The sequence below is a fragment of the Miscanthus floridulus genome, chromosome 15 (genome assembly GCF_019320115.1).
Source record: "Miscanthus floridulus cultivar M001 chromosome 15, ASM1932011v1, whole genome shotgun sequence".
Lineage (NCBI taxonomy): Eukaryota > Viridiplantae > Streptophyta > Magnoliopsida > Poales > Poaceae > Miscanthus > Miscanthus floridulus.
In genome coordinates, this window is record NC_089594.1 from 35,863,284 (window position 1) to 35,921,034 (window position 57,751).

Below are 57,751 nucleotides of genomic sequence, written 5' to 3' on the forward strand. Positions count from 1 at the left end.
GCTCCCCATGAGGATGATTCTCTTCTTTTCACTGGGATAAGTGAAGGTGCAGCCATGCTTAATCTACATTAAGGTTGCTGTCAGCAAAAGTTTACCCTCTGGACTGGTCAAGCAGTCAAACCTGCGACCCACAAAGTAAAATTGTATCTGACCATTCTTTTTGGAGTCAATGAATAAAACTATCCTACTCTTCCAAAAGCATGAAGTTTCCCATTTTTATTTGCAGTTAGGAGGGTGCTCTGAATGTGCAAGGAGTTTGTCAAACTACTGTGACACATTGAACACTCTTACTGCATATTACAATCAACATGTCACCGAGTGGAATATAATGTTGAATTATTCATGTTGAGTCTTGCCTCTAGGTATTTCAAGGACTTCATGTTATAAATTCTTTAAGCACCCATATATCTCTAAGTGAGGTTATTTTTCAAGTACTTATTAAATTTGCCTTGAAGTTTTTAAATCAAAATTTCTTAGGAAACTGTCAAATGTTTGTTGTGGAGGGGAAAGCAATATTAGCATCAAAGATAAAACCAGGTGTTAACAGAATGGTCTATCAGGTACGTCCGTTTGTAGCTACTGAATAGTTACATTCTTCCTTAATTTTCTCTATAAGCCGTAAGGCCTTGTCTCATGTGTAAGCTTGGTTTTGAGTCCAACGCTACTAACAAAAAAAATTTGATTTCAATTGGAATCTCATGCTAAAGTTTTTATGAGGTTTTATGCAGTCTCTTGTGAATCTGGATTATGTGACAAAGTCACCGAACAGTCCCTGTTTGAAAGCATTCTTGGCTTGGATTCTTAAAGCAATGGCTTTATTAGGTAATCTTGAAGACGTTTTCCCTGCAACAAGCCTGTGAAAAGATAATGGTATTCAAGCTACATATATAAGAATACACTAGCATCCGTTGCTATGGCAGTGTTTGTAATATCATGTGGCCTATTTTATAGCAGCTTTGGAGTATGAGTCTAAATGAGGTAGAATGAAATTTATTCATTACAGTAGAATTCAATGATATTGTAGTCTTATTATAGGCACATATTCTCTCTTTTTTATATATATTTTTGAAAAGTGTGATTTGATACATAGTAAAATGTGTTTGATTTGATTTAAAATTACATGTGATGTGTTACCGTGTAAAACCAAATAGGCGTGAGTGCCAAAGGTGCACATGTTCTATTTAAAGCTCAAAGGAATGAAAAGAAAAACAAAAATTGTTTGTTTGCGTGTGTGTCAATAAATCACTTATTTTTAAATCACTATTAAGTAGAAAATTATTTTGTCAACTAAAGTATTTAATTATACTTTTTCTAATGGATATTAGGTGATTAACATAATTGTCAAAGTCGAGAACCTTTTCTGTTGGTAGCAGCAAGGTTTAACATTTCAATATCATGAGCGTCTAAAAAACGATGATATAATTTATGAAAAGAATGATACATATATGTCATGTACTGCCTCGTTGAACTGCTATACAATGTTGCCTAACACAAACAGTGACAATATGTCATTAAAATAAATGTTTATAAATCAAAACTTTAAATATCCTATATTATATGAATTTTTCTAAAAAATAAAATCAATCATGAAATAATTCAGTGTTTAAAGGTGTGGAACGATTAAGCACCAAAAAAAGGGAAATCACTGGTAAGAGGTAGGAGTCACAGTCAGAGAAGCCTTACCTATTACAACCATGATCACGTGTGTGTGGCACGTGCCTGTCCACTGGTCTCTATACAACTAAAACATTTATAACTATTCCGTCCACAGTTGCGACACCAAAACCGCTTCATGCGATTAGATCAAGAAGACAACGCGCACTCGCTTCATGCGATCAGCTCAATTCCCATAACAGCTGCAGCAAATGAGAAAGACAAAAATCAATTCCCGCTCGCTTTCCGCGTGATAGCAGCCTCCGGCTCTCCCGTCATCCATCCAGCAAAATGGAAAGAAAATCAATCACCAATTCTTCAATCACCGCGTGTGTTCCTTCCCCGCATACGACACACGCAGACACACAGTCAACTTCTCGGCCGAAACCATTGCTAGAGCCCATGTCCCTGCCGTCCTTCCCCGCGGCTAGACAAGCACATGGCGCTCAGATCCAGTCGGTCACTCAGCGGCGGTGCTCTCCAATCCAAGGCGAAGGTGATGCACGGTGGACGGGGAGCGCGACCAGCAGCCGGGTGTGCGTGCCAGGACAGCGGGCGGTGCGGCCAACGGCCATATACGCACACAAAGCGGACGCAAGGTGAGCGTTTGTTTCCTGTCCCTCTTCTCCTGTGGTTGTTGTTTGCTTTTGCTAAAATTTGAAGTCATGTACTACTGGGTTGATGATTCTCGAACTATGATCTACTAATCTCTATCTCTACAACTAAAACATTGATAACTATTCTATCCACGGTTGTAACATAAAAACCGCTCAATACAATCAGATTAGGAAGATAACGCGCACTCGCTCCCGTAACAGCCGCAACAAATTCCCGCTCGCTTTCCCCGCGATAGCAGCCTCCGGCTCTCCCGTCATCCATCCAGCAAAATGGAAAGAAAATCAATCACTGTCAATCACCGTGTGCGTTCCTTCCCCGCATACGACACACGCAGACACGCAGTCAACTTCTCGGCCGAAACCATTGCTAGAGCCCTTGTCCCTGCCGTCCTTCCCCGCGGCTAGACAAGCACACAGCGCTCAGATCCAGTCGGTCACTCGGCGGCGGCGCTCTCCAATCCAAGGCGAAGGTGACGCGTGGTGGACGGGGAGCGCAACCAGCGGCCGGGTGTGCGTGCCAGGACAGCGGACGGTGCGGCCAATGGCCATATAGGCACACAAAGCGGACGCAAGGTGAGCGTTTGTTTCCTGTCTCTCTTCTCCTGTGGTTGCTGTTTGCTTTTGCTAAAATCTGAAGTCATGTACTACTGGGTTGATGATTCTCGAACTATGATCTGCTAATTGATAAAATATTTTTGAAGTGGATGCATAGGATAGGTAGAACATCTATGTTTTTATATTCTTCTTGCTTCTGTAAATAGATACACAAAAGAAGTGTACATATACAAGACATCGATCTCCTAATCCTGTGTACAATTGCAGTTTAATAAATTATAAATTTTGATCAGACTTATTCACCTCGTAATCCCAAGTACAATTGCAGTTTAATAAAATTAATTTTGATCGGACTTATTCCACTTTTTGTATAATAACAATAGATGAGAAGAGATTTATACCGATCGTGTTAAATGTTTTTTATTTGTTTTTTCAAGTGCTTCATGAGGAGAGTTCCAAGTGTTCTTCGTACTAAGGAGAAGCAACTTTTCATTAGTGGCTATAAATGGGTTGTAGCTTAATCAATGGTCATCCAAGTTTTATGTCGTAACAAGTGTTCTTCGTACTCCCTCCGGTTTGCAAATGTTTGACGTTTGAGAATCAAATGTTTGAAGTTTGAAAATCAGGTTCATAGAACCATCCAAATTCACTACTACTCATGTTATCTAGGTGAGGCAACATTTATTTCTGATTTCCATTTTCAGGCAATTTTCACCTTAATCTACCATTTGAAATCACTTCTGCATTTGATGCATTCAGGTGGAGTCGTCCATGGACACGAACCAGTGGCGCAGCCGGAGCCAGAGCCAGAGCCGCGTGGGATCAGCGGCGGAGGACCTGACTGTAAGATGCCAATATCTGTACCCAGCTTTTTTTTAAACAAATATCTGTGTTCAACAAATTATGTTTTCAGGCATGAACTGACTGTACTATAATGGAGAAGGTCCGACACCCTAATGTCATTCAGTTCGCCGGAGCTGTCACTCAGAACATACTGTAATCTTCTGACCAAAAGTAATATAGCACCATGTCTTTTTCCAATGGAAAACAAAGTTACCGTAATCTTCTGACCAAAAGTAATTTTGAGTGTGCCACTGTTATTTACATGTGTATGAAAATTATCCTACGATGGGTTGACTTCCTTATTTTTCTAAGGAACTCAGAAAGACTTATCAGTCAGTATCCAGATATGGCTTTGATATTGCCAGGTACTTCTAGGTTCTGGTCCCGACAAGAGCTAAAGAAACCAAATATACATCATATATGAAGTATTTATATATGATGAGAAACGGTCGTATATAGTATGTTTATGGCTGTGTATTTTTTATTGTCTCATATATTGTATTAGTTTGAATGTGAATCTGAAAAGATTGCAGTTCACAAAGGTGATATCTCCAATGCAATCTAAACAACTTAGGTGATATCTTCTACTATGCTACTACTGTGCTTTCATAGCAGCATGATTTTTTCTCTTTTGGTCAGAATAACCTTAATGCACTCGTGAGAAAAAGTGTGACCGATTTCCATTGCTGTTGCCATTCTACTGCCTTTCCTTATTTCCTTATCAGTTATCACCTCCTAATGCTTCTGCCATCTTTGTTTCCCAGGCGAAGTCCATCTGTGCATCACCTTAGGATTCTGGAAGATACTCAAGGAGATGGTGAAATATTCCTCTTTGTAGTTATAGAGGGGTACTTGTTTATTAACATTATTTTTCTCAGAATTCTAATCTCTTTTCACTATTGCAGCCACGGTCAGGATCTTGTCTTATCTCTACTCCTAAAAAGCCTGACAATCGTCAAAACTAGCTCCCTTCACTGCTCGCTTTGCCTCCCCCGCATTTGCAAATATTGTTCCTGACGTGTATGGTTCACTGCCTTCATTCATGTACAAGAGTTTATTGCCCTGTTCGCTTGGCTGATAAGCCATGGCTGAAAGTATTGTTGACTGATTTGTTGTGAGAGAAAAATACTATTTGTTGGCTGAAAAAATACTATTCGAGTTGCATGAGGGATTTAGGTTCAAGTTCTATGGATTTCCCTTATTCAGTCTAGCCATTTAGAATTTTAGATGCATCTTTCATAAATTTGAGTGCAATGTACACAATCAAATGTTTATTCTTTCAACTATGATTAATGTTCCGTGACCGTATCACAAATTTAATTATGGCTTAAATGTGACATCTCTTATCATTTATATATTAATTTAACCCTTGAAATTCTTTATTTTGTAGAAAATAGCAATTTTATATTTGAACTAAGAGGCATGTTATTTAAAAGTTTCCTTACGGTGTAGGAGGGTGAGACAATCTACGCAAGAGGAATGGAGTTTTCATTGAATTTTGTATTGTTCATGGATCTACTCCATTGCAGAAACATGTGATCAGATCTTTACTACTCTCTTTGTTTTAACTTGTAAGTCGTTTTGACTTTTCTAAATGCATAGCTTTTGTTATTATGTTATCTATCTTTGCAGCACACGAACAATCTTTCATGTTCTCCCGCTGCAACATATGATCTCAGCGTGGGGAAAAAACTTGAGTTATATATTCTAATTGTTCATCCTTTATAAAGTTATGGATATCACGATTAAAGTATCTTTTTAACTGTACAAACCACGTAAACTTGAATCATGATGTCATTTTTTTCTCATTGCAACACACGGGCACTTTACCTATCATCAAAATATATGTGGTTTGACTCTTGGAGAACTGACGGCGTGCAGATATTGGCGTCGCGGGTGGGACAGCGGCGGCATGGATAAGGCGATCTCCGTGAGCATAGCTAAGATTAGGTGGTTGTTCCCGTTGCAAGGCATGGGTACGATCCTAGTTGTTAAAAAAAATCACTAACAAAACAGCCGCCAGTATTTAATCTGGAGCAGAATCTACGGACTAGACGCGGTTTAGTTGGTGCTGGACGAATTGATGAAACTTATCATCTTTTTTAGGACAACCATGGCAATAAATCGTCACATGCGAATGCATGCAGTACTTGCATTGCATCGCCGCATCAAAAAGTTCTCAATCAATTCCACCGCACAATTCTCTTTGATCAATCCATCTAATTTTCGGTTAAATTTTTTGAAATCTAATTAATCCCCTCAAGAAACCAACTTAAAATTTACACAGAAATCATCTCTCTTTCTCTATGTCACGCCGCGCAGCCACCGATGCAAGCACGGCACGGATCATCAATTGGTGTTGAACGCGGAGCAGACGTCCCTGACCTCGCCGGCGTCGTCGCCGGTGATGGCGCCGATGGTGCCCATCTTGACCATGGCGGCGGCGAAGTCCCGCTCGAAGCTGCGCGTCGACGAGCGCGCGGGTGGCGTTGCTGTTGGCGAGCGCGGCGTCGGAGGCGATGACTGCGAAGCCGGAGCGGATGTTCCGGAGGATGGAGTCGTCGAAGTCGGTCCCGCTGCCGCGGTCCAGCGGCAGCCGCGTATTGAAGTCGCCCGGCGGGCATCGGGCCTTGAGCTCCGCCAGGAACGGCGCCGGGATCGACGGGTCCGCGCCCCGACCGCCGCCCGGCAGCGGGTAGCTGTACAGCCGGTCCTTCACGAAGAAGCACGCCGTCGTGCCCACCGTGTGCGCCGCTGCGGCCGGTCTCGTTCGTTTGCCCCAGTAAGTGTCAGTGATGATAGGCGGCGTCCATGTCCATGCACGTGAAGGTGAAGGTACCTACCTGTGAGGAGGACGAGGTCGCGGTCGTCGAGGCCGCTAGCGGCGAACCGTGAGCGGAGCACGCTGATGGAGTCGCCGGCGTCGGGAAGAACGTCGGCGTCGCGGAGGTTGGAGGTTAGCCCGTCGCGCCGCCCCGTGGGCACGTCGAAAGACGGGCCGCCCGTCTGATTGGCATGGGATGCATTCCAATTTCTAGCGCGTCAGCTGCTACGACGTGCATGACTACTTAGGTAGTATAGTAATATCCGGTTGCATGTTACCATGGCGACGGCGTCGCGCGCGGCGAGCGCGAGGATGTCGGCGCAGGAGACGACGCCGGGGCACTGGTCCTCGAGCTGCGCCTTGGCGGCGTCCACCACGTCCTGGCCGCGCAGGCCCTGGTTCTTGGCGTTGTCCACCTCGGCGTCGTTGCTCGCGCTCCTGATCAGCACCGACGCGTCGCACCCCTGCATATATTGCCGAACGCCGGACGCCGGCCGCCGACGAACACGCAGACACACACACGTACGTAAAAGCTAGCAGAAGAAGTAATCGGCCGGACTTGCATTGCTGGACACGAGCACGCATACACACGTCGTATGGTACCTTGACGAAGCAGTCGTGGAACTGGAGGCGGAGCAGCGCGGGGAGGATGGTGGGGTCGTTGGCGGCGGCGTCCTGGACGGCGGCGGTGACCGTGTCCTCGGCGTCCGGGCAGGAGTCGGAGTAGAAGCCCACCTGGAGCTGGGCACTTCCAACTCCGACTCCAACAAGCAACAGCAAGAACGCCACCGCCGCGCCGGCTCGGGACACCATGCCGCCGCGGCTTCTGGCCATTGATAGCTCCAAGAAGATGAGCTAGCTAGGAAAGGAAACCAATGGCAACCTGCTGCCCGAGGCCGGATCGAGTCTAATGCTTGACTCGGTGAATGGACGGCATGGCTAGCTGTGGAACTTGTCTTGAGGAATGTCTTTATACACCACAGTCCACAGTGGACGACGGAACACGGACACTCACATGGAACAAGTGTGCATATATAGCTTATAGAGAAAAAGATGTTTTGTGGGTCTCACTCTCATGTCCATGTGTGGCTTCCATGGATTGCTGGACTCACGTAGTACCAAACAAGCAGTCTCGAGAAAAGGCAATCTTCTTAAATAAAGGTACTAAACTGCCATTAAAACAAGTTGATGGGGGCGTGGTTAGACTGATGATCTGGATGATAAGCTCACATGTCGACACAAGAGGAATTTGATGGGAGCTATTACCTAAACCTGTTGGTAAGCCATTGATGTGCAGGCATGATATGGCTGGCCATGGCCATGATTGTTGCTTGCACCTCCTTTTGTACGTACCATCTGTCTGGTGATTGGGACGGACTTGGCAGCTGGCCATTTTCAACTTGAGATCGTATACACAGTACAAATTTCAAAACAAATTGGGAATATGTACAAACATATGGTTTGAGTCCACTGACTTGTGCTTGCTGCCTTTGTGCAAATAAAGGTACCACGGATGCTGTAGGTTCTTTGAAACAGTACAAATTGTTTTGAAATAAAGGTACCACGGATGCTCCCTCTTCGAAAGGTGCTCGCCGCCAGCGGGTTTACCACCACGATGCTGTAGGTTTTTGGGAGGAGTAAAACCCACGGGCCCGGCTGGTCTGGGACAGCGTGTACCGTCGGTTTCTCCAGCCGTTTTTACTCCCGTGACTGCGTGCAGAAACACCGCCACCGTCGGCAGTGCAAGTGCAACTTTGTCCCGGCCTGCAACCTGCATTCATCCGCCGGAGATCTCAATGTGCAAATGGTAGCAAGACACCAAGAGGAGCAGTCTCAGCCTGATGTAAGCTTCTGCCCCATTAGCTCATGGGTAGTAGGGACCTGTCTGTTTTAGTTATCTTTTCTGGAACTTTTTGAAACAAGACACTGCCATTTTTCCTCAGAAAGCTGACGGTTTCGCCATTCTTTCCTTAAAAATAGTAGCTGGTTTCCTTGTGTTCTTATAAAAAAATAGACAGTTTCACCCATGTTAGTTACGGTTCATACTTTGACCGCATTTGTTGGTAACTTGTGTGACAAAGGGTTGGTAACCTCTCTTGAGTCTCTTCCCTGAACCCATGCATCCAACCATACACAACGGACACTTTATTATGTACTTTTCTCTTCCTTTTCGCTTCATTCAAGTTTGTTAACCATGACGTCTCTCCTCCTCTTTCTTTGTTCTGTTTTTGCTATCGCAAAATATCTCCAAATTCCAGCAATTTCACTATCAAATCTCTTTTTTCTTTTCTTTTGCACGGCCTGAAACAACCACCATAGTCGTACATTTAAACTCACACAGTCGCTAGCTTTTTCTCGCATGTATAATAATCAGCCAATAGGATCTCCCCTCTCACATGTTACCTTCTCAACCCAATTATGCTTGATTGCTCATGGCTATGACAGTTTTTTATATATATTCTGACCCATGTCAGAATATATTCTGAACCATGTAGGATCTACCAAGTACATAACCTCTCAAAGGGTTTCGGTTCTTGAACTCTACAAAGTGGCTTACTCCAAGCGAGGTGTGAGAATCAGGATCATAATTGAACCTAGAGTGGACCACTTCAAAATTTTAGTGACTGAAATCCTCACTTTTGACAGTTTGTGGTGCTAGATAAGGATCTAGAAAATACTCTCTCCGTTCCAAATTATAGATCGTTTTGGCTTTTTTCGATACATAGCTTTTGCTATATATCTAGACACAACCTATACTTAGGTGCATAGAACTATAGATCGTTTTGGTCCAATGTAGGGGGGGGGGGGGGGGGGGGGGGCTTTACCAAAAGTTCGCATTTGAATCCTAGTATTCTTAAGGCAAAGCCTAGGGCCATCCACCCCCACCCCCCCCCCCCCCCCCACCCCACACACACACACACCACCACACACACACACCCCATGGTTGAGTTTTTCCCGGATTTATTTTAAGATTTAACTACGTGCTATTTTTTTAATGCTAGGCATCGACGCGTTGTGTCCATCAACAGCAAAGCACCTGTAATGACTTCATCAGTCTCAAAATTTGTCGGTCCATCTGCGTCCATATTGGGTTTCGCATAAAAGCAATATAAGACCTAAGCCTCCCAAACAGCTTCATCACCGGGCAAGAATCTGAGCTGCAAGTGTCTAAAATTGGGCATCTAGGAACGCTTACAGTGTTAGGCAAAGTTGCACGCCCATAATCTGTTTCTAGAGGACACATCCCCAAATGCTCGGAGAAAGTATTGTTGTTCTACGTACCACTGCTCTAAATAATCAGACCAGTGTCTTTCTTCCCTTCCTCCTAATAATTTCCTAAACATCCCTCCTGAGCGCCAGGCGATGTGTCCGTGTATGTACTATTCTTTGATTCATGAACAGAGAAGCTTGGACCGTGTGTGAGTAATTTCGAGTAGCAAGCAGTACGTACCATACAGATTTCAGTGACACCCTCTTTCAAACAGCCCTTTTTGTAATTTATTTATAAGGAAAATCTTTACCTATCGATGAGTCTCACTGTGACCTCCTGCCAGACCTTTCAAAGTTCACTTTTTTTTCCTGCTATATTGTATCTGATGGTAGTTTTCATGTCAAATCCAAAATGAATAAATTGGACTACAAAGCAAAGAGGAAAATCAGGGTATAAAACAAATGTCTTTCTCCAGGTAAGGACTTTTTTGCACTGTAACAACCTGCCCTGGTTGGGACAGAGACAAGCCAGGTCTTCTGGAGAAATGAGTCAAACTTGACTGATGCGTGCAAACAAAAAAGTGTATACATTGTGTATAGAAGATAGAACCCTGATTAGTCAAGGAAAAAAAGGGATAGAAACCTGGTGCATGGTTCACTTGGATGATTCTTGAGAAACAACAGACTCAATATGGACAGTTGATTCTTTGGGATGGAAATAACTACTGGATTGATATGCATGCCAAATGTTGCGTTGGGCACACATTTAAGCATGAGGTCGAATGCCTTGTTAAGATCCATGATGGCACACTGTGGTGAGGGCAACTCCTAGGTGACAACTGTGGTCAGTTGGCATAAATACACTAAAATAAATACATATCACTTACATAAGAAAGATCACATTGATAAGATCTGGGGCTATTGCAGATGCCAAACTAACCCAGAATAATAAATCAAACATCTGTATCACTGCCATTCTTGAACTAATATTGGATCACCACAAGTTGTGTCTTCGTTGCACTCCTTTTGTGCTTCTGAAATAGTAAGTTGCATCATTTGTTGCATTTCAATCGATTCATGGAGTACCACATCATTGGAGACAAATGTCCAAACCGTTCCACCTACCTCTATCCACAGCCAGGAACCTTGCTGCCACACCTGTATCTCATCACACTTCTTACTTTTGCAAGCTCGTACCAAGCTCCTGCGGCAGCAAATGCATTGGACATAACCAGATAATTTACTGCCTCACTTGGTTCCAGGTATAAAAGTCTATCAGTAGCCCACATAAGCAAGTTATGTTCAGGCACAAGATGGTCTCACAAGTCACAAACATTCTGTTAATTCAGTATGCTACTTCTATTATTATCCTTACTCTACATACTACTAATTTTGTAATTTTAGATATCAAGTCCTCTGAATCCATTCACGCGGTATTTTCTCGCTAATTGCCTACTTGCCTTCAGCAAGAACACCAGAAAGAAGGAAACTGAATTCAGATTAGCTAGATCAAGGCAGGGGTAGAACGGCTAGGGAAGTGAGGCACCACGAGGGGGGGCCCTGTTCCTCTCCCCTTCTTGTTCTTCTCTACAGCCTTCTCACCCTTATTCTCACTGGCCTCCCGGGATGCTTCTTCTGCCGCGTCCTTCTTTTTCTTCGCATCTCCAGCTTCTTGCTGCTTAGATGACTCTGGCGCCTTCCTCGCCATAAAACCAAAGCAATCCAAGCCCAGGACCATCTTGATACTTGGATTTCGATTATGGATCCCTCCTTTCACTTCTTGAGTGCACTTGTTTTTTTTTTCTGTTTTGTATCTCCTAGTTGTGGTTGTTCTTGAGCTGTGGTGAACTTTTGTCAGTGCTGGGTTGCTGGCTACGAATTGTTTATATATATGGGGAAGGGGCAGAGTCCTTGTCATGCAAGCTTTGTGGAAATTTTGAGGATAAGTGCAACACATTGACAAATGATGCTAACAACAAAGACTAGCTGTAGTGTAGTGGCCTAGTGGGAGTTGTTACCTTGGTGGGCAAGGATCTTCAAGAATTCACCTCTTTGGATTTTTTTCGCATAAGAATGTTTTTCATTTTATTTTGTATGAATCCATTGAAATGAGACCTATCCTATACTATTATTGGGCCATATTTATATAGCAGGGATTTTATTACAAGTACATCAGACTTGTTGAAATTTATACTAATAAATAGACTTTTTTTTCAAAGGTATCTGAAACATTACCAGAGCAATACCCTCTTCTAAACAGCCCTTTATAATTTAAAAGGCAAATCTTTAACCTACGGTTGAGTCTCATGACCCTCCTGCCCGACCTTTCAAAAGTCACTTTTTTTCCTATTCTTGTATCCCATGGTAGTTTTAATGTCAAATCCAAAACAAATAAATTGGACTACAGAGCCAAAGAGGAAAACTGTAGTATAAAACAAATGTGTCTTTCTCCAGGTAAGGACTTTTTTGCGCTGTAACAACCTGCCCTAGTTGGGACAGAGACGAGACCAGCCAGCAGCCAGGTCTTCTGGAGAAATGAGTCAAACTTGCATGATGCGTGCCAGGAAAAAGGTGTATATGTAGTGTACAGAAGATAGAACCCTGATTTGTCAAGGAAAAAAAGGGATAGAAACCTGGCGCATGGTTCACTTGGATGATTCTTGAGAAACAACACTCAACATGGACAGTTGGTTCTTTGAGATGGAAAGAACTACTGGACTGATGCATGCCAAATGTTGCATCGGGCACACATTTCAGCATGAGGTCGAATGCCTTATTAAGATCCATGATGGCACATTGTGGTGAGGGCAACTCCTAGGCTTTCAACTTTTTTTTTAATGACAGTGTATCAACCAAGTTCATTTACTGACATTGTTTCCATCTGGATGTAGCTCATAGATCAAATTTTGGTTTGATTGTTGGTAATGTTCAAGTTTTCATGTAGAGATAGAGTTCCATAATTGAGGGTGAAGTACCTTTCAGGGTCCTTTGTTCTGTAAGTTCATTGGGTCAGTCTTGACTCTTGACCAGCACAGCAACACCCCCATCCCTGAATTTAAAGTTCAGCAGCACTAAGGACTTTTATCAGCAAAGGAAATCATACACAACTGGCAGTGATGGTTCATGGGTATCTTAAGAACTTACATTATGAACACACTCAACTACAGAACCCATTGCGTTAATGTGGCATGTCCACTCAACACTGCAGTTAACTCTAACATCAGTCATCTCTGTGAGTACCTACCTGAAGCACAGAAGACAACACTGAATACTGGAATCTAGAAAGGTACGAACTAAGGAAAGAAACATTTACTTCGTGCAGGGACAAGAAATAGACCTGCTGCACTAACTTGTTAATCCTTTGGATTCACAAGTTCAGTGCAAAATGATCAAATTGAATGCAATCCTAAAGGGTGTTGGTTTTGGTAAACAAGATGGGACCTGGACCCTCTTCCAAGTCAACACCAGTATCCTTAATACATGACAGGTGCAAAACTTAACTAGTATCATATATAATCTGCTAACTCAAATTGAGATCATGTGGCACAGTTACTCATGCAACAACAGCAGGACTGCAAATTTTTAACCAACTACTCAGGATCAAAGAACTGCGGTATTAAAAACTATTATCCAAAAATGTAACTGGCCCTTATGTAAGAAGCTTGTTCAGGAAAAATAACAATATGCGGTACAAACATTATCATCAACTTCCAGAGAAGCAGCAAACATTACTACACTAGGGGCCAAATGGGAATCACAAACAGGATGTATAGTGGCAAAACATTTGAGCAAGAATTAGCTAATCTTAAACAAGAAAATATGAATAAAATGGATATCCAAGAGAAATATCAGGCTAGATATCTATTTATCTAAAACAGCACTAAACTACCTGGCATAAACATCTTACCAACTTATGAACTCGAAATAGATTGTACAGCAATATAAACATGTAAAATCGAACACAATCAACAAATATTAAATTAACTGCACTATGGCAAAAAGAAAATGAAATATATATATGCAAGGAGCCACTGCTGTTTTCAAGGAAAATGAAGTAGTTTGTATATCATTTCCCAAGAAAGTGCAGTAAATATCACATATTTGGTAAATTATTAATAAGTTTACAGAATTTGAAATCATTAAGACTCATAACTTCATATTGTAGAACATGTAAAATATTGATTTGCACCATCGTAAAAATAATCATTCTATACTGTTCATTCTAATACTAAACAAATATAACACAGAATAAAACATAATGCTATTTTCTGCTTTCCTAAGGTTACATAGATCCTATCTTTATGCAACCAAATCAAGTCAGTTTTGGCAATTTAGTTAGTGTGATGATCAGTTGGCAAAAATACACTAAAATTAATACATACCACTTACATGAGAAAGATCACATTGATAAGCTCTGGGACTATTGCAGATGCCAAACTAACCCAGAATAATATATCAAACATCTGTATCACTGCCATTCTCGAACTAAAATTGGATCATCACAAGTTGTGTCTTCGTTCCACTCTTTTCGTGCTTCTGAAATAGTAAGCTGCATCATTTGTTGCATTTCAGTCGACTGATGGAGCACCACATCGTTGGAGACAAATGTCCGAACCGTTCCACCTATCTCTATCCAGCTACAGCCAGGAACCTTGCTGCCACACCTGTGTCTCATCACACTTCTTACTTTTGCAAGCTCGTTCCAAGCTCCTGCAGCAGCAAATGCATTGGACATAAGCAGATAATTTACTGCCTCAGTTGGTTCCAAGCATAAAAGCCTATCTGCAGCCCACTTTGCCAACTCAATTTTGCCCCGCATCTTACAAGCACCAAGGAAAGCTCCAACAATATCAGCCTTGCTCTCGCAAGAAAGCTTGACAACAATGTTGTAAGCATCTTCAATCCTGCCAGCTCTCCCTAAGAGATCAACCAGGCAAGCAAGATGCTGTGGATTTGGATCGATTCTGTAGCCCCTCGTCATCATAAGGAAATAGTGTAAGCCTTCTTCAATAAGACCAGCATGGCTACAGGCAGAAAGAACTCCGAGGAAGGCAACGCCATCAGGCAGTATGCCTTGTTGGATCATTCTCTCAAACACATGAACTGCATCCTTCGATAGTCCAAGGTACGCGTAAGCCAAAACCATAGAGGACCATGAAACTACATCTGGGTCGCAGATCATAGCAAACGTTTGTGTCGCCTCTCGAACAAAACCGGTCTTGCCATACGCCGTGATAACAGCATTGGCCACCTGCAGAAACCCGTGAAACCCCCTCTTTACGGCATGAGCATGAACCTGAGTAGCCTCGTTTGCTGCCGCCATGCTGGCGCAGGAACTTAGCACGCTGGCAAGCGTGAGCTCATCGGGGGAGCAGCTCCCGTCTCTGAGCATCCGCCGGAAGAGGTCAACAGCGTCCTTGCCTCCACAAACCCGACCGTAGCAGACAACCATCGCGTTCCAGGAGACGACGTTCCTGGCCGCCATAGCGTCGAACACCCAGCGCGCCTCGTCGACCCGGCCGCCGCACATGGCGTACATGTCGAGCAGCGCGGTGGTGACCACCACGTCGGCGAGGAGACCCAGCCTGAGCACGAGTCCGTGCGCCAGGGCTCCCATCGCGAGCAGCATCCCGGCGTCTTCGACGGCATCGGCGGCGGGGTGGCGGTGACGGTGACGGCGACGGCGCGGCGGCGGACGGAGCAGGGCGCTGAAGGTGAACCCATCGGGGGCGAGCGCCCCGGAGCGGCGCAAGGCGGCGAAGAGCGCCCAGGCCTGGCGCGCGAGGCCGTGGGAGGCGTAGCAGGAGACCATGGCGTTGCAGAGGACCAGGTCCCTGCGCGGCGCTTCATCGAACACGCGGCGCGCGTGCGCGACCAGGCCCGACCGCGCGTGCGCCACGGCGAGCGCGGTCGCCGCGCGTGTCTCCTAGGCGCGCCCGGACTTGAGGGCCAGCGGGTGGAGCGTCCGCGCTGCGCAGGCGCGCGGGTGGCGGCTGGCGCCGCCGGAGACGGAGATGGAGCTGGCGCGGACTAGCAGGGCAACGAGATCGCGCCGCATCTCACCGGGCGGCGGGCGGTGGCCTCATCGGTCATCGCTGCTGATGCGGGCCATGCACAGCGAACGAAAGGAGGGCCCGGACGAGCAGCAGGCAGACTGCAACCTGCACTCTGCAGGACATGAACACGGAGCCGCCCGAGCTGGCAAGCGAGGCCAGCAACGGCGCGCTTCACTTTGTCACACCTAAAGCCCCTTTACACAGATAATCCAAAACAGCTTCACCGGTGAAGTCAAAGCTGGTGAAACCAGAAAAATTGGGTTTTTTTTTTACTTCTAGTTCATTTTAACCCTGACTTACAAAACGGCTTCACGCTACAGTGCCTCGATTTACGCAAAATAGATAAAGCCGAAGCCGGCATAAGCCGTGCTAAAAAAAGCCCTAAATTTAGTTGAATTTGATCAAGCTACCTATTGTTTGGTTGTCACCACCGACTCTAATAAGATTATTTTTGCTTTTTTTTTCCATCAGCTCATTCCTCACGTGTCAGTTATTACAAAAAAAAATATGGCAAAATGCTCCTAGGCTAGCTAAGGTGTGACGACCAATTTGATGAACTAACCTTTAGTTAAATTTGGCAAGAAATTATGACAAACGCTGGCATTCTTAGTATACCAACCTAGCCATAAGATGTGCAATTTCGTTTAGTTCGACTCTCTACTGTGACGCTTCCACTGCGTTCTCTCTTGTTCAATCTGTTTTGCTGCGGCTAGGTCTACAACATCCCCTTGTTAGCAGCAGTTGTTGCCCGCTACCCAACAAGTCTATCATTTTCCACCAAACAATGTAATCGCGCCAGTTCAATAATTTTCATTCTCCATAAATCTACTCGACAAGAGAGTCGGATCCTTCTATCTCACCCGACTATTGCAATTGGTGCTTCATAACATGTGTGACCATTATAAATAACTTTGAGTCGATTCTTTCCCTCTCAGGTATAAGTTGTCTTGCTCTAGTGGTACAGGTTAACTCGTGAAAATCCAATTAGAATGTTGGTTCCATTTCGAAAAGTTACATGAGGTGGCCTTACCTGAGTCCATGTAAACTACCGAGAATGGGTGTGGTTTCATACTTTCATTTAACCACTAGAAAATGGTCTATGTGGACCATGAGGAATCGAGTTTTGAGTTGTAGGCGGCGCGAGTCTCGTAGAGAGAATGAATGAAACTGCATCCAGAAGTTGGTGGCATAAAAAAAATGTGAGAGTTGGAGTTACTCAACTCGCTCATTTGTTACTGTACAATGTTAAACCTACAAATATACTGTTTGAGTGCAAATTTACACGTGGTCGTTGGTTCGATCCCCACGGTCGGCGTTTTTTTTTTTTTTGCATATAGTTTTTTAAAAGAAACATCTGTCATGTCATTTCTCTGAGTGCGTAAATTGTAGTCAAAGCTTGTCCAGATATACAAATACCTATTTTATTTTATAAAAGAAAATAGTTTGGACGATATGTGTTTTAGATCCTAATAAAAAATCAAAATACAAAAACTAAAATGGTCCTTGTACCTATAGGACCTAAACTAAAAATAGTTTGCGTTTTCGTTTATATCAAAAACTTCGCAAGAAAAACCTCAGAAAGAAAGTTTAAATCAAACAAATTTGAAATACGAAAGCAACGAGAATTCCTGGCCTAATCTAAAGAAAAATGTTTATGCTTTTGTTTAAAAGTCGGGATCAGATGGTAAAGTCATTGGGGTGCCCCTGCTGTCGTAACAGGCTTAGTTGGGGCGGGCGCCCCTCGCATAGCAATTGCGAGCTTGTACCACTCCTCGTCTCCCTTTAACTGCCTGAAGGATCATCATGGTTTTGAGCAGCAGCACCCCCGAGCGCTTTAACGCAGCCGCTTGTGTGCTCCCCGCTGTGCTCCGCCGATGTGGGACTAAAATGCTCCACTCGCACTGTGCTATGCTACTGGCAGTGGCAGCCGAGCAGCCTGCTGCGAGTCGGACGGAGCTCGCCACTGGGCCATGGACTGGCCAGGCCTATTTAAATATAAATGGGCCGAGAATTCTACACATCACATTCGGGCCCGCTCGACTCGGCCTGCTCATCAGTTCGTAGTACGCTGTGCCGCTTGGCGCTTCCTTTTGGTTCAAACATGACCGAATTAAGAATCCCATCCCAGTCGAGTAAATTGCTGCATTCCCCTATCAAGAAAAAATGATGCATTCCCCAGTTTAATTTTTAATATAAATTACAAAAAAGATTAGAGGAAACACGAGAGCCAATGCATTTTGATCCTTTCTTCCGTTGAGTAGGCTATTCCTTTTATCAGAATAAGAAAAGCTTGCAACAACTAGCTTCAAATCCAAGGCATAGCAGGATCAAGAAAAAAGATTACACATTTTGCTCTTGAAATACAGTATACTATTTTTCCTTTCTACTAACATAGCCAATGTTACCCCGTCCCATGAACATCTAATATCGCGAAAATGAAGCATGCTAAATCCGAATTTCTTCACTACGATCTCTCTTCCTCTGCCTAATCGGCAACAAGTTATTCATCCTCTAACTTAGTTTGATAGGCTAGTGATAGGATTAGAACCTGTGGGGGTATGATCCCCGGTACCCACAGAACAAGACATGGGCCGCACCATCAAAGGTGGCCCAGCCTACAAGACTGTGCCTGGGTCACGCCATTAGTGGAGGCCCAGCTCACAGGACCGTGATGTGCAAGGCACGATACCAGTTAGCGTGCCTCTCAAGACTGCATTAGGATCTGTGGCGATCTAGGAGACCTGCACGGATACACTAGATCTCGAGATATTTGTAAATTCCTATCTTGTAAAACCGATTAGGATAGAAACTACCGATCTGTAACCCTACCCCCGAGCTATGTAAGGCGGGTAGGGACCCCCTCGTTTTCATCGAATCATAAGCAATACAATCCACAAAGACACAGGACGTAGGGTATTACGTCAAGTCGATGGCCCGAACCTGTCTAATCGCTGTCTCTCACGTTCTGTGTCACCATCCGGCTCCCTCACGCGCACCTCCACCGATTCATCTACTACCGTGGGCATACCCCTTGGTAGACTGTCGGACGTATTTCTTCGACAGTGGCACACTAGGTAGGGGGTGTGCGTGCTGAATTCATGGCAAACCAGATGGTCATTTTCTAAGCTCCATGGCCTTTCCCGAGCTAGGCCAGATCTTCACGGTCGGATCCATGACCTGGATCATCGGCCCCGATGGCAACAAGGAGATTGTGGAGGCGGTGCAGGATCACCCTGCACCGATCGCGCCAACACCTGCAACGACATCTCTAATCCCAACACCCCACCGCTGGGTTAGGAGATCCATCAGCAACGATGATCTGATCGCATCTATCGATCGGGTCATGGGCCGCTTAATGAAATGTCAGCTCCTCGTGGATTCGGTCTTAGATCAATCCAGAGCGAGCGACGAATTTCCCGCATTCCAAGATCACCAAGCCATTGCAACTGAGCAACCTGCTCGGTCACACCGTTTAAGGCGGCTAGATTCCGATCTGGTGATCACGACTACTCCAGAAGGGCGCACGGTGCGGCGCCGACCACTTCCTGCTACTAGCCTACGTTTGGCCGACTACGAGGCCCCGATGGAGGTTCCACCGAAGCCCTATCCTTTTGGGCTGGAGGGTGCGGGATCTACGTACCAGAACGCCATCCACCACCTCTTTGTCGATCACGTCGAGCGCGACCACGTCACCGACCTCTACATGATCAACCCGAATGACTCCGGTCAGCCCACACCTGTGGTCAACATGGTGGCTCTCCGCCAGCTTTCGGATGATCCCTCTCTCCCAACCGAATCTCTTCATAACGTTCTGGATGAGGGTCCCGATGACTATTCCGAGGGCTCGACCCAGACTGAGCTGAGCTGTCCTGCTTTCCCTCTGGGGTTCGGGGGTGTGATTTTCCACGTCAGCCACGATAGCGTCTCCAAGGACACCGAAACCGCTGAAGAGCGCGTGGCTCGTCTAGCGTGGAACGCCGATCGCCAACGTCGCCGAGATGCAGAAGCAGCCCAAGAGGCCATGAGGATGGTCACAGTCTGCCCCGCCATCAACGTAATCTAGAGGAGGTCGAGAAGGCCATGAGCGTGGGCAACCAGCCAGTTTACCAAACTCCAAGAGCTAATCTGGCCATCGCGTTCAACGAGCTTGACAAACTTCCTCACAATCCAGAGGTCGAGAAGGTTTGAGCGCATATCATAGCGGTGTAGGTCCAAGTCAACAAGTTCTAAAATGATGCCTTGTCTTATTCCATCGCATCAGCTCGAAGCCACCGCTCTCATCGGGACAGAGGAGGCCAGCACCATGGCGCCGAGGGCCCCTGACTTCAGGCTGGGGGTCCCTACCTCTATAGAGGATCCAGAGGCAACCATGAGGCTCATTCACTCCACGACGGCCGTCCACTGCGCCCCCAGGGAGGTCGGGGCGGCAATTGCAACCAGGAGGTCAATCAACCCCCCTCTCGCGACCTTCGTGACCACATCAATGCTGGCACAGATGTCCGCGGTCGCATCAAGAATAGTAGGGCCACACTATCATGTAGAGATGGAGCATCACCAGCAATTTGATGCCGAACATGAGGGATTTACTGCCCGTCAAGCTCCGCTTCCCGCCAGCACATCAGGACTTCGCCCCTTCACAGAAAGGCTCCAAGTTGTTCGGTGGCCTGTGGGCTTCAAGGTCCTTGGTGTTAATGCCTATGATGGAAAGGCCAACCCCGCTCAGTGGCTAACTCTATACGAGATCGCAGTGAGAGCTATAGGCGGAGATGAGGACATCATGGCTAACTATCTGCCTATCATGCTTACTAAGTATGCGAATAACTGGCTCCTTAGCCTATGGGAGAACTCCATTCGATCTTGGGATGACCTCAAGAAAGCCTTCACCGACAACTATATGGCTACGTGCGAACAGCCCGGCACCAAGTTCGACCTAGAGAAGCTTCATCAGTATCCCAAGGAATCCCTGCGTGACTTCATCAGGCGCTTCTCGGAGACAAGAAACTCTGTTCCTAACATCTCCGATGCCAAGGCCATCGCTGCCTTTACCAAAGGGCCCCGGCACGAGCAACTTTGTGGCAAGCTGTACCGCAAGAGGCCTACAACCATCGATGAACTGATACAAATGGAAAATGGATATGCTGACGTCAAGGAAGCTGAACGGGCTGCCCGCTCTGCTCACCATCAACGCCACGACGATGACCATTGTGACGACAGGCACTATGACGACCGCGATCGTCACCGTGACGACCAAGACCGCCGCGATGACCGTGACCGCCGTCACGATGACCGCGAGTCCCGGCATGACGACCGCCTAGATAGCTCAAGAGGTAGACAAGGCCGCCATCGCTGGCCTAGTAACTCCATCAACACCATCAACTCCCGTGCTAAGCGCATCTATGATGCTGATTTTGGCAAGTTGCTAGATGGCCCATGCCCTATCCACAAGGATGGCAAACACACCATGTAGGAATGCAGAGGCCTGAAGACAGCGCTCGGTGGCGAATCATCAAAAAGGCCACAGCGCGACAACGATGAGACCGAAGACGGTCAAGGTGGAGAACGAGGCAAGAATAAGGGTCCAACCTATCAGGACCCCACCAAGACCGTCGCCACCATCTTTGGTGGGAGAGCTATCCCTGAAGACAAGCGCGAGCAGAAGCTTGTAGCCCGACGTGTCATGTCGGTTGCTACATATGATGGCCCCATCACCGATACCAAGTACCTCGACTGGTCGGAGCACCCGATCATGTTCACCAGGGCCGACCAGTGGTCGGACATCCCATATCTAGGGCATTTCCTGCTCGTCTTGGACCCTATTATCAAGGACGTGCACTTTCAGAAGATCCTCATCGATGGAGGGAGCGCCCTCAACATCCTATTTGCTGGATCCCTAGAGGAGCTAGGGATCAAGAAAGAAGACCTTACCCCCATGGACTCTCTGTTCTGGGGGATCATTCCCAGTAAAGCATCCCTGCCTCTGGGACAGATTACACTGTCAGTACAATTCGGCACCGCTAAGCACTTCCACGTCGACTACATTAACTTCCTGGTTGCCGATTTCAACACGGCATACCACGCCATCTTGGCTGACCAGCCCTTGCCAAGTTTATGGCCATACCGCACTACACGTATTTGGTGCTGAAGATGCCGACCGAGCAGGGGGTCCTCTCCCTGCGCTCCAACCTCGACGTCGCCTACTCCTGTGAGAAGGAAAGCTTCATGCTCGCCGAGGCTACTGACATCTCCATCCGCATGCAGGATTTTCTTGCGTCTTCGCGACAGATTTCCCCACAGGACCTGGAGATCTCAAACATGGAAGCCACCCGGGTGAAAGGTCCTTGTGTGGTTTTGGTAATTGAGTGACAACCCTAGGTGGACTAATTGTGTTTATGTGAGATACACGGGTGATTAGTCCACAAGTACATGTGTGTGAGCAACATATGCCGTGAAGGTGAAAATGGTTTGGAGATGTTGCAAAGCTCACACATGTGATGATGAAGGAGCTTATTGCACATGAGACATAACATTGAGTCATGTGATCAAGGTGGAGAAGATCAAGACAAGACTTGGCTTGATGGACCGGTTGCAAGCGTGAAGGGCAAGTCGGAGGCTTTGGAGCGATGGACCGCGTGGCGGTGAAGCTTGAGCAAGACTTGGCGCCGATGGACGAAGGCAACGGTGAAAAGCAAGTGAAGTCAAAATTGATGAACCAATATGATCATGTGATTATATGAAGTGGATCATATCATTGTTGATCATGTTGGTGCATGTGTTGCATCGACATTGGAGGAGATGGAATGGAATGCGCAAGGCAAAGGTATAACCTAGGGCATTTCATTTCACCAGTCATAGGTGTGTAGAGAAGTTGATGACCGGGTTTAGGATAGATGGCCATACTATCAAGAGGGGCAAACTTGTTTGCATATCGGTCATCTAGTGCCACTTGAGTGATCTAACTTTGCATCATCGCTAGGATCGAGTGGCGTGGCAAGTTGAGTGACTAATCCTTTGGAAAATGTTTGTGAAAATCTAACACACATACACATGGTGGTGCACACTTGGTGGTGTTGGCACATTTGCAAAGGAGAAGTTAGAGTTGTTGTGAATCAACTTAGAGAAGAGAAAAAGGTTTTTCGATGTACTCCAAACTATAGGATGGTCCTTGGATTGGAATACTGCTTTGATCCATTGTGATTTGGATCAAGTATGCATATGGGATGTGTATCCCTTTGAGTAAGCTTTCCAAAATGTCCAAGATCATCAAAATCAGAGTTCGGAGCTAAGAGTTATAGCCGTTTTAGCGCTGAAAGGTCTATGACCGGACGTTGGCGCGAAAAACGACCGGACGCTCAGGGTCTGCGTCCGGTCAGCACCTGCGAGTCCGGTCACAGCGTTCGGTCAGTGTTTTTAGCATGTCCAGAAGCGACCGAACGCTGGGAGAGTCTGGTCAGTGATGACCGGACACGTCCGGTCGCTGAAAAACATCGCTAGAACCTCTCTGTAAATGACCAGACACTGGGAGAGGAGCGTCCGGTCATTATGACCTGCGCATTCGGTCAGTGCGCGTTTTGCCCAGTGAAGGGGTAATGGTTATTTTAGCCCTTGGGGCTATAAAAGGAGTGTGTGGCCGGCTTTGGGCTGGTTGCTGAGCACCCTCACGCCTATGTGGCTTGTGTAGGAGTGCTTGGATGCCCTCTAACTCACTTGTGCTTGCAAGAGTGTGAATCGATTGCGAGTTATTGTGATTCTAGTGCGTTGCATTGTGAGACTGCATCGAGTGGTACTAGGTGATCGAGTTGCAAGCCAGTGGTGCTTGTTACTCTTGGAGGTTGCTACCTCCTAGACGGCTTGGTGGTGGTCTCCGTCGAAGCCCGCAAGAAACTTGTGCGGTGCTCCGGAGAAGAGCATTGTGAGGGGCATTGTGCTCGCCCCGTGGGAGCCACGAAGAGCAACTCTAGTTGAGCGTATCATTGAGCTACCCTCACTTTTAGGGTAGGTTCTTGTGGTGCCCGACATGCGTGCTTAGCGGGTGATGCCAATTAGCCGCCGAACCACCAAGTGAGCGGTCGACACAACGGGGACGTAGCGTGTTGGCAAGCACGTGAACCTTGGGAAAAAATCACCGTGTCAACCTTGTTCTTCCCGTTGTTTTGCAATCCCCTTACACAAGCTTGTGATTACTTTTATATACATTGTGCTTGTGTAGTTGCTCTTGTAATTATTTAGCTTGTGTAGCTCACTAGTTACCTTCTTGCTTGTGTAGCATAGAAGTAGCTCCCATACATGGCTAATTTGGTTTGTGTAACCTTGTTAGTCACTTTGCTTAGTTTGTGTAGCTAAGTATTTGCGCTCTCTAATTTGGCATTGGTTGCCTTGGTATTGAGCATTGCTAGTGAGCTTAGTTGGCTTTGTGCTTTTGCTTACTAGCATGTGTAGGAGCTCCCTCATTGCTTGAAATACTAGTGGCATAGGTTTGTGTGACCTTGCTCCTAGAATTGGTTAGGTGAGCTCTAGTTAGCCCGGCACCTTTGTTGCTTAATTAGGATCTTTGCAAGGTGCTAGAGAACATAGATAGAGGGGTGTAGTCTTGGCTAGACCGATAGTTTTAATTCTGCACTTATTTCGGTTAGCCAACGCGATTAAATTTTAGAAATGACTATTCACCCCCCTCTAGTCGTCATCTCGACCCTACACCGGGCCTCAACCAAGTCCAAGGAGGTGAAGGAAGTGGTCCTCGTCCCCGGCGACCAATCCAAGACTGCTCGGATCGGGGCCGACCTCGACCCCTAATAGGAAGACGCACTCGTCAGCTTCCTACGGGAGCATGTTGACAAGTTCGCATGAAAACCGGTGGACATGCCTAACGTGCCTCAGGAGGTGATCGAACACTCCTTAAATGTCTCAGCGACCGCCAAGCCGATCAAGCAGAAGCTTCGATGATTTGCGTGGGACAAAAAGGAAGCCATTAGGGTAGAAATAACCCAGCTATTAGCTGCCGGTTTTATCAAAGAGGTGTATCATCCGGAGTGGTTAGCCAATCTAGTTCTTGTAAGAAAAAAGAATAAAGAATGGAGAATGTGCGTGAATTACACCGATCTCAACAAACACTACCCTAGAGACCCCTTCAGGTTACCTCATATTGATGAGGTCATTGACTCTATAGCTGGTTGCGAGCTCCTGTGCTTTTTAGACTGCTACTCTGGTTATCACCAGATCGCGCTAAAGGAAGAAGACCAGATCAAGACGTCATTCATTATGCCCTTAGGCGCCTACTGTTACACGACCATGTCCTTTGGGCTCAAGAACGTAGGTGCGACTTATCAAAGAGCCATCCAGCACTGCCTCAAGGACCAGATCGGGAAGAACATCGATGCCTACATCGATGATGTGGTGGTAAAGACTAAGACTGCCGACACTCTCATCGCCGACCTCACTGAAGTTTTCAAAGCCCTGAAAGTGTACCTATGTAAGCTGAACCCCACCAAGTGCATTTTTGGTGTTTCGTCTGGTATCCTGCTAGGCAACATCGTCAGTCGCCATGACATCGAAGCCAACCCAGAGAAGATAGCATCAGTGACCAACATGAAGCCTCCGACCTATGTCAAGGATGTCTAGAAGCTAACGGGGTGCATGGCGACCTTAAGTCGTTTCATATCTCCTCTAGGCAAAAAGGGACTCCCCTTCTTTAAGCTACTTAAGTCTCAAGAGAAATTTGTCTGGTCGGAGGACACTGACAAGGCATTCACCGAGCTCAAGCGATTTCTCACCACACCTCCGATCATGACCGCCCCCCAAAAGGACAAAACTCTGCTAATCTACATCGCAGCAACCAACCGGATAGTCAGCACCACCATCGTTGTTGAACGAGAAGAGGCCGGACATGCATACAAAGTCCAGCGCCCAGTCTACTTCATCAGCAAGGTCTTAAACAAGTCCAAGACTCACTATCCCTAGGTCCAGAAGTTGCTATATGCCATCATAATCACGTCCTGGAAGCTTTGTCACTACTTTGACGCCTACCACATAGCGGTAGTCACTGAGCACCCACTCAGCGATATCCTTTGAAACAAGGAAGCTAGTGGCTGCATCATTAAATGGGCAGTTGAGCTTGGCACCTATACCATTGACTTTGAGCCTCACCACACGATCAAGTCACAAGCGCTCGTCGACTTCATTGCCGAGTGGACGGATATGCAGACCCCCATCTCGATCGACCACCCTAAGCATTGGACAATGTACTTCGATGGGTCTCTCAACCTCGACGGGGCTAGGGCAGGCGTGTTTTTCATCTTGTCGTCAGGGGATAAGCTTCGATACGTTCTCCGTTTACACTTCTGAGCTTCCAACAATACCACCGAATATGAGGTGGCACTTCATGGTCTTCATATAGCTATTGAGCTCGGCGTTAAGTGCCTCCAGGTATACGGCGACTACGCCCTTGTTATCAATCAGCCCAACAAGGATTGGAATTGCTCCAACGAGAAGATGGACGCTTACTGCGCCGCGATAAGAAAGTTAGAAGACAAGTTCTACGGTCTCGAGTACCACCATGTGGTCTGGGCTGACAATCAAGCAGCCGATGAGCTGTCAAAGTTAGGGTCGACCCGGGCCAAAGTTCCCGCCAGAGTGTTCATCCAGGACCTTGTGACGCCATCCATCAAGCAGGGGCAAGCATGCATTGAAGAAAAGCCACCAGCTGAGTCGTTAGTCGTAGTGGTCCCTAGCCCGAGCAGTGACTGAAGGGAACCTTTCATCAAATACCTCACCACCGCAGATGTCCCAGCCGACCACACAGAGAGAGAATGCCTCACTCATCGCAGCAAGCATTATGTCCTAATTGAAGGGAAGTTATATCACAAGAATGCCAAGGGTGAGCTACTTTAGAAGTGCGTCTTTGTGGAGGAGGGCAAAAAGATACTCAAGGAGATCCACGGCGACACTTGCAGCAATCACGCAGCCTCTAGAACACTAGTTGGTAAAGCCTTTCGAGCTAGTTTTTATTGGCCTTCTGTAGTCGTCGACGCTGAGGCCATCATTCGCCGGTGCGAGAATTGTTAGTTTTTTGCTAAGCAAACCCACGTCCTGGCCTAGGCCTTGCAAGCGATTCCTGCATCTTGGCCCTTCGCATGCTAGGGACTCGACATGATTGGACCCTTCAAGCCCATGCCGGGAGGCTTTCGCTGGGTCTATGTCTGCATTGACAAATTATCCAAGTGGATCAAATATAAACCCTTGGTCCAAGCTATAGTGAAGAAGGCGGTCGAGCTGCTTGACAACATTATTCATCGGTTCGGCCTTCCGAACAGCATCATCACTGACCTAGGGTCCATGTTCACTGGCGCTGATTTCTGGGACTTCTACGATAAAAGATGCATCTCAGTTAAGTACGTCTCAGTCACGCACCCTAGGGCTAATGGCCAAGTTGAACACGCCAATGGCATGATTCTCGATGCACTGAAGAAAAGGCTCTACATGAACGAGCAGAAGCACCCCAGCAAGTGGCTCTAGGAATTGCCAGTTGTGGTCTGGGGGCTAAGGACCTAGCCCTGTTGCAACAATGGCGTCTCCACGTACTTCATGGTGTTTGGCTCCGAGGCTGTTTTGACAGCCAATGTCGCTTTTCGAGCTCCCAGGGTGGAGAACTACAACGAAGAAATCTCTGACCAAGCTTGGCTCGTTGAGTTGGACTATCTAGAAGAGGAGCGCTTAGTTTTGTGCATCCGAACAGCGAAATACCTTGATAGTGTGTGAAGATATTACAACCGCAACGTCAATGATCAGTTCTTCATGGTTGGAGATTTAGTGCTCCGCAAGAAGTAGAAGACTGACGAGATACACAAGCTATCTTCACCCTGGGAAGGACCCTTTATCGTCAAAGGCGGTCACCCGACCAGGTTCCTACAGGCTATGCGACATGGATGAAAGAGATGTCCCAAATTCTTGGCACATAGATCTCCTTAGGCGTTTCTACCCTTGAAGGGTCTCTTTTCAAAGATATGTACCGTTCGTATTCGTGTATTCAATAAAATTTTTGCTCTAATGTCTTTCCATATTGTTATCTCTGTGCTTTTTTCTAAGCAATCATGTTCATGCGTATGACATCTCAAAGACGACACGCCAACCACGCCAAAAGCAAATGCCTGAGCAAACACGTTGACGCTTGGATGCCTCTAGAAATGACCATGTCTCCGACTTCTCCCTGCAAGCGCATGAGCATCCACCCTCTACATAATGGGTGGTCGACAGCGGTTCCTTAGCAACATCTTGTTATTCCCACACGCACACGGCCCCTGTGCCCTACGTTTTGGTTAACAGGCTAGCTAGGGCTGGGGACTCAGCTATACAATATTGCTCGGATGGTTTATATTAAATATAAACACAAATATATCATAAATTGTCAAATACTATCACACAACGTTTCTACATAAGTTTCATCTTAGCTATGGGGCACTACTCCCCCTTCATCGAATAGCTCAACATCTTTGGCTAGCCTCTTTGCCGGCTCGTCCGCATCGTCTTCTAGCTTGGCGATCTTCTCTGTGTCCGTGCCCTGCGCATACCCGGATGCCACCTGTCGGAGGTCCACTAATGGGTAGTGCGATCGTAGCTGCGAGAGTGTGTGGACCATAGCCCCGTGGGCGGCGCTGTGTGCAAACTCCTTGAAGTCCGCCCATGCCGTTCGGCAACTATCCACGACTGATCGTTATGGCCCGTCTCCGAGCACCCGTGCTCCCTCGGGTGGCTCAAGACTGACGTAGTCCAACATAGGCTGGATACCTGTGGTCATCGCCTCTAGCTTTTCATTGTAGGTCTTCACTTGTTCCACAAGTACCTAGAACTATGCCTGGGTTTGGCGTCGCTATTCTACAAACAAGATAGACGTATGACAAGCATGCACTCAGTGCCGCACTAGTCAAAATAGCATGAAGGGCACTAACGTCGAAGATCTTCAGTGTTTTTTTTGACCTTCTCCTCCGCTTTCTCCTTCGCCTCCTGCATCTAGCCAAATGCCTCTTGGGAAAGTCCGAGCTCCATCTCCAGTGCTGTGTATAACAGTTAGATGTCTTACAATGCTGAATATAACTAAAAGCAAAATTACGAGACCTACCTTTCTGTCGATCAGTGCTATGGCTGAGCTGCTCTGCCATCGATTGGCTCTCCATCTCCATTTGCCGATGCTCTGACTCCAACGCTAGAACCCTCACCTCTAGGTCTTCCCTGCGGTGGCGCTCTTGGAGCAGGCGCTCCTAGAGGTCTTTCACCGTCGCTTGTAGGCTTTTGTTCTCCTCCAACACTGGAGACATCGCCTCCAGCTGCCGCCGATGTAGCTCTGACACCTTCATCACATTCTATAGCGAGCAAATAGATTAACAGACTGCACTATTTAAAATACAGAGAAGATCTCTTCAGGGTTACCTCAATATGGCCTATCATCGATGTCATATCGACCCTCAGTTTCTTCGTCTCCGCGGTCGCCTCCACCTCCTCCAGCATCTCAAATTCTTCTCCACGCTAAATGACCATGCGGAGGAGTTTTGACGGCGGGGTGGGCTCTCGCACTATTTCTTCAATTTCCATGGTGGACATCTACTCGCACTGCCGTGATTCCTTTTGGATGCCATCTCGTAGATTCACCGCTAAGATGGGGTTGCGCATTTGCGGTTGCTCTAATGGCGGAGCAGTTGCTGGGCGGAGCGGTGAAGGCGCATAGAAGAAGATGAAGTGGCGGAGAGAAAGTGGGGAATATGCGCCGGGGTTGCGGCACTATTTATAATGGTTCGACCCCTGACCTTCTGCCCTCTAGGGTTTTTGGGAAAACGCACCCACTGCGCCGCATTCCCCTCCGATGTCTTCGCACTTGCCGTGCTGCATTCCCCTCCGATGCCTCCGCACCCCGTTGGGCCACTGAGTGGGACTGGTGGGCTGCTGCGTCACACCATGTCAAATATAGGCTGCTTTTCAATACTAAGTGTGCTACGGCATGATATTTCCTTTTTTCTGACCCTGCTACAAGATATCTTCAAAATCTTCCAGCATGCTCGGGGACTACATGTGTACACGTCATCTTGCGATGACTTTATTTATTTCTACACTGGTTTCCAGCGACATTAGGGACTGGGCCAGCACCTGAAGACTACTACTTTGGACCCTGGCACCACGTGACTACTTCACCTATTGCCAGGCTCGGGGACTAAGTGGGCACACTTCACCTCATGGTGAATGTGCTTATTTTTCGACTTAACCTTTTACAAAGTGCCTAAGTTCCTCCGCGCTGACTAAGTCAAGGACGCTAGGCGTCTAACTTCGATGCCCAGAACCTAAGTGGGCACACTTCATCCAAGATGGAGACTTCAAATTTTTTTATCATGAGCCCCTTACATCCTTCTGGCAAACCTCAGCTTTGAGTAAGTCTGGGCTTCCTCATAGTTGAACTGCTTGAACGCCGTTCCCACTGCTCAGACAACAGCTCAGATGATAGTTCAACTGCTCAGACGCATGTTCAACTGCTTGGATACTCGCTTCAATAGCTCAGCTCCCAGTTAAACTGGTCGGACACCTATTCTTGATGATTAGCAGCAAGTGGACAGCTCAGACAAGCTCAAGACGGCGTGGTTCAGTGGATACAAGGCGCTCGGGGATTAGCTGTGGGGGTATGACCCCTGGTACCCACAGGACAAGACATGATCCGCACCATCAAAGGTGGCCCAGCCCACAAGACTATGCCTGGGTCACGCCATTAGTGGAGGCCCAGCTCACAGGACCGTGCTGTGCAAGGCATAATACCGGTTAGCGTGCCTCACAAGACTACATGAGGATCTCCGATGATCTAGGAGACCTGCTCAGATACAATAGATCTCGAGATATCTGTAACTTCCTATCTTGTAAAACCGATCAGGATAGAAATAACCGATCAGGATAGAAACAACCGATCTGCAACCCTACCCCTCGAGCTATATAAGGTGGGTAGGGACCCCCTCGTTTTCATCGAATCATAAGCAATACAATCCACAAAGACACATGACGTAGGGTATTGTCGATACGGGACCCATGGGGTTTCCCACGGAGAAGAGAGAAGAAGACCTAGTCCAACTAGGATTCCCTACATGTAATCCTACTAGAACTAGTTACACATAATCCTACTAGGATCTCTACTTTGTAACCGACTAGGACTCCCGCCTCTCCTAGACTATATAAAGGAGGGCAGGGGTCCCTAGATCGGCAGCGACAGACATAACCAACATACCTCACAACACAACAAATAACGCAGGGCGCAATATACTATCCACACCAGACTGGACGTAGGTCGTCGTGACTTTCCGGCGTGCCGAACCAGTATAAATCGTTGTCTCCCTGCGTTTACCATCGAGTTCCTGCAAACGTCGATACCCCTCCGAACAAATCACCGTCCCGGGTACTCCCGTGGTGGGTTGTCGGTGGTAAAACATCGACAGCTGGGTCCCTAGATCGGCAGCGATAGACATAACCAACATACCTCACAACACAACAAATAGCACAGGGCACAATATACTATCCACACCAGACTGGACGTAGGACGTCGTGACTTTCCGGCGTGCCGAACCAGTATAAATCGTTGTCTCCCTACGTTTACCATCGAGTTCCTGCAAACGCCGATACCCCTCCGAACAAATCACCGTCCCGGGTACTCCCGTGGCGGGTTGCCGGTGGTAAAACATCGACAGCTGGCGCGCCAGGTAGGGGTTCTCGGCGCTTTGCGTTCAAGAGCTCGGTGGACCTTAAGATCAAGACATGCCGCGACTTTCGTCGGCTCCCGTCGACAACTCGCCGCAGCTCTAGTCGATCTTGTCAACAACTCGCCGTGTTCACACTCATCATCACCATCGTTCGAAGAAGAAAGTCGACCGGTCCTACTCCGATCAACACCAGATGCAGGGTTCTCGGCCTCAACGACCACAGATAGATGTGGCACCCGCACGGGAACCTGTCAAGGAACGCAAGCACTGTAAGGCTACGAACAGCAAGCTTGCAACACGCAGAAACAAGGATTTCCTGCAAAAGTCAACCAAGTCACCGTACAAACCAAAAGGGATTAGCAAGCGTCAATTATGGAAATAGTTTTTGAGCCGCACTCGGATACGACCACCAAGAGTCCAAGACCGAATACAATTGCGTATACGTATACGTTTCAAATTGCTTTGAAGCCACGAGCAAGAGAAGGAAGGAAGCATGCAAGCAAGAAAGCACCACACGGCAAGCAAGTATTCTACCAAAGGAATTACATCACACGTCACCATCCATACGACATGCACATATACAGCTCATCTTCACGTGGATTCAAGTCCAACCCAGAAACAAGTCCTACTCCTACTCGAACAAGCAACAGAAGTTCGTACAAGTCCAGAGCCAATTCTATCCAAGACAAGTACCGAATCAGTGTAGAATAGAGGAATATCATGTTACGACGTCGTACCAAAAGAACTCGACTACATCAAGCGCAGAAGTAGTCCAAGCCTGAAGCGAGCGATCCGTCCGATGACTCTGATCCAGAAACAAATTGTACTGCTACAACTTCGTATACGAATACATCACGGACATGCAAGAAGCTAACAAAGGAAGCAAGCAAGCAAAGCCAAAGGTGTTTGTGCATTGATTTATACATACGACATGCTCATACGAGAGAAGGTCAAGAAATACAAGCTACACGGTCAATAAAGAGAAGACCACCTACAGCAAGCCAACAAGTCACGAGCAAGCAACCAAATTCTGGGAACCCGGCAACACGTTCCGAGTTGTTTCGAGTACTCGACATGATAGTCACTCGTCTGGTTAAACTCATCAGCAAACAACTCAGACGAGCTGTCCGACGACTTCATCATGCTGTTCGACTACATCAAGCAAGTTGTCGACCCATGAGGGTAGCTAAAAGCTAACACCCGAAACAAAAAGCAAAATGGCTGAAAACATGCCTGAGCATCCCGGCCGAGAGCAAAATAGCTGAAAAGACGCTTGAGCCCGCCGATGAGGGTAGCTAAAAGCTAACACCCGAAACAAAAAGCAAAATGGCTGAAAACATGCCTGAGCATCCCGGCCGAGAGCAAAATAGCTGAAAAGACACTTGAGCCCGCCGATGAGGGTAGCTAAAAGCTAACACCCGAAACAAAAAGCAAAATGGCTGAAAACATGCCTGAGCATCCCGGCCGAGAGCAAAATAGCTGAAAAGACGCTTGAGCCCACCGATGAGGGTAGCTAAAAGCTAACACCCGAAACAAAAAGCAAAATGGCTGAAAACATGCCTGAGCATCCCGGCCGAGAGCAAAATAGCTGAAAAGACGCTTAAGCCCGCCGATGAGGGTAGCTAAAAGCTAACACCTAAAACTAGTCGACCGAAATTAAGCTTAAAAAGACCCTCCAGCTCTTCGTTCCGAAAAGCAAGAGGCTCGGGGGCTACATCCAGATAGGAATACTTTTTCCTTAGAAAAGCACAAGCGCCACTCAAGAAAGCACTCGGATGTCGAAGTTTGTCAAGGCAACATTCTATGCCGAGTCGTTTTACATAGCGCAGGTGAAAGGTTGTCAACACAAAGATCTACATCTAACAAGTCATAGCGCGGACAAAGCACTCGACGGATCACAAAAGAGGAAGAAAAGAAAAGTACTCGGAGAAGGCTCGGGGGCTGCGGGATACATAACCCCAAAAAAATTTTTGAAGACAAGAATCTGGACCCTCCAACTTTTGCAAGCAAAAGCAAGAGGCTCGAGCAGCAAGCCGTCCGAGACCAATGATAGCAACCTGTCCGTTCGAATGTCCGACTACTTCAAACACACGAGACGTCCAACCGTGCATCAAGACAGATAACAAGCAAGCCAAGACTGACTACTCGGCCGAGGAGTCCGAGTACTCGGATACGATTTAAGCAAGAAGAACATGCGATCTACATAACAACTCGGATACGGAAGCCAAGCCAAAAAGAGGAAGGCACACAAGAAAACCCAAAGCTACAGGCTAGACAAAAGTACACCGAGTCTGCGCGAACGCAAAAAGTTAAGATGAACTCGGATACGAAGACCTCAGCATGAACGGTACAAAATCAAGATCAACTCAGATACGAAGGACTGACCATGAAGCAAGACGAATGACCAAAGAAGCAGGCAAGGCCAAGGCGTTTGTGCACTATTTATGTATGTGCACGCACGTACATATCAAGGCTCGTACATGATACGTACATTCCTGTCGACAAGCTGTTCTAGCTGGCCAACAAGCAAGCCATCCGACTAGAAGCAAGCAGGCCACTACGACAGCCCGGTAATAGCACAACACTCTCCGAGTACTCCACGACGACGACGGATTCCGGCTACCACTACAACAACCCACCGGCTCCGCCGCGATGCTCAATGACTACCTCGACTACTACTCAAGACCAACAAACTAGTCGGTGATGAATTCCCGATGCTCGACGTGTCTACAACCAACTGCTCGGACGTGGTATCCAACTACTCGTCCGAAATACCCAGCAACTCGGCTGCGGCGATCAACAACGCGGCCACGAACCAAGGGAGCTACATCTATACCATGAGATCGGGAAAAACACGCTCTTGAGAGCTATTTTACTCAGACAAGTCCAGAAACAACCTGGTTTGATCAAAAAAGAACCCTGACAAGGTGCGGCAAGAACCAAGACAAGCTCAGAAAGAACCCAAATTAATAAAAAAAGAACCCCGACAAGGTGCGGCAAGAACCAAGACAAGATCAGAAAGAACCCGGATTGATCAAAAAAGAACCCCGACAAGGTGCGGCAAGGACCAAGACAAGATCAAAAAGAACCCGGATTGAAGAAAAACATCACAGATAAGTTGGGAACAGAAATCAAGACAAAAAAAACTTAGATTGATAAGAAAACAACCCGGATGAGATACATACAAGATCAGAAAGAACCTGGACGAAGTGCAAACAACCTGGAAGAGGTACATCAAGAACCAGAGAAGTCTAGAAACGGCCCGGATGAATAAAAAACAACCCGGATGAGGTACATACAAGATCAAAAAGAACCTGGACGAAGTGCAAACAACCTGGAAGAGGTACATCAAGAACAAGAGAAGTCTAGAAATGACCCGGATGAATAAAAAACAACCCGAATGAGGTACATACAAGTTCAGAAAGAACCTGGACGAAGTGCAAACAACCTGGAAGAGGTACATCAAGAACCAGAGAAGTCTAGAAATGACCTGGATGAATAAAAACAACTCGGAAGAGCATCACGGATTAGTCAAACACTAAGCTCGGGGGCTCGGCATTCGCTTCAACTACGCTCGGGGGCTCGAATTCAAGGATGAAAGACCAAGAATACAAGTACTCAAGACTACAACAAAGACAACACATCAAGACCCTTCATCCGATTTCTATTCTAAAGAAAAGTACTCGGAGAAGGCTCGAGGGCTGCGGGATACATAACCCCAAAAATTTTTTTGAAGACAAGAATCTGGACCCTCCAACTTTTGCAAGCAAAAGCAAGAGGCTCGGGGGCTACACTTAGTGAGTGCAATTTTTACGAAAAATTGCACCCACCGAAAAAGAACTCGGAGCAACCAAGAAGACTAAAGGGACCCTCTGGCTTCTTGTCCCAACAAGCAAGAGGCTCGGGGGCTATACTCACTGAGTGCACTTTTATCCAAAAGTGCACATCAGCCGAAGAAAAGACAAAAAAGACCATCTCAAGGTTTCACTTCAAGAAGAACCTCGAACGGATTTACAATAACTCAACGAAGACCAAGAAGAACAAGAAGGCTTCCGAAGCTCATCCATGAGATGCTCGGGGGCTTGTCGATACGGGACCCATGGGGTTTCCCACGGAGAAGAGAGAAGAAGACCTAGTCCAACTAGGATTCCCTACATGTAATCCTACTAGAACTAGTTACACATAATCCTACTAGGATCTCTACTTTGTAACCGACTAGGACTCCCGCCTCTCCTAGACTATATAAAGGAGGGCAGGGGTCCCTAGATCAGCAGCGACAGACATAACCAACATACCTCACAACACAACAAATAGCGCAGGGCGCAATATACTATCCACACCAGACTGGACGTAGGACGTCGTGACTTTCCGGCGTGCCGAACCAGTATAAATCGTTGTCTCCATGCGTTTACCATCGAGTTCCTGCAAACACCGATACCCCTTCGAACAAATCACCGTCCCGGGTACTCCCGTGGCGGGTTGCCGGTGGTAAAACATCGACAGGTATTACGTCAAGTCGACGGCCCAAACATGTCTAATCGCTGTCTCTCGCGTTCTGTGTCACCATCCGGCTCCCTCACGCGCACCTCCACCGATTCATCTACTATCATGGGCATACCCCTCGGTAGACTGCCGGACATATTTCGTCGACAGAACCTAGGTTGCACAACTCTTTTATGGTAGAGATAGCAACATACCTATAGCAAAATCTAGGTTGTGTATCTAGATAGATTATTTATTGCACATGTTTTGACTAGATAGAAATTAGATGTCATAGTTTTAGAAATGGTTTTTAAGTTGTCTAATTCAACCCCGCTCTTAGACGTCATCGTCCCTTCATGGGTGTAGATCCATAGAATTCATGGAATTGTTGTACGGTGGATCTGCGTGGAGCTTGAAGTGTTTGGATTAAAAGGAGCTATAAATTGGTACCCATAGAAGCTTGAAAAGGAGCTAGAGGTAGAAGATAATAAGAGAAGCCCCTCCTAACTTAATCTTCTAGATCCGACACTGCATAAGATCATCGTATATTACATGCTCACATTATTTTTACATTAAGAGAGACATCATAGGTTACAAGCTCATAGCAAAATACAAAGTGCAACAAAGGTCCAAAGCCCAATCACAAACACAAACAGAAAGTTCCACACGCCCTACAAGCCAGTGCACATGTGGCTCATAAGAGACAAGTAAAAGTTTGAGACTCAATTATTCTCAACTCATTCTCTTCATAGATCTTCATCATCACTAAAACCGCTATAGAGGCACTAACGCTATCCTATTTAGCGGCGCTTACTATAGCAGCCTTAGCTGCGATAGCGGGGAAATATGCAAATTCTTATCGATACGCTGTTGAAAACGCTATAGCGATGCATACTGTTGACACCGTTTTTTGCACGTGTCAAAATGATCAGAGTGGGCTAATCGGCAGGAGGAAAGTTACTGTATACGCTGACAGCCGATGAAAATCAGCTTATAAAGATGGTTGCCGATGAATGGTGGTGATCGATGGAAAGGTTGATTTAGACTCGGGCGTTGCCGATAAGGTTGGAGATGTTATTGTCGATGCCGATGAAGGAAGGCTTGAAAGCTACTGCCGATGAAACAGGAAGTATGCCGATGGAAAGGAGGTCGGTAAGAATTCCATCGTAATTGAGGCGGACAGGAAAATAGATAGGAGTTGATTTCCTTTTCTATATTTGTTAGAGTATGATTCATGTAAGAGTCATGTGTTTCCTTAGATATGGACTTGGTGTCCTAGTCGTATTTGGTTATGTCTCTTTAGATCAGGGTATAAATATAGATTGAGGGGCAATGTAATATATATCAATCAATATCAAAACCAATTTTTACTCCTATTTGCATCTACTTACTTTTCGGCGACTTCGTCAATTTGCATGTTTTTTTTTCTTTTTACGAGTTCTCATTGATTCGGCGAGTTGCATCGCTTCAGCGCGACCTTCGGCGATTCTCGAGTTCCGCGTGAGTACCTCTTGGCCGTGACTTCCGGGCGTATCGCTGTCGTCAGGACCAAAGTGCTCGTATCTTCATCCTTGTCGATTAACAGGTCAAATCGACTGGCACGCTTTGGATATAGATTCAGGTATTAGCCCTTTGTGTTTGCAGATCCATTTTTGCATCAACACATCTTTTGGCACGCTCGGTGGGACAAATCAATCCGATCAATATGTTCAATCCCGAGATCAATTCAGGGAACATTATCGCGGTATCAGAAGAAGATCTTAAGGAAGAGCAGAGGCAGGCCATGGAAAAGGCTATAGAAGAATACAGGCAGCTTTGTCTGAGATCGTTTAGCCTGAACAAGAGTGGACAAGTCATCCAGAAGCAAGATTTGCCGTCGCCTCGGCAGGTTACCTTTGACTCCAATCCTGGTAAACTTCAAGAGATGGTTAATTCTGTAGTAAATCATGCTTTGATTAATCATTCCAATGTGCTGTCCAATTCTGTTCATAATGCTGTGGTTCGAACTCTCAAAGAAAGACAAGCGTCACCGCATTACGTTGGGCCTGCCTATCACCAACCAGAGCCGGCATCTGTCAATACTCCATCGGCTCCCTCGGCCGTTGTGGGTACAGAAGTTACTTCTCCTCCAGTATCGGCAGGCTTACCTAATATTCAATCTACACCGATACGATCAGATCCGGTACTACCAGGAGGACGAGTTCAGCTTAACACAGATCTATCGGCATCAGCTATGTCAGGCCCTGTGTCTTAGAATAGCCAGATTCCTGCTAATTGGTGGGGATATGGTATGCCTCCGGAGTCATCTGCTTTCAATCCTGGGTTACCTCAAGTGTTTGATGCAGTAGGAAAAGCTCATATACCATCGGCTATTTCGTCGATGGCTCAAGTGCCTCAATATGCCACAGCAACTACTGTGCAACCAACTCCAGGAGGTTTCTAGATGCCTTTGGTTCAAACACCCAATTCAAGTCCATCGGCAAGCTTACTGCCGATGCAGCAGAAAGCCCCTGCTATGAGTCAAACTGGGGTTCAGTTCATGCCTCAAGCTGGTTATAATTATCCAACAATGTCAGCAAATTACCAGCCATCGGTAAGTTTTGTACCGATGAGTTCTAATAATGGTTGGTCAGGACAATTACCTGTTCAACATACAGTTCAGCAAAATCAGCAGGTTGCAGGGATTCAACAAGGTCATATGCAAGCTGGTTTCCAGAATCAAGCATCGGCAGCTCAGCCGATGAATCCTTTCCAGCAGGTTAATGGACCACAAGTAACGGCAAATATGCCGATTGCTGGAGATCGTGGGCCACAAAGATATGTGGAGGGATATCAGCAGGTACCTCCTGTAGAAATTCAGCCAGTTCATCAGCAGGAGGCTGATGCTTTTTGGGCCGATAAGATAGCAGAAATTATGAAGGATCAGTTTGGGATAAAGCCCAAGGTCAATACTTATTCTTATCGGACTCCATACCCTCCTGCATATGATTTAATTCCTCTCCCAAATTGGTACAAGGTACCAGATTTCACTAAATTCTCTGGGCAAGATGATACATCAACAATGGAACACGTCAATCGCTTCATTATTCAATGTGGAGAGGCAGCTAGCAGAGATGAATTAAGAGTTCGATTATTTTCATCATCTTTGTCTGGATCAGCATTTACATGGTTCATTTCATTACCACCAAATTCTATTATTACTTGGGCTGATCTAGAAAAACAATTTCATAAGTATTTCTTTGCTGGAATCCATGAAAAGAAGCTTACCGATTTAGTAAAATTGAGACAGCGTAATGATGAATCGGTAGAAAGCTTTGTGCAAAGGCTACGAGATGTAAAAAATAAGTGCTACAGCCTGGTGCTGGATGATCGGCAGCTTGCCGATCTGGCTTTCCAAGGGTTATTACCACATCTTAAAGACAGATATGCTTCTCAGGAGTTTGAAAGCCTCAGTCATCTTGTGCAAAGGATCTCTGATCAAGATACTAGGGTTTTTGAACCTAAAAAGAATTGGAGTAAAAAAGTATCATTTGTTGAAAAAGTAGGAGATTCTGATTCTGATGAAGAACCAGTTATCGGCTTAGCTGAGTGGGTTAAGAATAAAAAGCCGATATCTTGTCCCTTTGGTCAGAAAGAGCCAGAAAAGTTTACCTTTGATATCACCAAGGCCGACAAGATATTTGATCTTCTGCTTCAAGAGGGCCAAATTAAGCTGTCACCTAATCATGTGATCCCATCGGCAGAAGAGTTGAAGAAGATCTTGTACTGCAAATGGCACAATGCAACTTCACACAGTACAAATGAGTGCAAGGTGTTCAGGCAACAGTTACAATCGGCTATTGAATCTGGGAGAATTAAGTTTGGTACTTCCAAGGCCCAGAAGCCGATGAAAATTGATCAACACCCTTTTCCAGCAAATATGTTGGAGGCCAAAGGGAAGACCAAGGTATTGATGTCAGAGGCTGCTGAGAAAAACACATCAGTAGATCCCCAACATCGGATAACTACCGATGATGCAAAAAGTAAGGGTTTGCTGGGAGAAAGCAGTAGTTCCAAAAACCCTCCTCGACCTGGCATTGTGATTACCCATCGAAGGCAGCAGGAGGGTTGGCGTCAGCATAAGGACCGATATCGACAACAGCAAGAAGAGAGACGTCGGGAAGAATGGTATCGGCATAAAGATCATTGGAGGTGCCCGTTTTTCATCCATTGCTGGGAAGAAGGTATTAAATTGCCAACTGTTGAAAATTGCCCTGAGTGCAATGGTTATTATGGGGTCAATCGGTCAGAAAGGAGGTTTCAACCTGGCAATCAGGGTTTATTTATCAATGAGCCGATCAGAGGCAGAGCATCAGTGCATGATCGGCTGGGGGGCAGACTTAGTGTACATGAGAGGCTTGGTAAACGCACTGGATATTTTCCAAGGAATCAAGAGGAGCTTAAGGAGATGGCAAACGCAAGAGTTCCCGATGAAGAAATATTCTACAGGGACCCTAATATATGCCGTGTAGAATCAACTAGGACCTGTTATCAGCCGGTTTAGAAAACCAAGTTTCCTCGATGGTGCCCGGAGGGTCTGACAAAGACATAGAAAAGGAGGATGCAACGTGAGCATCAGGAGGATTTATACCGAGAGGAAAATTCCTCCAATGAGAGGTCTGGTCATCAGCAGTGGCAGGTAAAACACAAAAATAAGGGTCCATCGGTAGATGTTAATATGGTATTCATGTTGCCGATGGAGTTTTTGGCACTATCTGATAATGAGGAAGAAGTTGTTCTCTCTGATCAAGTAGCTCAGTTGACACTAGATCCAATGATGGCTGTTTTTGAGAAACCTACCGATGACGAGAGACAGCATCTTAAGGCTTTGTTTGTGAAAGGTAGAGTTGATGGGCAACCTGTATCTAAGATACTTATCGACGGAGGGGCTGCGATTAATATTATGCCTTATGTGATGTATCGGAAACTTGGTAAGGGAGATCAAGACTTGACCAAAACCGATATGATGCTGAAGGATTTTGAAGGCAATGTGTCACCGGCTAAAGGGGCAGTATGCGTTGAATTGACCATCGGCAACAAAACCTTGCCGACGACGTTCTTTGTTATTAATGGCAAGGGTGCATATAATCTGCTTCTAGGGAGGGATTGGATTCATGCTAATTGTTGTGTTCCTTCTACAATGCATCAATGCCTCGTACAGTGGATTGGGGATAAGATTGAGTTTGTCCCTGATGATTCTTCTTATATCATCGCATCGGCAGAATCAGATACTTATGAGCGAACTAAATGCATATCAGGATAAGTTTGGGAAAAAGAGTTCCTTGGAGTTGCTGATTATGAAATTCCACCGATCCAAGCAGTCGGTTCTGAAGAAGAGTTTTAATGGATAGGTTTGTCGATGATGGAAAATTAGGTCAAGGGTTCACATTGGCAGATGATTTAGTAGAAGTAGATATTGGTGATGGCGATAGGACAAGACCTACTTTTATTAGTGCTAAGTTAGATTCCAAGTATAAGCAGCAAATGACTGATTTGTTAAAAGAGTATAAAGATTGTTTTGCTTGGGATTATACTGAGATGCCTGGATTAGACCGATCGATAGTTGAACATCGGTTACCTATCAAATCTGGATTTCGGCCACATCAGCAGCCAGCGCGCCGATGCAACCCTAATATACTTCCTGACATTAAGGCCGAAATAACTAAATTAATTGAGGCAAAGTTTATTCGGCAGTGTCGATATGCAGAATGGATCTCTAATGTGGTTCCTGTTTATAAGAAAAATGGAAAACTTCGTGTTTGTATTGATTTCAGGAATCTCAACAAAGCCACACCGATGGATGGCTATCCAATGCCGATTGCTGATTTGTTGATTGATGCTGCAGCCAGACATCAAATTATCAGCTTCATGGATGGTAATGCAGGTTACAATCAAATATTCATGGCTGAAGAAGATATTCCCAAGACTGCTTTCAGATGTCCAGGTCATGTAGGGTTGTTTGAGTGGATAGTCATGACGTTTGGTTTGAAAAATGCCGGCGCTACTTATCAAAGAGCTATGAACTTTATTTTTCATGAATACATCGGCACATTAGTGGAGATCTACATTGATGATGTAGTGATTAAGTCTGGAAATATCACGAAACATCTAGCCGATCTACGAAAGATACTGGAGTGCACAAGGAAGCATGGATTGAAGATGAATCCTAATAAATGTGCATTTGGTGTATCGGCAGGTCAATTCTTGGGTTTTATGGTGCATCAGCGGGGCATCGAAATCAGTAGGAAGTCTATTGATGCAATTAACAAGGTGGTTGCTCCTGCCAATAAAACTGAATTGCAATCTTTGATCGGTAAGATTAATTTCATTAGAAGATTCATATTTAATCTATCGGGTAAGATCAAGGCTTTCAGTCCATTACTTAAATTGAAAGCCGATCAGGAATTTGTATGGGGAGCTGAGCAGCAGTTAGCCCTAGATGAAATTAAGAAATATTTAACAAATCCTCCAGTGCTAGTTCCACCTCAACACGGGAAACCTTTCAAGTTGTATTTGTCAACTGATAATACCGTTATCGGTTCAGTTCTTATTCAAGAATTTGAAGGAAAAGAACGTGTTATTTATTATTTGAGCAGAAGATTAGTGGATGCTGAGACAAGGTATTCGGCCATCGAAAAATTATGTCTGTGTTTATACTTTTCTTGTGTCAAATTAAGACATTATTTGTTATCTGCCGAATGTATGGTCATATGCAAAGACGACGTAGTCAAGTATATGCTGTTGATGCCGATATTAAGTGGTAGAATCGGCAAGTGGATTTTAGCATTATCAGAATTTGAACTACGTTACGAATCGACTAAGGCAGTTAAGGGGCAGGTTATGGCTGATTTTGTCACTCAGCATTGTAATACAGTGGACTCTCTGGAGGTTGCTCCTTGGACACTTTTCTTCGATGGGTCCACATGTGGTGAAGGAGCAGGTATCGGCATTGTGTTGATTTCACCTCAAGGAAGGAAGTATGAGTTTTCATTGCCGATTGTTGCTACATCGACAAACAATCAGGCTGAATACCAAGCCTTGATAAAAGGGTTAGAATTGCTGAAGGAGATACGTGCCGATGCTGTTGAAATCTTTGGTGATTCTATGCTAGTTATAAATCAATTGGCTGGGATTTATGAATGCCGAAGTGAAGTTTTAATTTCGTATTATGAAAGATGTTTGCAATTGTTGAAAGGGTTTAGAGATTTTTGTCTTGAACATATTTCTCGACTGCATAATGAAGAGGCTAATCGACTAGCTCAGCATGCTTCAGGGTATCAGCCTATTCAGGAAGTGCTAACATCGGCAGTCGATACCGATGACTGGAGAAAGGAGATTGTCGATTATTTAAAGGATCCATATAAAAAGGTTGAAAGACGTATAAGGTTCCAAGCTACCAAGTATGTGCTCCTCGATGATGAATTATATTATCGAACTATAGATGGAGTTTTACTCAGATGTGTTAGCAGTGATGAATCGAAAAGCTTGATGGGTGAAATTCATGAAAGAGTGTGTGGAGCGCATCAATCGGCTTTCAAGATGAAGTGGATGATCAGAAGGAATGGATACTATTGGCCGACTATTCTTGAAGATTGTTTTAAATATTTTAAAGGATGTCAGGGGTGTCAAAAGTTTGGTAATATTCAAAGAGCGCCTGCATCGGCTATGAACCCTATAATTAAACCTTGGCCGTTCCGGGGATGGGCTATCGATCTCATCGGTCAGATTTATCCGCCATCGAGCAAAGGACATAAATTTATTCTGGTTGCTACCGATTATTTCACAAAATGGGTTGAGGCAATTCCTTTAAAAAAAGTGACATCGGCTAATATGATCGATTTTGTGAAAGAGCATATTGTTTACCGATTTGGTATTCCTCAAACTATCACTACCGATCAGGGTACTATGTTTACATCGGGAGAATTTGATGAGTTTGCTGTAGGTATGGGAATTAAAGTTTTAAATTCTTCTCCATATTATGCTCAAGCTAATGGTCAGGCTGAGGCTTCTAACAAAGGGATCATCAAACTCATTAAGCGCAAAATTAAAGAAAATCCTAAGAGGTGGCATATAGTATTAAATGAAGCCTTGTGGTCATATCGGATGTCATGTCATGGTGCAACCAAAGTAACGCCTTATCAGTTAGTATATGGACACGACGCAGTATTGCCTTGGGAAATTAAAACTGGCTCTAGGCGAATACGTTCTCAAAATCAGCTGACAGCCGATGATTATGATACTCTTATGAAGGATGAGTTGGAAGATGTGGCGGGTCATCGGTTAAGGGCTTTAGTTAGCATCGAAGAAAATAAGAAAAGAGTAGCCAGATGGTATGACAAGAAGGTGAAGGTAAAGGAGTTTGCCGATGGAGATCTGGTCTGGAAATTGATTTTACCGATTGGGACTAAAAGTTCAAAGTTTGGAAAGTGATCTCCTAATTGGGAAGGTCCATATCGGATAAATCAGTATGTTCCTGGTAACGCATATATTCTAGAAACCCTCGAAGGGGTTATGTTTCCCAGAGCATTAAATGGAAAATATTTAAAGAAATATTACCCTAGTATCTGGATGGATGCATAAAAGTATAAGTGCCGATAACAGTCCTATCGGCTAAAATTATACAAGGGTGTCAATGTCTCATAAAGTGCCGATGCAATAGACAAGATTTACAAGCTTAACAAGGATTGGATAGCCAATATCGCACGCAGGCGAATCTGGTCGGCTTCCTTCATTTCTTTGATGTCTTCATCGGCAGCACCCTCCACAGGCTTGAGTTTTTTCTTCATGGCCAAGGCTTTGCGAGCCTGGATGTCTCTTTCTTGCTGAAGGGCCTTGATGGCATCGGGTAGCTGGCTGGCTTCTTGTTGGGCATGAGTTAAGGCTGCCTCGACTTCTTTCAATTCAGCCAATAGAGCCGTCCTCTTTGTCGATAAATCTAAGATTTTCTGCTTAAGTTCAGCGCCTGAAGTCTACAAGTTGCCGATGCCCTTGTGCTTCTCATCGGCAATCTGTTTCAGTTGTAGCATCTCTTCTTTGAGTTGAGCTGAGCTGCTCTATCGGCAATGCGTTGAGCAGCCCGTTGATATTGCAGTTGGCGGCTTTCTAAATGGGCTGCTGGGAAGAGTGCTTCTTCAACATCGGCAGGGATCTGGCCATGGATTGTTTTGAAAATTGCCTTTGCGGGGTCCGAGTCATCTACCAGTTGGGCGGTATCCTGCTGTAACAAGTCCAGGAGAGCTTCCAACTTGGACTTAATTTCTGTCGATATTGTTCCCAGTGCAAGGGAAGAACTTGTTTCCTCTCCATCATCGTCAGAAACGTCAATGGCAAAGGAAAATAGGCTGTTTGGGGAGTCTTGTTCCTGAGAAAAAAGAAAAAGAGGTCAGTTAAGGATAAGTATGAATATTATAAATCGACTAGGTCAATCGGCTTACCTGTTTCAAGGCAATTTCCTGTACTTGGCTGGAGGAAGCAGCCTGGAGTACGCCGTGTGGAGGATCGGCTAAGCTTGCCGATGGGATATCCTCTGTGGCCTCATCGGTGGTTGGCCCTTGGGGTATGATGACCGATGGTATGTCCTGTATAGCAAGATTAACTGCTTGCTCAGTTGCATTGACTGATTCTGGCCGGCTTGCAGACGTTAGGGCAGATGTGGGGATCGGCATGGACTTCTGTCATTTTGGCTGTGCCTCGGCATCTGTTAAGGCTTTGCGCTTTGCTTGGGCCTCAGCAACGGTTGGCTGGGGGGCATTGGCACTTGTTGGTTGTGGAGCTTGAACATCTGGTACGCTTGCCGATGTACCCATTTGTTGCTGCAAAACAAGTGGTAAGGTATGATATTTAACAGATAAAATATAAAATCAAAGGAATACCTCTGAAGGTTTGTCAGAGGTAGTGTTGCTTGATGTCGGAGGAATTGCCGATGACGATCCAGCAGCGGCTCTTACACCCTGATGATTAATGTTAATACAGTTTGTGATCGGCATGAGTAGAAATAAACAGGGTTGTTACCTTGAATGCCTTGATCAGGGTTGTAGCAGCAGCCAATGGAGTGGCCCTAGCTGTAGCCAATTTGGACTTAGAGGTGATGGTCTTGGCACGGGTCTTCTGGTGAGTCAAAGCAGCTAAGGTGGGGGCGTTGTAGCCGATCGGTGATATCGGGGAAACAGGCCGAAGATCGAAGGGTTTCCCACTTTTGCTCATAGATGGTGCTGGGTTGTTAACCTGTCACGAGAAAGTTAGTTACCGATATATGAAAGGAAAAGCAGAAGGGAGTAAAAAGAAACTTACTGCGTCATCGGGAATGGCGTATTCAGGGTCGATCATGTGCCGATATGTGTGAGCAGATGTTGCAAATAGTTGTTCCCTCCACTCTCGCCACCATTGCTTATATGATTCGGTGATGAAAGATGCTGGCGTCCAGATGGATATATCGACATCTGTAGTATCGGCATCGGGGGAGAGTCGCACTACCCTGCTCTAATCTGTTCCGCAGGTGATTGTTTCTCTGGGTTTGATCACATCGGCAAAACAAAGTTTGATTGGCAGTTGCCCAAAAGCCAATTGACGGGATACTGCCGATGGATTGTAAAATTCATACGTGATATTGGTGTTTTTCCCGCTACCGAATGTATTTACTGGGATTGCCCTGGGAGTAATGATGGCCATCATGAGTTCATTATCTTGATTCAGAGTGTCATCGGCAAAGTTGAAAATAAGGGGGAATCTGTTTTCTTCATCAATATAAGGTACCCAGGCCCTATGATAACGAGAAAGACCATTGTAGAAGCTTTGGAAGAATCTGCCGATCTGGTCTTCATTGGCCTCTGTTCTAGGGAGGACAATTATGGCTTCACCAAAATTGAGGGGTGAGCGTGTTGCCGATTCCTCATCCCCAAGCACGTGGTCTTCAGCAATTTCTCGTGGGAATTGTTGGGCAAAGAAGTCCCATTGCAAACGTTTGTGCATATGGGTATTCAGCCACATGTTGATAAACCACCATGGGCCTCCTAAGTTGCCGATGGGTTCGCCAAGCAAAAGTTTCTGAGACACTTGATGAAGAAGATGATAAGTGGAGCTCAGAAGGTATTGGCCAAGAGGGAACCTTACACCATTGGCCAAGAGTTCAGCCGTGGGGAAGAAGGCGTTGGTTGGTCCTACTGATCGACCACAGAAGATAAATTTTTCTAACCACATATTCAAGAATGTGGCATGTTCCCTCTGGTTAACTGTCTCGGTCCTCTGGCATTCTTGAATATATCCCGTCCAACCGTCGATGTTGCGGGTATTCACCCTATATTCAGATTTTCTGCCATAGATGGAGCCTTCATCGGCAGTTGAAATGTCCAAGCCAGTGAGCATGTAGACATCGGCAAGTGTGGGAGTAGCTGGGCCATGTCCAAACATAAAAGTGTTTGTTGTGTCTGACCAGAAGTAAGCAGCTGCAATCATCATTGACTCATTCTTTTGCATATCGGCAATGGATAGCCTAATGCATTGGTCTAACTTCCGTTCTACCCAGTGTACTTGCATCGACCTGTTGACCCTCAAGTACCAATCTTTCCACCCTTTGGTGGTTTTGGGCCAAGATCGGAATGTATCTTTCCATAAATTCAGAGAGAAATTTTGGGCTCTAAAAGGGATTCTGTTAACCTCTGCATTAATCAGATCAGTTGGATCTAGGTTGCCCATTGGTCCTAGGCATTGGAAATGCGGCTGATCGGTTGGAATGACTAATTTGTTGCGAAGTTCCTAAGTTTAGAGGATCCGAAGAACAAAGAAAAAGAGAAAAAAATTACCAACTGTATGAACTCGCAAAGACCAGAAGAATCGAGGTAAAAAGTAACGGAAGTGGAACGAACCGTAGGGACGTCGAAGTTGATTGTCATTATCTTGAGGTAGATGGGGGCACGAGCTGGAGACTCGAGGTTGACGCTGGAGAAAAGTTCTTGTTGGTTGAGGTCGCGCAGTTGTTCGTCGGAGTCGCCGCCGGAAAGAGAGAATGCCAAAGATTGGAGTCTGAGGGTAGAAAACAAGGGTTCCGGAGAAATCTATTTATAAGCCGCTTGGAGTAGGGGTATTCTGGACTTATCTCTATGCCGCGCGCATGTAGGTCGAGGTGGTTCAGATGGATATGGTAACTGTTCGCACGATAATCAAGGGATTATACAGATGATTTGATGGCAAGTAATCATGACTTGGAAGAGATCTCGGTACAGGATATTTTAATTCTGAAAATGGCGGCATTATTATGTTAGGATCTTGCCGATGGATTATTGTTTCGGTATCTTAACCATAATCAGGGCAAGAGTGGTTGGAAATTGTGCGATATTTACTGAGGTGCGTGAATCAGGACTAGATTTGATTAGATTTGATAACAGATCAAGTTTTGGCTTGGAGGATGAGTTACGGTAATTGGGCGAAGGCAAACGTTATCTGGAGTAAATTTCGGAGCATTAATGGTTTTATACTCTGAAATTGGGGGGCATGTGTTGACACCGTTTTTTGCACGTATCAAAATGATTAGAATGAGCTAATCGGCAGGAGGAAAGTTACTGTATACGCTGACAGCCGATGAAAATCAGCTTGTAAAGATGGTTGCCGATGAATGGTGGTGATCGATGGAAAGGTTGATTTAGACTCGGGCGTTGCCGATAAGGTTGGAGATGTTATTGTCGATGCCGATGAAGGAAGGCTTGAAAGCTACTGCCGATGAAACAGGAAGTATGCCGATGGAAAGGAGGTCAGTAAGAATTCCATCATAATTGAGGCGGACAGGGAAATAGATAGGAGTTGATTTCCTTTTCTATATTTGTTAGAGTATGATTCATGTAAGAGTCACGTGTTTCCTTAGATATGGACTTGGTGTCCTAGTCGTATTTGGTTATGTCTCTTTAGATCAGGGTATAAATATAGATTGAGGGGCAATGTAATAGATATCAATCAATATCAAAACCAATTTTTACTCCTATTTGCATCTACTTACTTTTCGGCGACTTCGTCAATTTGCATGTTTTTTTTTCTTTTTACGAGTTCTCATTGATTCGGCGAGTTGCATCGCTTCAGCGCGACCTTCGGTGATTCTCGAGTTCCGCGTGAGTACCTCTTGGCCGTGACTTCCGGGCGTATCGCTGTCGTCAGGACCAAAGTGCTCGTATCTTCATCCTTATCGATTAACAGGTCAAATCGACTGGCACGCTTTGGATATCGATTCGGGTATTAGCCCTTTGTGTTTGCAGATCCATTTTTGCATCAACACATACAAAGTGAGGGCAACTTGTTTTACCCCTTTTGACATGATTATTTATGATATCCATCAATTTTGATTTCGGATAGAGGAGGACTATTACTTTTCATTATAACCTGGGGCACAAAAAGTATATATAAATGAAGTAATACTCGGTCGATCTAGTGCCAACTCAAAAGAAATAATTAATAAAGTGTATGGAAGATGGGCATAACGTTGGGTAATTTGACAGGATTCATTATGATACCCACCTACTACCAACTTATGCGTTAGCATAGTTATGAACCACACCGCTTTGTCGTACTGGTGAGAGCGCTCGCTTTGCATGCGAGAGGCAGAGGCACGGGGTTCGATCCCCCGCATCTCCACGCCAAAAGCAACGCCGGACATTTGAGTTGCGGACACCTTCATTTGCTTTAATCACATGCATTTTTTAGCTTAAGATTGCAATCTCCAAAAGGTTCATTCAAAATCTATTTTTGAACGAAAGGAAGTTTCATTTCATCCGATCTCCACATCAACCAAAAACAAACACTGCCGTCCACAACTGACAAGATTCACACAGGTTAATCAGGCTACACAGCAGGCATCAACAATAACCACACCAGAAAACCGCGGCATCCCAAGCCAAATCAATTTTCACCGCGCGGGCAAGGCCGCGGCGAGCTGCAGCACAAGCTTCCCGCCGCCGCCCCTGCGCACGAGCACGAGGGCCACCACGACGGCGACGGCAATGCCGACGAGCAGCAGCGCCGCGATTCCGCCGGCCAGGCAAACGCGCCTCCGCCGCGCCGCGCCCCGCAGCCGCCGGGCCTCGCTAAGCTCCGCTTCGGCCGCGGCCACGTCGCCGGCCGCCGCGCCCACCTGCCGCTCGATGTCGTCCAGCGGCGCGCCCTGGACCTCCACGAGCGCGGCCATGTCCAGGAACAGCTGCTGGAGCTCCACGAGGCCGCGCTCCACCTCCGCCACCTCCTTCGCGGCCTCATCCTGCTCCGCGCCTGCGGCAGACAGCAGCGCCGCCCGCATCGCCGCGTCGGAGGAAACAGAACCGTCATCGGTGCTGCTGGCCAGGAGGCGGTCCAGCTGCTCCTCGGTCGGCGCGTCCCCGGCCACGGCGAGGTACCGGCGGGCCGCGTCGCTCCGGCGCTCCGCGGAGACCTGCCGCCGGAGCGCCTGCACGTCCGCGGTGAGGTCGCGCACGCGGCGGCTGAGACCCGCCGCGGCCTGCGCCGCGGGGGCCGGGGCGCGCCGGTCCATGGAGGCGAGGCGCGCGCGGAGGCGCCGCGCGGAACCGAGGAGGCGGACGAGCGCCGACTGCGTGGCGGCGCGCGCCTCGCCGGCGCCCGCCACGGCTTTCTTGGACGCCTCGTGCGCGGATCGGAGGTGGGACAGCTCGTCGCGCAGCGCGGCCATCTCGGTCTTTGCCGCGTCCGCCTCGGCCAGGAACGCGCCGAGCTCCGGGTCGTCGCCGCCGCCGGCGGGGGCGGCCGCGGCCGCGCCGCCCTGTTGCGCCTTGGCCGCGGCGGCGACGAAGGAGTCAGTCATGAGGCCGTTCATCCATGCTGGCCGGCGTCGGAACTGATTGCGAGATGGAACTTCGCTGGCCGGTGTCGGAGCTGGTTGCGAGATGGATCTTTTGGTGTGGTCAAATCTCAATCTCAAATGGTCGCTGAGAAAAGCAAGATTTTTTCTGCATTTAATCAAGTCGGCGCTTATTGCCAGATCTAGCTAGTGTGGTGGCCTAGTGGCACGTATCCTTCTTTTCTATTTTTTTTAATCAATCAAGCACAATATCTCTCCAACACCCCTCATTGGAACATCAAAAGAAATGCTACACTACTGAAGGCCATGCAAGACTTCCATTTTCAGACTCCCCATTTCCAGGTGAACAAGATACCAAGATCAATGAACACTACGTACTCCCATTTTCAGGTGCACAAGATACCACAAGATACCAAGATCAATGAACACTACAGGCTGCAGGTCAGTCTTTAGCTTATCAGGCCTTTAATTCCACTGTTGCGACAAGTCTTCTCCTGTACTGCTGCTCAGCACAGGAGCTACCTCTCTGCCCTGTCAAAGTGGCTCAATCCCATCTCAAATGGGATGATTGTAATCTACTGTCACGCTGTTAATTTTAATGAATGCCACTTACATAAAAAAATCATCAAGCACAATGAGAGCAAATCTTCACACTTCATTGGATAGATTCAGGAAGAGATACATAGGCATATATATATATAAAATCATCAAGCACAATGAGCGCAAATCTTCACACTTCATTGGATAGATTCAGGAAGAGATATATAGGCATATAGCTGATCATACTTCAAATAACACCTCCTCCCTCCGTTTCAAATTATAAAACCTTTTGTCTTTTCTACATAAATAGCTTTTATTATGCACTTAGATATACACTATCTAAGTATATAGTAAAAGTAATGTATCTAGAAAAGCAAAAACATCTTATAATTTGAAACAACAGGAGTACTATTTACCAAACTGCTGCAGTAAAAAAAAGTTTAGTACTTGCATCAAATATAGTTCCGATGCATTATTAATTTCTTATTACAATTCAGCGCCTTTGAAATGTCTTTAACTTCTTGTTCAGGGGAAATGTCACAAAATTAAATTTTTCAGGTAAATGTCTCCGAATTATTGAAAATTGCAACACCTTTTTCAAAGAAATTAAATGGTGAAAGCTTGATTAGAAACCTATTTCGGCCTAAGCAAAGAAATTAAATGAACAGGAGCCAAGTGCCAACTTGCGCTAAGATCTGGAGCAAGCATTCTTCAGGATGGATCTGAGGTTTCTTGTCTCAGTCACGACACATTCCTGGTCAAACAGAACAGAGACCACGGCCACACCTTTCAGATTTGGGAACCCAAGCTCCATTACCGAACCTGCATTTCCAGCATTGATGCCGCCGATGGCCACCACAGGTAGCTTCGAAGCCAAGCAGACGGTCTTCAAGCCCTCAAACCCTAAGGTGGGATTGTTCTCCTTCGTTGAGGTTGGGAAGACACCACCACAGCCGATGTAATTTGCACCATCCTTCCATGCCTGCTCGGCCTGGGCCGGGGTTTTACATGAGACGCCAATGATTTTTCCAGGTCCTAGGAGTTCTCGTACTTCCCATGCTGGCATGTCTGATTGACCAACATGGACGCCATCTGCGTTGCATGCCAGAGCGACATCTATGCGGTCATTGATCAGTAGCAGCACTCCACTAGACTTGCAGATTTCCACACAAGCCTTGGCAGCTTCCAAGAACTCCCGTGTCTCGGTGTCTTTTTCTCTGAACATTAGAAGTTCAAAGGACGGTCAGTGAAATCAAATGAAGAGACTGAATGAACAAAAGGAACTTTGGTCGTTTTCAAGAAAGATAACCTCAATTGGACAATGGTAGCGCCACCTTCAATGGCAGCTTTCACATCATCTTTTATCGAACGACCCCACTTCTTGTTCATCCCAAGAATAAAATCCATAGAAGTTCCTAACTAAAAATGTGATTTCTAAAGATTTTGTTGTAATTCTTCGAATTCTCGAACAAATCCAATCCAATAGAATAAATTTTTTTTTTGAAATTCGTAAATCATAAATTAAGTAATAAAACATAGATAAATAATTAAAGAATACAATCCTTATCCATCTTTTCTTTCTTTTTGCTTCATATACTAAAAAAGAATTCAAAAAGGGAAAATTTTCGTCATGTCACGAAGAATTCTATCTCTTGCAGTCACTGCATACAGGAAGAGGTCATCTGGATTGAACTTTTGCAGTGATCCCATCTTGTATAATGGAGACTTGAGCTCGAAGAGGTGGTCAAAAGGTCCCTGAGGTCCATTTCCAATCACAAGATCTTTGCTGTGATAAAGAGCAGATTCCACAAATTTCTTTGCAACCTGCCAAGATAATGTATGGAAAATAAGACATAATGTAAGATACTACTATTATGAACAGCAAACCTGAAAAGATACATAAAAAACACTGAAAAATCTTACTATTATGAACAGTCAACCTTCATATAGTGCCAAACTGCTAATCAAGGTTCCAAACCACTAGGAACTGAATTAAGCACCCAAGTAAGGTACTACCTATGTTCCAATTTATTGGACATTTTGCTAACCTATTTTAGCCTACCAAAACGTCTAGTAATTTGAAACAGATAGGTATTTAAGAAAAGAAAAAACAACCAAGGATCTGATGAAGGACATGATTTGAACGCGAGTCACAGCTCGAAACAGCCTAGTTGATTCTTTGCAGTAAATGTGCCTTGCAATATCTCATCTAACAGAAAACAAATTAGCACCAGAACATGCCAATTCTCCAGACCTTTGTATTAAAGAGTCACCGCATTACAAGGGACAATTTACTTAGCAAGTTTTGTAGCACCAAACAAATCCAAGTAAATATGAACCTGATAAGAAAAAAGTTTCAATCTATGTCCTGTTCATTGCCAAAGAATTATTTTTCCTAGTGATAAATAACACTACAGGAGATAATTTGACTCAATTGTTTTTAATTATTAGTATCAGGTATCAGTGTGTGGCATCTTAAATGTTAGTACTTGCAGCCTAACCTGAACAGCATGCAGCATTGTTGCACCTTTTGCTAATTCAGCAGCAATACATGAAGCTAACGTGCAACCGGTTCCATGTGTGTTACGGGTCTTTATACGCAGACCACGAAGCTCAATGAACTCCTTACCTGATGAAATAGGTCAGAATTTGTATGAGGATGCTAAAAAGGGTGGAATGAAACAAGTTAATTGTCAGAACAGAGTAGTATTAAATTACTCAAATATACCATCAAATAATACATCAATTGCATCTGATGAATCTGGCATATCCCCACCTTTCACAAGCACATATCTTCAAATGGTAAGATTGTATTAGCAAATTATTCATCAATCACTACATTCAATTTTAAAGAGGACATTCACTAATGCAATTAACAATGGAGTCAAATGAAGAACTTTCAGCTAGCAACGCACAGTGACAAGGTTTAGTACTTATTCAAGACAGGAGTGTAATGAGGAAACTTGTGACTGGTTTAAATGGTACAGGCCATTAACTCCTCAAGCTGGAACTAATAGAACTTTGTATATTCAGGCATGATAAATCAACAAGAACCATGTATAGTTTGCTCCTAAAGCTGGAAATCTGGAACAGAGGGAAATTATGTATACTATTCAAGAATGATTTCATCCATATCACCACTTAACGTGCCCTTTTAATTTATACCATTAGCCTGTGTCAATGACAATGACATGTAGGACCAGACCCCACATGTCATTTACTAGCTTCATGGTATAGATGGAAACTGCAGCTTAAATTGTTGTACAGATGCAAGCTCCCCGTGATTCCAAGCTTATTACAACTATGGTAGCAAGTTTGCTTCAAACAATATACTTAAAAGATTCATATAGAACATTGGGAGGTTAGGCTGACATTCCCCCATACAGATGTAACATCAGATGACAAGAACGTGATAGCGCACATGTAGGGTAAGGGTAAGAGATCAAATAAGGTAAACAGAACAAATTTACAGAAATAGAGACCACATACTTTGGACCAAGTTTGTAAATGGATTCAGCTGCATTGCGCATGTCAGAAATTGTATGCAATGATACATCCCCAAGTAACTTAGATGCTTCTTTCACATTTGGAGTGACTATATCAGCCATAGAAAATAGTTCATCCCTGCTCATAACAATTGCAAGGGCATGTCCATAAGTACTACGGTATTGAGGATGTAACAGCAATAACATTCCAACAAGAACTCATAAATGCATACGGAACAAAACAAATATTGATCCTGTACCTATATGTAGCGAGAGTAGATGGTCCTGAAAGAGTATCACCACTGGTGGACACCATGACCGGATCCACCACTAGAGCTGCCTTCAGAAGCATAAGTCATAGCAAGTAAATAACTGAGTTGGCATTGTATGCTTTCATCATAAACTTGCAGCAGTACAGCATACCTTTGACTGGAAACTTCCTAAGACTCTCGCAGAGAACTTTAACAACTCCAGCTGAAGGGAGCATCCCTGTTTTCACCTAACAAAATCAAGAACAGAGGACACACATAGCATGAGTTCCAAGTGAAAATAGGATACAAATCAAATAGATTAAATCATAACAAACTATCACCTAACTCCAATTTCATATGACAACTTCTACAAAAGCAGATTCAGAGAATCAACAAGTCTTTTGGGATACAAACATAACTAAGCCAATCAAATATCATTCTTTAGGCAGAGCAATGCATCTAACAAGGATGAAGGATTAGGGGGCTGTTTGCTCCGCACCCTGGAAAACGCGCCTGGCCCAGGCAGCGACACCAGGCGCTCATGGGGTCGGATCTGCTTGCCTGGCTGCGGCTCCCAGGCGAGGGCGCAAACTAAATACGCCCTAGGATTCTAGGCTCTGTTTTGAAGACGTCACCTAAGTGTCCAGGCAGACCCAGCTCCACTTGGTTTGCTTTGTCACCTTTGAAACCATGATTCCAGTAAATTCAAACATTATATACTGTTGGTAACTATATGCTATAAACTGAGGTGGTAGCCCTTGGCAGCGAGAAATGGGAACAAAGTTCGATCACCTTAAAAGAAATGAAATATATGTTCGCACCTAAGCTGCCGATTTCACAGTAAGACAATCCAATTTCATGGGAAGTTAACGCCCTAACACTTAAACTGACGTGAAATAAACTAACTAATATAAATAATCAAACTCCTTCCATGAATCACTTTTTCAAGGCTGTGCGCTTCTTGTTAGGCAGAGGTCACAAGTACTTTTTCAAGGCCTTCCATCATCTCGATGTAATGCTTTGAGAATTTAATAAATGTTTCCTTTATAAAAAAAAAATGAATCACTTTGCCAAGCATAGTAGCTTTGTAATCATAGCAAGAATAGTCTGTCCCAAACAAAAAGATCTCTGTTTATAGCACGCACATCAGGGGCACTGCGTGCGTTAAGGTTTGGAAGAACTAACCCCTAATAAGACATACCATGGCATCGTTACTGAATGCCGAAGGGCAAAGAAGCTCACCACGTCCACCGACATGTCCGAGAGAACCGACCTGAGCTGCTCCCCCACGAACTCCTCCGGCACAGCATGGACCCCCTACAGCACCACCGGATCATCCATCCCCTGTTCTCGGTCGAATCGTGGCGAAAGAAAGCGGACTAGTAGCAAAAGAAGAGCGGGGGAATCGGGGCATAACGTGCCTGGACGCAGACGGTGTTCTGCGCGGTGACGGCAGTGATGACGGAGGAGCAGTAGGCTCCTAGGGCCGCGCACGCCTTGATGTCGGCCTGGATGCCCGCGCCGGCGCCGGAGTCGGAGCCGGCCACCGTCAGCACGTGCGGCCACGGCATCTCGCGCGCCGACGCAACCGCCGGGAACCTGCGCGGCCGGGTAGCCGAAGAGAAGGGCGAGAAGGAGGGGGAGCGGAAGAGAAGGACGGCGGCGTCGGAGGGGCGATATGGGGCGAGCGCCGCTGGGAGGGGTGGGACGGACGCCATGGGCAAGTCGGCGAGTGGAGGTTTATGACATTGGATGGGGAATCAAAACTTTTTCCATTTTGATGAATAAATTATTTTTTAGTACCAATCACAAATCAGGCATTAATCCTCTTTTTTCACTCATCTAAGTTATTTCTTCAAAATCTTTCTTTTGTTTTTTTACCCATGGGAATTAAGTGACCTTTTTGGGATGGATTCCATTTTCTCGGCGTTTGTGTTGGGGTTTTTGAGGAGCATTTACTCTTGGCAAACTATATTGTGCGCTCGTGCCGCCCGTACCCCGCCGGAGAGGGGGGGGGGGGGGGCTAGGGTTTGGGGTTGGGGATTATTCTCCGACGGACTTAGAAGGGGGGGGGCGTGACAAGGCGGTGGAGGTGGACGAGACGGTGCCGTGACACGTTAGTTGATGTTTATGAGCTCTACCCCTTATTTATGTAGTCTCCTCCGAGGCTCTAGTACAAGATGAGTCTTATTCCTAGTACTAGTAGGATTCTACATCGGGTCATAACAGAACTAATATCATAATAACACATCTCTATTAAGTTCTATTACAAGTAGCATTTGATTTACCGCACAACATGTTGCTTCCGTTACAACAAGCGAGCAAGAACCTAGACACTGCTTAAATCACATGGTCTAAAGTTTAGCCACTAAACTTTATATCACTCTAGCTCTTGAGGCTCTGAGCAGGAGGTTTAAGTGTTTATAAAGTTTAAACTATCTCACAAAACTCTTGACCATCTATAAGTGAACTAAAGTGGTCTGAAATTTTAGTTCTTGGTTTTACTTAACCAAACTTTAGACATGAGAGAATCCAGACAGACTGCTAGTCCTAATGATTACGAGTGACTAAATCCAGGAGCGAGTAATTGGCATGAGGGCTGGATCGCCATTCCAATACAAACATCTTTTCCTTACCGATGCCGATGTGTGGGTGCGGGTCGGTCGACGGGGAGCGGCTGGTTCGGCGCTGGTGA

General features: G+C 45.8%; 3 protein-coding genes, 1 long non-coding RNA gene, 1 other non-coding gene and 1 pseudogene across 5 annotated transcripts; 1 reads left to right on the forward strand and 5 right to left on the reverse strand.

The window, feature by feature from the left end:
- Window positions 1-1,813: 1,813 nt before the first annotated feature.
- LOC136508344 (uncharacterized) lies at window positions 1,814-4,021 on the forward strand. The gene is made up of 4 exons (XR_010771930.1): window positions 1,814-2,252; window positions 3,263-3,451; window positions 3,585-3,668; window positions 3,739-4,021. It is a non-coding gene; the product is annotated as an uncharacterized lncRNA (long non-coding RNA).
- Window positions 4,022-5,898: 1,877 nt separating this feature from the next.
- On the reverse strand, window positions 5,899-7,459 carry LOC136509325 (peroxidase 43-like; annotated as a pseudogene).
- A 2,874-nt stretch (window positions 7,460-10,333) lies between these two features.
- Window positions 10,334-15,898, reverse strand: LOC136508838 (pentatricopeptide repeat-containing protein At2g46050, mitochondrial-like). The gene is made up of 3 exons (XM_066503621.1): window positions 14,092-15,898; window positions 12,847-12,946; window positions 10,334-12,751 (listed from the first exon to the last, which is right to left on the reverse strand). Exon 1 carries the CDS (start codon window positions 15,512-15,514, stop codon window positions 14,171-14,173), a length of 1,344 nt encoding a protein of 447 aa, XP_066359718.1. The 5' UTR covers window positions 15,515-15,898; the 3' UTR covers window positions 10,334-12,751; window positions 12,847-12,946; window positions 14,092-14,170.
- Window positions 15,899-17,431: 1,533 nt separating this feature from the next.
- Window positions 17,432-17,539, reverse strand: LOC136509725 (small nucleolar RNA Z279/snoR105/snoR108). The gene has a single exon (XR_010772469.1). It is a non-coding gene; the product is annotated as a small nucleolar RNA Z279/snoR105/snoR108 (small nucleolar RNA).
- A 32,151-nt stretch (window positions 17,540-49,690) lies between these two features.
- Window positions 49,691-50,930, reverse strand: LOC136507989 (syntaxin-111-like). The gene has a single exon (XM_066502579.1). It carries the CDS (start codon window positions 50,793-50,795, stop codon window positions 49,878-49,880), a length of 918 nt encoding a protein of 305 aa, XP_066358676.1. The 5' UTR covers window positions 50,796-50,930; the 3' UTR covers window positions 49,691-49,877.
- A 925-nt stretch (window positions 50,931-51,855) lies between these two features.
- Window positions 51,856-56,809, reverse strand: LOC136507990 (probable thiamine biosynthetic bifunctional enzyme, chloroplastic). Its single transcript, XM_066502580.1, has 10 exons — window positions 56,478-56,809; window positions 56,299-56,373; window positions 55,229-55,304; window positions 55,066-55,141; window positions 54,810-54,944; window positions 54,049-54,113; window positions 53,822-53,949; window positions 52,972-53,144; window positions 52,630-52,713; window positions 51,856-52,537 (listed from the first exon to the last, which is right to left on the reverse strand). The coding sequence occupies exons 1-10, from the start codon at window positions 56,772-56,774 to the stop codon at window positions 52,009-52,011; spliced, it is 1,638 nt and encodes a 545-aa protein (XP_066358677.1). The 5' UTR covers window positions 56,775-56,809; the 3' UTR covers window positions 51,856-52,008.
- Window positions 56,810-57,751: the final 942 nt, after the last annotated feature.

Excerpts from the sequence above, each read along its gene's own strand:
- LOC136508838 (XM_066503621.1), bottom strand. The coding sequence starts at position 15,514 with ATGGTCTCCTGCTACGCCTCCCACGGCCTCGCGCGCCAGGCCTGGGCG.
- LOC136507989 (XM_066502579.1), bottom strand. The coding sequence starts at position 50,795 with ATGAACGGCCTCATGACTGACTCCTTCGTCGCCGCCGCGGCCAAGGCG.
- LOC136507990 (XM_066502580.1), bottom strand. The coding sequence starts at position 56,774 with ATGGCGTCCGTCCCACCCCTCCCAGCGGCGCTCGCCCCATATCGCCCC. Across the intron at positions 55,305-56,298 it reads CGGACATGTCGGTGGACGTG|GTGAAAACAGGGATGCTCCC; the intron begins GTGAGCTTCTTT and ends TGATTTTGTTAG. Across the intron at positions 53,145-53,821 it reads CAATGCTGCATGCTGTTCAG|GTTGCAAAGAAATTTGTGGA; the intron begins GTTAGGCTGCAA and ends TTATCTTGGCAG.